This window comes from Arachis hypogaea, chromosome 6 (genome assembly GCF_003086295.3).
Source record: "Arachis hypogaea cultivar Tifrunner chromosome 6, arahy.Tifrunner.gnm2.J5K5, whole genome shotgun sequence".
In the NCBI taxonomy this organism is placed as follows: domain Eukaryota; kingdom Viridiplantae; phylum Streptophyta; class Magnoliopsida; order Fabales; family Fabaceae; genus Arachis; species Arachis hypogaea.
Genome location: NC_092041.1, coordinates 14214877 through 14279339, shown reverse-complemented (window position 1 = coordinate 14279339; position 64463 = coordinate 14214877). Strand labels below are relative to the sequence as shown.

The 64463-nt window shown below is 37.8% G+C and overlaps 4 protein-coding genes across 4 annotated transcripts; 2 read left to right on the top strand and 2 right to left on the bottom strand.

Moving 5' to 3' along the window:
* The first annotated feature begins 18919 nt into the window (after positions 1-18919).
* Positions 18920-24683, top strand: LOC112696182 (CSC1-like protein At4g02900). The gene is made up of 12 exons (XM_025748805.3): positions 18920-19298; positions 19744-20105; positions 20480-20635; positions 20749-20884; positions 21167-21268; positions 21395-21514; positions 21698-21778; positions 22209-22549; positions 22878-23123; positions 23241-23565; positions 23733-23966; positions 24134-24683. Exons 2-12 carry the CDS (start codon positions 19792-19794, stop codon positions 24341-24343), a joined length of 2265 nt encoding a protein of 754 aa, XP_025604590.1. The 5' UTR covers positions 18920-19298; positions 19744-19791; the 3' UTR covers positions 24344-24683.
* An 843-nt stretch (positions 24684-25526) lies between these two features.
* On the top strand, positions 25527-28693 carry LOC112696181 (isoamylase 2, chloroplastic). The gene is made up of 2 exons (XM_025748804.3): positions 25527-25680; positions 25787-28693. The coding sequence occupies exon 2, from the start codon at positions 25804-25806 to the stop codon at positions 28423-28425; it is 2622 nt and encodes an 873-aa protein (XP_025604589.1). The 5' UTR covers positions 25527-25680; positions 25787-25803; the 3' UTR covers positions 28426-28693.
* Positions 28694-29540: 847 nt separating this feature from the next.
* LOC112696180 (mediator of RNA polymerase II transcription subunit 33A) lies at positions 29541-39847 on the bottom strand. Its single transcript, XM_025748802.3, has 12 exons — positions 39348-39847; positions 38591-38701; positions 37987-38334; positions 37560-37873; positions 37054-37145; positions 36392-36749; positions 34553-34763; positions 33107-33221; positions 32818-32967; positions 31958-32624; positions 31467-31673; positions 29541-30916 (listed from the first exon to the last, which is right to left on the bottom strand). The coding sequence occupies exons 1-12, from the start codon at positions 39797-39799 to the stop codon at positions 29781-29783; spliced, it is 4161 nt and encodes a 1386-aa protein (XP_025604587.1). The 5' UTR covers positions 39800-39847; the 3' UTR covers positions 29541-29780.
* A 9256-nt stretch (positions 39848-49103) lies between these two features.
* LOC112696179 (sm-like protein LSM2) lies at positions 49104-51981 on the bottom strand. The gene is made up of 3 exons (XM_025748801.3): positions 51867-51981; positions 51561-51719; positions 49104-49313 (listed from the first exon to the last, which is right to left on the bottom strand). Exons 1-3 carry the CDS (start codon positions 51867-51869, stop codon positions 49194-49196), a joined length of 282 nt encoding a protein of 93 aa, XP_025604586.1. The 5' UTR covers positions 51870-51981; the 3' UTR covers positions 49104-49193.
* Between the last annotated feature and the right edge of the window lie 12482 nt (positions 51982-64463).

Genomic DNA, 64463 nt, shown 5'->3' with positions numbered 1-64463 from the left:
AAATTTTAGAACAAGAATTTTAATTTTACATTGGATGAGAGACTAAATTAAATTAAAATCAATTAATATAAAACATTATCATGATTGAGATGGTTCTTTAAGATATAGGTAGATTTGGAAGAATAACATAACAAAACGACCAAAAAATAAAAGGAAGAAGAGACGAAAATAAGATAGAAAAGCAATAAAGATGACGATGATGATGACGACGAAGGTGGATGGTAGATTTGGAGATAGAAGGAGGTCATATTATTGAGATAATAGTATGTCCAAGATCTAATATATTATGATTGACTCTCGGATAAGTGGAAAATGGTTGGGAATAAGCAATATGACTATAATTCAATCAATCATGAGTAAAATAATTTGTTATTGTTATTATATTAAAATATTAATATAATAAGGTCCTGGATTAAATTTAGAGATTTATTATTGTGATAGTAATCATAACATTGAGAGATAAATTTTTTATAATTTAATATAAATTTTGTTTGAAACAACAAGAGCTCAACACAAACGTGGAGCGTTTGAGACATAAAACAAACAATAAAATAACACCTATGATAACCACCTAAAATTTTCAACGAATACGTATCCACATGTCATCTCCGACATTGTCATCAATAACAAAAGGGATCATCGCACATACACTCCTTGTAATTAATCATAGTCGTGTTAATAATGTCTCCATCACATTTTCCTGTATTTTGAAACAATCTCCTATTTCTTTCCAACCAGACATTTCAAATAACCGCAAAGAAACTTATGAACCACTTTTTGCTTTCCTCCTTCTTAGTTGTGACACATGTCCTGATTTGAAAGTGTTCCTTTAAAGTACCGAGAACGGACCATTTTTTGCCAAATTCAGATAACCAAGCGCACCACACCTGCCATGTAAGTTCACAACCAAGAAACAAGTGGTAGACATATTCAACATTCTTATTACATAAAACACACACATTATCACCCTGATTAACAATTCCAACTCGATACAGCCTTTCCTTTGTATTCATTCTGCCTATCAAAGCAAACCAAGTAAATAGCTCAACACTTGGAGGGACTAAACCTTTTCAGATAGTCTTAGTGAAGCTATAACTTGTTACGTCCTCCGGAAGCGTCTCTGCCTGTAGTACCTGCACAAAAGAGTTAGTAGAAAACACACCTTGCTTGTCAAACTTTCAGACAACTCTATCCTCTCTGTCAGAAGCTAGTTTAACTAGCCTCAAGGTTTCGTGTAATTGATTCACAAGTTACAACTCCCATTGGAATAGCTCACGCCTCCATTGGAAGTTCCAAATCTACTCTAACCCATCCTAAAATTCACAAACCCCTATGACAATGCCTTTTTGGGTTGAAACCGAGAACAACCTTGGAAACCTATCCTTCACAAAACCTCATCTTAACCAGACATCTTCTCAAATGTGAGTTTTCCTGCCATCACTAATCTCCATTGACAAGTCAGTTATCAGCTTGTTTCTTATAGGTTGCTCACTTATCTGTAACTGATAAATATGTTTCCATGGCCCCTTCTAGTGGGTATATCCTGAATGGATAAAAGCTTGTTAGAGGAGAGATTATTACAGGAGTATACCACTTTTTTCCACAATAAAAACTCCTCTTTAGAGAACCTCCACCACCACCTAAATAACAGAGCTGTATTGCGGAGCATCACATCACTGACTCCTAACCCGCCTAACCTTTTTGGAGCTTGGACCACTTTCCATCTAACCAAAGCCATGTCATTCCTCCCATCCTTCTTACCCCACAAGTATCTTCTCTATAATGAAATAAGTTTCTCCGCAACAGCTTTTGACATCTTATATAACCTTAAATAATATACCGGCAAACTATTTAAAACTGCTTTGATAAGTATTAACTTTCCCACTTTATTAAGAACCTTAGATTTTCCTAAGATGAACTTCTCATCCACTTTGTCTATTATTGGCTTATAAGTCTTGACCAACCTCGGATTTGCACCTAGAGAAATTTTCAGGTATTCAACCGGAAGAGCAGCTTCCTTAGCTTGCCCCCCAACAGACTACACATGCTCTGAACCCACTGTTGATCATAATTAATTAGTATCAAACTCGATTTTTTTTCAAAATTGATGCTTAACTCCGACATCAATTCGAAGCATCGTAAAAGTCTTTTGGTCATAGGATCATTAGAAGGGACATTAATAATCCGAAAAGATCAATATATATATATATATATATATATATATATATATATATGTAGTGCATATAGAGATATGACCATTGAATTGACTCACTTTGAAAATTCCTAATAGTTATAATTACCACATATTCGTTAATAGGATATTCTCAAAATGAACATAGTAATAGAGTTTCTTTGACCTACGACTATCATAGTAATTAACAATATATTTATTATACTTTGATTCCGGACACCTAATACCCTAGGGTGCTAGTTGAATGGATATTGGATATGATTTAAATACTTGTAGAATTAATAATTAGTCAATAGAAATCCGTCAACTCTCGGTAAAGAGTTTGAACTCTATGATTATAATGACTGAGATGAATAAAACCTTGGCCAAGGAAATTGAATGAATGAAGAAATGAGTTTTTTAAGTCATTCACAGTTCATTATTGCTGCGTTTGGTTAGTGTCATTTAGATACAAAGACATAAACACAAATACACAAGTACACATAGACACAAATATACACAAATTTTATTATTGTATTTGGTGATAATACACAAGACACAATATCTAATTCAAATGTTTATTTTACCCTAAATATAACCATCACTGCCATTATCATTATCATTTGTTTCGAACACCAATGCTAATTTTTCAAATTCAATCCAAATCAATATCATGAAAAAACTTAATTATTAGTTTAACAATTCAAATTAAAAATTGAAATAGAATGAAGAATTTCAATAATTATATTTTAAAAATTAAAAACTGATCTACAATTAAAATATAAAAAAAAATAAAAGTGAGAGGGATGTGATGAGATTTGAGAAAAGTGATAGAAGCAAAAAAGAAGGTGATGACAAACTGCAGATCTAGCCAAAAAAAAAAAAAGAAAACAAAGGAGCTGAAATAGATCTGAAAAATGGTGGTGGTGAAGCAATGAGACCCATGGCGACGCAACGAAACCCGTGGCAACGACGATCTGCAGTGGCGAGAATAGGGTGACATGGTGACATCCATGACTACCAAAGAAGAGACACGAAGATAAGAGAAGTTTTACAGTCAGATATGAAAGAGAAGTTTTGCTAGTCATATTCAAGAAAAAAGAAGAAGTTTTGTGGCTAGATTTGAGGGTCAAGGGAAGAAAGAAACAGAAGAAGAAAGTAGCTGCAGTAGAGGAAGAAGAAAAAATGGTTACAGTGGAAGATGAAAGTGCGTGAAGGAGAAGAGAAGGAGGCTGAGATAGTGTAGAAGAAGAAGAGACTAAAAAGGTTAAATAAATGAGGATAAAATTAGAATTTTAAAAAAATATTAAGGATAAATTTGTCCAAAATTAAATTTTAAATTGTGTCTCACTATGTCTCATCATTTCACGTATTTTGTGTATCTCAGTGTGTAACCGTGTCTTTCTATTTTTATGTCTTACAAAATAAACATTGAACGTGTGTAACCGTGTCTATGTCTTTGATAGACATGGACACTAACCAAACGGGTCCTATAATAATGGTAACAAGTTAGAGTTTGACAATTAAACCATACTCTAAGAATTAATCAAGAGTTGGAAAGATGGAAGGAATTATATTTTGTTCTTCTGAGATTCTTAGTAAAACAATATTATTTCATACTATTGGTTCGTTAAGGAGTGTTGTTAGATGCCAACCTTGATTAGTAAATTTAGTATGACTAATTTATTACCCGCTTAGTATTGAATCAATGGAGTCACACATTAACGAGTGTTATAATCTTTGCTGTAGAATCATTTAATTATTATTTTGATTTGATCAAATAAATAATTATATTAATTTAAATAGAATGTTATTATATTCTTTGCTAGCACAAAAAATATAATAATAATAATAGTACGATAATTGAGAATATTAAATAAGATTTTAGAATAATTAGTTATTCTATTTCTAAATTTGAATTCTAAGTTTGGATGAGATCCTAACTGATTCTGTTTTAAATTATTATGATATGATTCATAAATTTAAAAAATTCAAGTTTAAAATAATAAGATATAATTTACATTTGAATTGAGATTCAAATTTAAAACCAGTAACAAATCTCATACTATATATATGTATGCCAAGAGTATAGGAATAATACAAATAACACATTAAGTGTTTTATTCCTTTACCTCTACACACATAAACGTATGTAAACCTAATTCTTAGAGAAGAATTTTATAGTATGCAAAGAGTTGCAAGAGGTTTCTCAATTTAAATCAGATGTCCATTGATCAAGGAGTTGACAGCAAATGATGGTTTCGATATGGATATGCATAGCGCCTTCGTACCATCGAAGGAGAAAATAAAGTTTTTACTAAAGCATCCAAAGGTTTTAGATTTGATTTATATATTATTTATTCGAAAAAATTTAAGCACAAAATAGATTTTTAGGATTATTTTTTTTTTCTTCCGCTACGTGTTATGAACATATAGTAATCCTACATTCAAAATAAAACAAAAAAATAAGAGGTGAAAATGTCCAAAATATATGTGTGTCTATTATAGAAAATTTGTGTCTTACTTTTTTTTAGGGATATCTCCAGCTTAGTAGGATTAAAGATTAATCCGCCGTGGTACAAAGCTCCATTTAAGGGTTTTATTGTTGACTAATGGGTTGTTGCATGCTAGAAGTGGCATCCGAACCCCCAATGCTTGCATAAGTAAGTGTTGAAGTTTGAATCCTGCCTTGTGTCTCACTATTTCAAAAAAAAATTCCACTAAGTAGACAATGGGAATGTGAAAAATGTGAACATCGGATTATACTCTCAAGTCTAATAATTATGAAAAAACATCCCAACCTAATTTCACTTTTATCTTTCACCTTTTTCATTATCTATTTTTACCTACACCAAACCCTAAACCCTATTTTCACCATAGCCTCCTCTGAAACGCTGTCAACAGTCGCCGGTCAAGAAGCTGCGGTGCTCCACCGTCGCCACCTCGCTTAGAGAGATGATGTTCAAGCGCTACTCTATGCTGCACTGTTGCCTCTCCTTCACGACGCACCGTCGCATATCCATCTCCCACGAAACTCGCGAAGTGTCGTCGCTACCTCCGCCCCTGCTCCCCACAGCGGTATCGTGCCTCTGTTCCCAACAGCTATGCGTTCTCGACGAATAAGAAGGCCGCCTATCGCCCCACTGCGCCGCGCACAGCCACACCGCCTTACTGCTCCCCTGCGACGCACATTCTTGCCGAGGAAGAAGGCCACCCGTCGTACAGTCACACTACGACGACTCGTCTCTATTTCGTCGTCGTCTTCGTTCACCCAAATGGTATGACCCAAATAAATTTTCACATATTAGTGATAAGAACTATCTGTATACATAGTAAAATGAATATCTTGCGGAGTATGTGCATGCAGAATTAAGCAAATCAAGTAAAATATCAATGATATATCAAAATAAACATCAATTTTAAAATGAAAAGAACCATCCGCATACATAGTAAAATGAACATCCTACTTAATAAGAAACAAGTAACGAGACCGTAGCTGCAGAGCACCGGGATCGCAATACAGCAGCGGCGACAATGGCATAGGATCGCAAAAGACTAATTGCGGTAAAAATAAAAAAATCAAATTCAAAATTATGATTAAATCTAATTAATTTAAAATTTGATTTTAAAAATTAAAATTAATTTTTTTAACCTATTATTTACGTTGTTAAAAAAATTTATTTTTCTATATTTTCTTTTTAAAAAATATAAAATATATATTTATTGTGTATAACCATGTCTTTAAAATTTATGTTTCAATAACCAAACATAAACATGTATAATTATGTCTATGTATTTAAAGAACATACCTATTAACTAAATACAACTTTAAAAATGACACCAAAAGGGAAGGGAAAAAACACCATAAAGATATGGCAGCAAACTGAAAACATTTAGGTAAAAATCAGAATCACAGCATTCCTCATAGCTGAAACGTTCTTCCACGAGCTTAAAATCAAATTTAGAGTAACTAATACCTCCATAGGTTTTTAAAGCACTAGAGGTGATCCTATTACTAACTATATATCAATCTATAACATTGTCTAAATCCCTATCTATTACTTGAAACTACAATTATTAATTAGCCGTAGTTTAAGAATAGTTTATACATACATGAATATAGCCATCGATCTATTGAATTAAATGTGACAAGTCATACCCAATATTCTTTAATTTATGCTTTATTTTCCACACTTCTATGTTTTTCTTATCTTTTTTACTCTTTTGGCTTTGATATCTTTTAAGTGAAAAACTTTTTAAAATAGTAAAAAAATATTATTTTATATTATTTAAATTAAATGTATTAACGGTATAAAAAATGTGTAAGACCATCTAATTAAATTCATACGTTTAAATACATTTTTAAATAGTGAATTTAAAAATTAATTATTTTTATTGATTTGATAATACACAATTGATTATATAAACATATTTTAAATAAATAATATATTTTATATTCTTATATAAATTTAATTTTAATATACAGTTAGTAAAATAATTTTATAGAAACTTCAAATGACATAATAATATTATATCAATAAAAATAAATTATTTTTTTATATTAATTATATAAATAATTAAAAAATTAATATAATTAAATGATTATATAAAAAATTTCATATAATTAATACATCATAAGTAAACTCTTATTTACTGTTTAGTAGATAATTGATTGTTTTGATTATATATACTGTTCACTAAATACGATGTAAGATAGTCCAGAAGAAGACTTCCAACATGAGCTGTTAGGAATTTTAAAGCCGCTATGTTGGTGAACTCATTTACCACAGTCCATGGTGCGTAATGATTATTTTCTGGAGAAATAAATAGACAAAATTAAACAAATTAAGTAATTCTGAGAGAGATTAATAAAGAGATAAAGGTGGATTCAATGAGTTTGAGAAAGGTGTAATGTGTGCAGGTGATTGTAAAGATGATGATGGATAGGATATGGTAGAATTTTATCTAACTCTAACTCTATTCGTGAATTAAAATTTTTATATAAACTTAATTTTATCCTACTCTATTACGGCTAGTCAATCTTGTCGGCGGATAAAAAAAATACAATATTATTATATAATTTAATAATAATTTAAAATGAAATTTATTTTATATAAAAAATATATTAAATAATCAATTAATATTTTTTTAATGACTAAGAATCTTTTGTATTTAATGAAAAATTCTTGTTTAATATTCATTTGAAACATATATATATACATACCCTGGCCCAATGACAAAGGCCCAGGTCCAAATAAAAGGCCTAGTCCGAAGGATTAAGCCTAGCTAAGTACCGACCTTCACATAAGAAGTCGGTATCGACCACGACTTATTCTAAAGAAGTCGGACATGAGATTAGCTGGCGGATGAACACTCATTCAAATGAGTAACCGCCTCTAAAATCTCTCTAACCACTTCATAAAGCCATATCTTAACCTCCCCAAGATAATGGGACGGTTAACACCCTAAAGATACGGCACTACTCCAACGGTGGTTATTGGCTCACCACTATAAATACACTGACATCCCTCAGGTATCTCTAAGCCCAATACTCTCTAGACCTGCTAACACCCTTGCTGACTTAGGCATCGGAGTGTCTTTGCAGGTACCACCCCCCCATTCACCCACGTATACAAGTCGGAAGGAGGCTCCAGCGTGTAAACCAACTCGGAGTTCACCTTCCGCGGACGATTGGGCCAACCTACACCATCTATTCTATTAATCTCCGGTTACCCACCGTAACATTGGCGCTGTTGCCGGGGACCCGAGAGATCATCCATCGATGGCGGACAGATCCCACGAAGAAGGCCATGTGGAGACAGATTCTGAGCAAGAGAATCTGGACACAGGCAATAACGATGCGGACCTCGCCCTCCACCAAGAAATTGACAATCAGCATAGAGAAGGCACCTCCGGAGTAAAAAACTCGAAGGTAAATTCCTCAGAAGGGCGCGAATCAGAAAAAGGAGGACCACCCCATGTAACTGAACTCATGGGGTTAGTCCACAGCCGCCTGGAACAGTTAGAACAAGAGCGGGAGCTGCAAAAGGAAACCGAAAAGTACCTAAAAGAGGAGATGGAACGGCGAAAAGAGTTAGAAAGAAAACTCTTAAAGCTAGAATCCTCCCTCAAAAATCGCAACTCCCGCGACGAACAGGAAGAGCCACCATTAGGGGGGGAGGACCCCTTTAGCGAGGACATAATGAGGGCTAAAGTTCCAAGGAACTTCAAAAGCCCTGATATGGACCTCTACGATGGAACTACGGATCCAAAGCATCATCTGAGCAATTTCAAAAGTCGGATGTACCTAGCTGATGCTTCCGACGCGACGCGATGCAAGGCCTTCCCGACCACTTTATCGAAAGCAGCGATGAAGTGGTTCGATAGCCTCCCCCCGAGGTCGGTTACTAGCTTTGAAGACCTCTCAAGGAAGTTTTTGATGAGGTTCTCAATCCAGAAAGACAAGGTGAAACATGCACCGAGCCTCCTGGGAATAAAACAGGAGGTCGGAGAATCTTTACGAACCTATATGGAAAGATTCAACAAAGCATGTTTGGAGATTCAAGACCTGCCCACAGAGGCAGTCATAATGGGACTAGTCAATGGACTTAGAGAAGGACCCTTCTCGCAATCCATATCTAAAAGACATCCCGTTTCTTTAAGTGATGTACAGGAACGAGCTGAAAAGTACATCAATATGGAGGAAAATGCCAAATTAAGAGCCTGAGTTGGCGACCTGGACCCCCTCCCTCAACTAAAGAGAGGGAAAGGGAAGCCAAGAAAAAGGAAGAATTCGGTCTCGAAAGGCTAAGGAAATATCACTCTTATACTCCCCTAAAAGTTTCTATAGTGGATGTATACAGAGAGATTTGCAACACTGAATGACTGCCACCCCCTAGACCCATTAAAAATAAAAAAAGGGGGGAGCCGCAGCGATTACTGCGAGTACCATAAAATATATAGTCACTCCACAAACGACTGCTACGACCTCAAGAATGTGATAGAAAAGCTGGCTAGAGAAGGTCGGCTTGACAGATATCTCATAGAAAGGTCGGACAGTCATGGAAAGAGAAAGCGAGATGATATGGATAGAAGAGACCCACTACCGCAGACTCCAGAGAGGCATATCCATATGATCTCAGGAGGATTTGCGGGAGGGGGGCTTACTAAATCCTCTCGCAAAAGACATCTCAAAAGAGTCTACCAAGTCGGGGAAGAGTCACCCGACCTTCCTACTATTTCGTTCACAAAAGAAGATGGGCAAGGAATAATCCCTGGACATGACAATCCAGTGGTAATAACTATGATCCTAGCCAATGCCCATCTCCACAGAACCCTAGTAGACCAAGGAAGCTCGGCGGACATCCTTTTCAAACCCGCTTTCGACAAGCTAGGGTTAGACGAGAAAGAGTTAAGAGCCTATCCCGACACCCTATACGGATTAGGGAACACGCCAATAAAACCACTAGGATTTTTGCCCCTTCACACCACTTTTGGAAAAGGGGAAAAATCAAAGACTCTGAGTATAGACTTCATAGTCATTGATGAGGGGTCAGCTTATAATGCCTTAATCGGCAGAACTACCCTTAATCGGCTCGAAGCAGTGGTATCCACTCCCCACCTCTGCATGAAATTCCCGACCTCAGCGGGAATAGCAACGGTAAGGGGAGATCAAAAATTGGCGAGAAAATGTTACAACGAAAGCCTAAATCTGAGAGGAAGAGGCAGAGAAGTTCACACAATAGAGCTTGGTGGCGCAAGGGCCAGAGAAGAGCTGCGACCACAACCGGGAGGAAAAACCGAGGAGATACAGGTCGGTAAAGAGGAAGGGAAAAACACTTACATAGGAGCCAACCTAGGGGAAACTCTAAAACAAGGGCTGGCCGAACTCCTAAGAGATAATTCCGATCTCTTCGCCTGGAAGGCCTCTGACATGCCTGGGATTGACCCCGAGCTCATGTCCCACAAACTCTCGGTTTATCCAGGGTCCCGACCTGTACAACAAAGAAGACGCAAGCTCGGCACAGAACGAGCCCTAATAGTAGAAGAGCAAGTACAGGCACTCCTGGAAGCCGGCTTTATTAGAGAGGTCAAGTACCCAACATGGCTAGCCAATGTAGTGCTAGTCAAAAAACAGAATGGTAAATGGAGAATGTGTGTCGACTATACCGACCTAAACAAGGCATGTCCCAAGGATCCTTATCCCCTACCGAGTATTGATACCCTAGTGGACTCCAGCTCGGGGTACCAATACTTGTCATTCATGGACGCCTACTCGGGATATAATCAAATCCCGATGTATGAGCCCGACCAGGAGAAAACATCATTCATCACACCCAGAGCCAACTATTGCTACGTGGTCATGCCATTCGGATTGAAGAATGCAGGAGCCACATATCAAAGGTTGATGAATAAAGTGTTTTCCCCTCACTTGGGAAGCCTAATGGAAGTATACGTCGACGACATGCTAGTGAAAACCAAGAATGAAGTCGACCTCTTATCCGACCTCTCATAAGTCTTTGACACCATAAGGCTGCATGGGATGAGACTAAATCCCGCAAAATGCGCCTTCGCGGTGGAGGTAGGAAAATTTCTAGGATTTATGCTAACACAAAGAGGGATTGAGGCCAATCCTGATAAATGTAGAGCCATCCTAGAAATGAAAAGTCCGACTTGTTTGAGAGAAGTCCAGCAGCTCAATGGCCGACTTGCAGCCCTCTCCAGATTTTTGGCAGGATCGGCACTAAAATCCCTTCCACTATTTTCCTTATTAAAAAAGGGATGCCAATTCGAATGGACTCCGGAATGCGAGGAGGCGTTCCAAGAGTTCAAAAGGTTTTTAAGCCAACCTCCTATCCTAACCCGACCAGTACCAGGGAAAGACCTCGTTCTGTACTTATCCGTAGCAAACAGGGCCGTCTCGTCAGCCCTGATAAAAGAAGACGAGGTCGGACAACACCCAGTCTACTTCATCAGTAAGGTCCTACAAGGCCCTGAACTAAGGTACCACAAACTAGAAAAGTTTGCCTACTCCTTGGTAATAGCCTCGCGAAGGCTACGACCTTACTTTCAAGCTCACACAATAAGAGTCCGTACAAACCAACCCATGAAGCAAATCCTCCAAAAGACGGATGTTGCAGGGAGAATGGTTCAATGGGCAATAGAGCTCTCCGAGTTCGATTTGAGATACGAAACTCGGACAGTAATTAAAGCCCAGTGCCTCGCCGACTTCGTGGCAGAATACGCAGGGGATCAAGAGGAAAAGCCGACTACATGGGAACTCTATGTAGACGGATCCTCCAACAAAACAGGGAGCGGCGCAGGCATAATATTAGTAGATGAAAGAGGAACCCAAATAGAGGTTTCCTTAAAATTTGAATTTCCGGCTTCAAACAATCAGGCAGAATATGAAGCCTTGATAGCCGGACTAAAATTGGCAGAAGAAGTCGGTGCTACAAAGGTGATGATATACAGCGACTCACAGGTGGTGACCTCCCAAATAAGCGGAGAATATCAGGCAAAGGACCCTAATATGAAGAGGTACTTGGAAAAAACTTTGGAGCACCTTGGGCGCTTTGCAGAAACCGAGGTCAAACATATAACTCGGGATCTAAATAGCAGAGCGGATGCCCTATCCAAGTTAGCAAGTACCAAACCAGGAGGGAACAACAAAAGCCTGATTCAAGAAACCCTCCAAGAGCCCTCGATAGCAAAAACAGAAGATAAGCAAGAGGTACTCGAGGTAGTCGGTTTAAACCTCGGATGGATGAACCCCTTACTCGAATATATAAAATTCGACATCCTCCCCAAAGAGGAGAAAGAAGCTAAAAAGATCCGAAGGGAAGCACAACACTACACCTTGGTAAGAAATATCCTCTACAGAAGGGGGATATCAACACCATTGTTAAAGTGTGTACCGACCTCGAGAACCGCCGAGGTATTAGAGGAAGTACATAGTGGGATCTGCGGAAACCATCTCGGAGCAAGGTCACTCGCCAGGAAAGTAATTCGAGCAGGGTTCTATTGGCCGACCTTGCAGAAAGATGCCACAGAATTTGTGAAAAAATGTCAACCGTGTCAGATGCATGCAAATTTCCACGTGGCTCCACCAAAAGAGCTCATTAGTATCACTTCTCCATGGCCTTTTGCAAAATGGGGAATGGATTTGTTAGGTCCTTTTCCCCAAGCGCCAGGACAAGTCAAATACCTGATCGTAGGAATAGATTACTTCACAAAGTGGATAGAAGCAGAACCATTAGCTACCATCACCGCTCAAAGAAGTCGCCGGTTCCTCTACAAAAATATCATCACAAGATATGGGATACCTTATTCCATTACTACAGACAACGGAATCCAATTCACCGACGCCACTTTCAGAAGCTTAGTAGCCAGTATGAAAATTAAACATCAGTTCACCTCGGTGGAGCACCCACAAGCCAATGGGCAAGCCGAGGCAGCCAACAAAGTCATACTGGCAGGGCTAAAGAGGAGATTGCAAGAAGCAAAAGGAGCTTGGGCTGAAGAGCTTCCTCAAGTGCTATGGGCCTACAGGACAACCCCCCAATCCGCCACGGGAGAAACACCTTTCCGACTAGTGTATGGCGTAGAAGCCATGATACCCATAGAAATCAATGAGCAAAGCCCAAGGGTAACTCTCCACGACGAGGTCGGAAACATACGGGGGCACAAAGAGGAACTCGACTTGCTCCCCGAAGTCCGAGAGGATGCCCAGATAAGAGAAGCGGTATTAAAACAAAGGATGACTACAAGGTACAACAAAAAAGTCATTCGAAGAACATTTGCCCCGGATGACTTGGTCTTAATCAGAAACGACATTGGAGTCAACAAATCAAGAGAAGGAAAGCTCGCCGCAAACTGGAAGGGACCATACAAAATCAATGAAGTTTTAGGAAAAGGTTATTATAAAGTAACCGACCTGAACGGCACTGAGTTACCAAGATCGTGGCATGCTTGTAATATGAAAAGGTACTACAGTGAAAGCGAACTCTACTCCCTGATGTACTCTTTTTCCAACTTCATGATTTTTTCCCAAAAGGGTTTTTTCTGGAGAAGGGTTTTTAACGAGGCATCATAGTAGAGGCTAAGGGAAAATAGGCTATTAAAACCCTCAGTAGCAAGAAGGTACCTCCTCAATTAATAAAGATCTTTTCATCTACAATATCTCTTATAAAGTCCTTTTTTATTTTTCTAAGTCTTTCTACGAAACGCGCCGACTTAAGCTCGACAAAACGTGAAAATCCCATGAACTGACCTAGATGGTCATCAGGATAAAACGACGAGGTACAAGTCGGCGTAAAGAGGTTATATAAGCTGATCGTAGACAAACTCGGAAACAACCCGACTCATAAGTCGGGACGAAACTCCGAGTAGGAAAGCTCGAAAACACTTCGACTCGAAAGTCGGAATGACGAACCGAGCAAGAGGAAAACGCATCGCAAAAATAACCTAAAGTCGTAAAAACCCAATAAAACATGGTTGGGCGTAAGGAATAACAAAAAGAGATTGAAGAACCTAGGAAAAAGTTTAAAGGCTGCCGAAAAGTCCTTAAACAAAAAGGTTCGGAAAAACAGACGAACCAATAGGAAAGGTTCTCAGAAAAGATCAAGAGGATTTTGAAAAATCAAAATTAGAAAAGCATACACACATAAGGTAACTTAAACCCTTATCCAAAAAAGGGTATTTATTTTGTTAATTTAAAAACCCTTATTCAAAAAGGGCATTTGCTGAAATATTTTGTTTGCGGCCTTAAAAGACCAAAATCGTTCAAACCTCACCAAACAACATATAAAGAGTTTAAAAAAGGGGGACTCACAGGCCGAGCCCCCATATAGCCATAAAAAATTATTTTTGCAGAAGAGTAGATGGGTCACCACTACCAGAGTCAGGAGGAGCGCCACCAGGACCGGGGAGAGAGGCATCCACAGGAGAGGAAGAGGAAGTCGGAGGAATAACGGAAGAACTCAGAGCATCCGCAGAACGAGGAGGGGACTCAATGATCCTCTGCCCCCGAGTCTTCAATTCTGACTCGGAAACAACCACGGGGACAGGAGGATCCACGATGGCGCCATCAATTACCACCTTATCAGGATGTAAAGGAGAAAGATCAAAGTCGGGAGCGATAACTCTGACTTGCTCCAGGAAAATCCTCCAAGACTCCTCGGCACCGTCAGCGATAGAGTCCTCCAAATTGGCGTACGCATTCCGAGAATTCAGCAAATCCTTCTTCACAGACACAAGATCTTGAAACAAACTCTGATAACTCTCCTGTGCTGTCTTCCTCAAACTTGCCTCCATATTGCATTGAGCTCGCAGCTTGCTCTCCTTCTCCCGAAGGCTATCTCTCTCCGCCCTCAGTTTAGCTACCTCCTCCTTCAACTCCCTCTCATGATCCTGGTAAGCAAGAAGCCTCCACTCCAACTCCTCAACCTTCGAGGTTACCCCCAAAGAGCTGAGGGGAGTCTTCTCAAAGATATCCAAAAGCTTGCCACAAACACCCGCCGCCCGAAAACTCTCCTCAGCCAGAATGGTGAGGTGGTTTCGAACAGAAACATCATCCATGCTTATATGAGGATAGATGTTCTTTCGGATGAATGCAAGAGCATCCGCCTTAACCCCACCATCAAAAGAAGAGCCAGACTCTAAAGTCTTACGCTTCTTCTTCTCTGGCTCAGGAAGAAGTCGGGCAGAAGAAAGTGGTCGGGTCAAGCTGGAAGAAGAAATCACAATGGGCTGAGAGGGAGTCCCCACGTTCTGAGGAGGAGGAGGAGGAGAGACGATTGCCCTGGCACCACCGGCCCTGGCTCGAGACTTTGCCTTAGCCTCCTGAACTCTCTGGTAAGATTCCTGAGCATTCTTCCTGGCCATATCTGCAAAAGAAATAATTAGCGAAATTTACAAGTCGGCAAACCTCAAGTCGACAAAAACAAGTCGGAAATAGGAAATGCATTTACTACCTAGTTGCGACCGAACAAAGGTCGGCGTCCCCTGGAGGAATTTCCTAGTGTCCAAGTATGGGGCCCTCCCCCACGCTTCTCGGAAAAACCCCACAATGGCCGCCTCCACCTCGTCCAGGTCATCTAGACCATACTTTTCACAAGGGGAGGCCTCCAACCAATAAAGGGGAAAACGAGGGGAAGAATGCTCATCCAGGAAAAAGGGGTGGTGACCCTCTACAGCTTGTACTTTGAAAAAATAATTTTTGAAGTCATGGAAGGATTCGTCAAAAAGGGTGAAAATCCTCCAACCTTGTATGGCTCGGAAGGATACCCATTGCTGTTTGTTGTTTAACCCACTAAAGGGCTTAGTCATATGAAAAAGAAAAAAGAAAATCCTCAAAGAGGTCGGAAAGTCCAAAGCGTGACTAACAAACTGATAAATCTTCAGAAAACCCCAAGAATTGGGGTGAAGTTGAGTAGGGGCAACTCGACAGTGGTGCAAAACAGATATTTCAAAATCCGAAAAAGGAAGAAAAACACCCAAACGGGTGATCATACATTCATACATAAAGAAAAAATGAGGGGCCGCCTCATTGGCCCTCCCAAAACAAACCCGGTCTTCCGGACCTGGGGTTATCAACTCATATTTTGGCTCGTCCTCCTCCGAAGTACAAAGCCTATGGTGAGTACGAAGATGAGTAATAAACTCAGCGTCGACCAAGGGTTCCTCCCTAAGGACCGTGACATCAACCCACTGAGAAAGAACATCTACAGAAGCCATTTTCTTTTATGAAAGGTGACAGAAACCTACAAAAAGAAAAAAGAAAAGAAAAATAAAAAAACACGGTCCCTAAAGAGGGGGGATACGAAGCCAAAATCTACAGACCAACCTATCTACCCACAAAACAAAAGCATGCAAACACAAGGCATGATGTAAAAGAAGCAAAGCTAACCTTTATCCGAAAAGTGAAGGTTGGAAGAAGCAGAAGTCTCTAAGCGCAAGAATGCAGCACGAACAAGGAAAGAAGAAGTTTGAAAGATTGCGGAAACGGAAAAATGAAAGAGAGGGAAAGTATTTATAAACACGCTAAGGGGCATAATGGTAAAAGCGGAGCAGTCATTAATGAGAGTGCACCGTTACCAAAGCCATCAATCCCTAAGCACATCCCTAACGGACACGACGCTTGAATAGACGTAACTGTCAGAAACAAAAGGTCGCGAAAATCACGTCGGTTTAAAAACCCGTGTTTCCTCCAAGAAAGTCGGCTACGAACCCGAGTTAAATACTTGAACCCAAGCCCTAAAGAGATCTTGGGCTCAAGTAGGGGCACTGTTCATACCCTGGCCCAATGACAAAGGCCCAGGTCCAAATAAAAGGCCTAGTCCGAAGGATTAAGCCTAGCTAAGTACCGACCTTCACATAAGAAGTCGGTATCGACCACGACTTACTCTAAAGAAGTCGGACATGAGATTAGCTGGCGGATGAACACTCATTCAAATGAGTAACCGCCCCTAAAATCTCTCTAACCGCTTCATAAAGCCATATCTTAACCTCCCCAAGATAATGGGACGGTTAACACCCTAAAGATACAGCACTACTCCAACGGTGGTTATTGGCTCACCACTATAAATACACTGACATCCCTCAGGTATCTCTAAGCCCAATACTCTCTAGACCTGCTAACACCCTTGCTGACTTAGGCATCGGAGTGTCTTTGCAGGTACCACCCCCCATTCACCCACGTATACAAGTCGGAAGGAGGCTCCAGCGTGTAAACCAACTCGGAGTTCACCCTCCGCGGACGATTGGGCCAACCTACGCCATCTATTCTATTAATCTCCGGTTACCCACCGTAACAATATATATATATATATATATATATATATATATATATATATATATATATATATATATATATATATAGTGTAGATTAATCGAATAACGTCAACTTACACTCTACCCGATTTACATGAAATTCACCCGCATCCTATCCTACCCACTATAAATTCGGTGGACAACTCTATTTTAACCGGGTTGGATACTCACAGCTATAGTGCATATTAACACCTCTAAATAGTAGCATGGACCTTATGAAGCTAGTGATATATATGGGTGCTTATTTTAAAGGCATGGGTGTGAGTTCATACAAGTGCTGCTAAAGGATTTTATACTACTCAAGGAGGATACATTGGGTGTTGGAACATTTAAAATATACGAGAGAGCTATTTAGATAAAGATGTCAAAAATGTTTTCTTATAAAGATTTTTTTAATAATTAAAATTTAACACATATAATCAATTAAATCGTGTTATTTTTGTCAAAATTAGGTTAGACAAATTGATTTGACCGAAAAATGATGAATCAAATCTTGAATTGGTCTAAATTAATATTATTTTTATAAAAAATTACTACAATATCCTATTATAAAAAATGACTAAAATACTTCTATTATATATATTAATTTTGAGAATTCTAAATTTTAGTCCTTTATTTTTCTATCGTAGGTTAAGAATTTAGAATTTTTAAAATCAATATATAATAATAATAATAATAATAATAATAATAATAATAATAATAATAATAATAATAATAATAATAATAATAATAATAATAATAATAATAATAATAATAATAATATTTTAATTATTTTCTATAATAAGGGTATTGTAGTAATTTTTTATAAAAATAAATAATATTAATTTAGACCAGTTCAATATTTGATTCACCATTTTTTCGGTTAAATCAATTTGTCTAGCCTAATTTTGACAAAAATGATATGATTTAATCGATTATATATGTTAAATTTTAATTTATGAAAAATATTTAAAAAAAGACGTTTTATGCGTCTTTATTTGAGTGGTTCCCAAGGCATGGTTAGGAATGTATTTTGTAATGTCAATATTTTGTTGTTTCTTGTATGTTTGTAAAGTTTGAAGTGAGTTGAACAAAATCAAGCTCAAGTTCAGTTTATTAATAATTCAGTTTATTTTTTAAACTCAAATTTTGGCTCACCGAAAGTTTACGAATTGGTTCAAATAATAGAAACATATTTTATACTTTTATATCAATAAATTATAATTTATAACTTATATATTTTAAAAAATATTTAAAAAGATCAATATTATATATTGTCTATCTATTAATAAATTATAAATTTTTTATTTATGTCCTATATCAAAATTATATATAAAAAATAAATATAAAATTTTAAATAATTAAGATCATTAATATATATATATATAATTATATATTACTATTTTATATGTATATATATAAATTAAAAATATAGATTAAATATATATACAATCGAGCCAACTCACAAGTTAATGAGCTGAGTTTATCTAAATTCAAACTCGACTCATTTAATTTATGAACTCAGTTCTAGGTTTAAACTGGGCTCACCATCTCATGAGTTTAGTTTATCGAGCTATTAATAAGTCGAATTTGAGTGAGTTTATGAGCTAACTTGACTCACTTTTAACCCTATATTTAAGTTTGAAATATTTAAAACATATGCAGGTGCTACATTACATTTTATACCCTCTTTTTTGGGTCGAATTGTAACAAACAATCTGAAAAAAATAACTAAACTCTTATTATATACTATTTGTGACTAAATAAATATAAATAGATAAAAATGCAAAATGCTTATGAGAAGAGTGAATGGCGGGCAAAAGGGACAATTCACACTCCGAACCTTTTGGCGCGAACTGCATCGCTCATTCATTCCCTCGCTCTGCACCTTAATTCTATTCCCAATCCATTCTCTCAAACAACGCAAAATTAGTTACCGTTCCATTCGGAACAATTCCTTTCTCCTCTTACTCCTTTCTTCGCATTTTCTTTCTCTTTCTCTATTTGGACCCCAACGACTAAGAAAATCTATCTTCCGTGTTCTTCTACCTATTACGAATTTCAACTAACAAAGAAAAAAAAAAAAGATTCTATGTACATTTTGATTAATTACTACCAGCTGCGATCAATCAATATTCATGTTACTGCTGTGGTTTCCTTGACCTAACGGAAGCTGCCGCATTCGCTTTCAGGTTATTGATTATGTTTTTTTATGTTTAATTCTCACGGCGTTTCTAGGGAACCAAACATGATGGTGGTTACGTACTTGGAATTCATAGGCGGGTGCAGATTTCTACTCTGAATTTGTATTCTAAAAGTACGTGGACGTATTTATATTGCAAGTTAGATGTTTGTTCCTAGTTTTAGAAATGCTTATGGTCATAAGAAAATAGTCAATAGATTTTCAATTTTTTTTCTTAATTTGTTCTTTTGGCTCATCAATGAACTGTTGGATGCTTGAGTACATAAAATGCTTATGATCATTGCTGCCATTATTTTTGAGCTTTGACTTTTGAAATTGGAAATAAGCTGTTGTATGAATAAAAATGTATGTATTTTGTATCAGTTTTAATTTCTTATTTGGATCATTGAGTTTGGGAACTAGATATGGAAGATAACGATGCATGTTTAATTCAATTATTCAATGTGTATAATGTTAGAAACTTAGAATGTAGCTGAAAATTAGTATGGTATGCTAGTTAGAAAATTTTTGGGTGGGAGCCAGTTTCACTTGTAAAACAATATCATGAATCTGGATGCAGATAACGAGCTTGAAAGGAGAGGGAAAAAAATAGAAGAGAAAGAAGAAAATGGCGACTCTAGGGGATATTTGTGTTTCCGCGGCCGTCAATCTCTTGTCTGCAATTGCATTCTTGCTGGCTTTTGCAATATTACGACTTCAACCCATTAACGATAGGGTCTATTTCCCAAAATGGTATCTCAAGGGAATAAGAGGAAGCCCAACAAGTTCCAGAACAGCAGTTGGAAAATTTGTTAACCTGGACTACAGTTCCTATCTTAGGTTCCTGAATTGGATGCCTGCAGCATTGCATATGCCAGAGCCAGAACTTATAGATCATGCAGGGCTTGACTCAGCAGTGTATATTCGGATTTATCTGCTTGGGTGAGTTGTTGCGAATAAGGGCCGTGTTTGGAGACGGTCTCAGGATAGAAATATAATAACAAAACTGAGATAATAGACACAACCTCATATTTGAGTGGATGAAAAATACAAGAAAAATCTGTCTTAGGACAAAAGTATTTTACTTGTCTCCTTATCCAAACAAATTTGTATTTTTCAATGTCTCTATATATTTATGCTCTTAGACAGTATTCAAATGCAACATTTTTATTTTTATTTTTTTGCAATTAGGCTCTGCTGAGACATTTAAAAGACAAAGGAATTTGGTCTTCTATTTTCTATTTTGAATCTTTATTTTTTGTTTCCCCCTTTTAATGCCTGATTCTTTTTTCTCTGTTGGGAATACTGAGATACAGGTTGAAAATATTTGCCCCAGTTGCCGTACTTGCTTTTGGTGCTTTGGTTCCCGTTAACTGGACTGGGAGAAGATTGAATGCATCAAAATCCAAGGAGTTGACATTTAGCAATATTGACAAGCTTTCGATATCAAATGTTCCAGATGGATCAAAGAGGTGAGGAGATCCTTTTAACACTGTTTTCTTGGCTCCAACTCTGTCTCTTGTTATACAACATAGGATGGATCTTAACACTATATGCTAAGAAGTTTAGTGTCATCTCCTTGCAGGTTTTGGGTTCATATTGGTATGTCATATCTCTTCTCTTTTTGGACATGCTTTACTCTTTATAGAGAATACAAGATTATAGCAGCAATGAGATTGCGATTTTTGGCATCTGAACGTCGTCGTCCAGACCAATTTACTGTAAGTTGGTCTCATTTTCAGTGTAGTACATTTTCTTGTTATAAGTAGCTTGCTGAGATGCACATATGTACATATATATGTACATGTGCCTATTATACTCAAATGAAGGGTATGTGGTAGTAACATAAGTCTTTCTATTTTCATGTTCTCCACAATTTTACTGTGATGCAGTGCAAGTCATTCAGCTTTTGCTTGTTATCAGTACTGTAACATTTACAGCTTGCTTAGGAAATTATCCTTATTCAGATGTTCAATGTTAATAACAGCTCTGATAATTTATAGGTCCTAGTGAGGAACGTTCCACCAGATCCTGATGAATCTGTTAGTGAGCACATTGAGCATTTTTTTTGTGTCAATCATCCTGATCACTATCTGATGCATCAGGTAATATTGTTTATAGACAATCTTAATTATATAACTGACAATAATAATATTTATAAGAATTGGTCTGGTAATCTTGTAATTTTCTTTGATGCAACAAAACATTAATTTATTCTTAATGATTGATAGGTGGTATATAATGCAAACAAGCTTGCTGCAATAGTTGCAAAGAAAAGGGCAATGATAAACTGGCACATTTACTACGAAAACAAATATGAAAGGAATCCTTCGCAAAGGCCAGTTACTCGGGTAACTTTCTCTTCATGATTTACTGTCAATTAGTTGTTATTGTGGCTTTCTTTTTAGTTAACAATTTGAATTGATGGGATCCTCTTTTGTCTTTTTGTTTTTTCATGAGAACTAAAAATAAGGTGATGTCAACTGACAATATTTTTTTCCCCTGTTCCTCAATTTGATTTCTTATCTATATAGACAGGTATGCTCGGTATCTTCGGGAAAAAAGTGGATGCTATTAATCATTATACTTCGCTAATTGATAACTTGAGCAAACAAGTACGTACTGATTAAAAAGTGCAATGCTTTAGTCAACTTTCACCTTCCATATACTTCCTTTGAAGTTGTCAAGTTATGGTAATTATTTGTCATTGTTATTTCAATAGAAATAGCGGGTTATGATCCTAAGAGTTCTTAGAGGAAGTTCAAGTTATGGGTCTTTCACCTCATTTCCTACCCTTGTTCTGTATTCTAATTGTGCTTGGAAAGTTATAAAACTGGTTTAAGGTTAAACCAATTTCTGAACTTTCAAGTGTTTCTGAACATGCATTAATAAATTGTTACTCTTATATAGTTGTCATTGGTACAAATGTTTAATATCAAAATATTCATCTTGCACCAAATTCAGTTTGCTCTTTGTTTGTGTGTCTCCTCTCCTCTTACGGTATTTTCATATGGTGATCAATATGATTGTATTCATTTCATGCAGGAAGAGGAAGAAAGACAGAAAGTTAGAAATGATCCCGATGCTATTGTTCCTGCAGCATTCGTTTCATTCAAAACCCGATGGGGAGCAGCTGTATGTGCTCAAACTCAGCAAACTAGTAATCCTACTATTTGGCTCACAGAATGGGCTCCTGAGCCTCGAGATGTCTATTGGGATAATCTAGCCATTCCATATTTGGATCTCAATCTTCGAAAATTGCTCATGACTGTTGCTATGTTTTTCTTAACTTTCTTCTTTATGATACCAATAGCATTGGTCCAATCTCTAGCCAACATTGAGTCCATCAAGCATGTCTTTCCTTTCTTGGCGTCGTTAGTTGAGAAGTAAGTTCAATCTACACTAGTGATATACAATTTTCTTAAATCTGAAGTGCTAATAAGTTAACATTTTCGCTTGATTCACCAACGCTTAGTATCTTTTTGTGTTGTTCTGTAAAGGGAATAATTCTTCTCATGTGAAAAATCACATAAACTAGTCATTTGCATACTCTTAACATTAACTAAAATATCGAGATCCACACTATTTCTTATCTTCATGTTTCATACTCAATAATACAATTTCACAAATAACTACGTCATGCACAATTTCCGCATAAAAGGAGTCCATTTTGTTGCTAGAGTAATGGCTTTGGTTTCTTCTCATACCCTGCAGGCCATCTGTAAAGAATTTTATTCAAGGATTTCTGCCAGGGCTAACATTAAAGATATTTCTTATTTTCCTCCCTAAAATTCTCATGACAATGTCCAAAATAGAAGGTTTTACATCGCTTTCAGGCTTAGACCGGAGGTCAGCATCCAAATATTACTTATTTATTCTTGTCAATGTGTTCCTTGGAAGCGTTGTAACAGGAACCGCATTTCAGCAACTTGAACAACTTATTGATCAGCCCTCTACAGAGTAGGCCCCGAGCTTAATTAGGTTTCATAATTATATAGCTTTTACTTGGTTGCTGAACATTGTTGCAACTGAGAACTCTCATGAACATGATACTTAATAAATCTTTATCATGTGTAGGTTCACCAAAACTGTTGGCAGTACAATCCCTATGAAAGCAACATTTTTCATCACATATGTAATGATTGATGGATGGGCTGGAATTGCTGCAGAGGTCCTCAGATTAACTCCGTTAATTATGTTCCACCTGAAAAACACATTCCTGGTGAAGACAGAGCTGGACAGACAAGCTGCTATGGACCCTGGTTGCTTGGATTTTTCCATATCTGAACCTCGAATACAGTTATATTTCATGCTAGGACACGTCTATGCCCCAGTTACGCCTTTACTTCTCCCCTTCATTGTAGTATTCTTCGCCTTTTCCTACTTGGTCTTTCGGCATCAAGTAAGTTTTCAATACAATTTGTTGCAATGTTTTGTTTTATATTCAATAATGGTGTCAAGATAGAAATACTGACAAAAGTTTCATTACACATGTAAGAATAAATGTTATTTAGTTTTTGCTGTTCTTAACTGACGATTTTCTTTTTCTCTTTCTTTTGCTGTCACAAGATTATCAATGTGTATAACCAGCATTACGAGAGTGGAGCAACATTTTGGCCAGATGTCCACCGTCGAGTTCTTACCGGATTGATTATATCCCAAATTCTATTGATGGGGTTGCTCAGTACCAGAGGCACTAACAAGATCACGCTAGTTCTTATTGGACAACCCATCTTGACATTCTGGTTCTACAGATATTGCAAAGGCCGCTTTGAATCAGCATTCATAAAGTTCCCACTAGAGGTCAGTTAACCATTTAGATAATTTCTTACACACCATTCAATAGTCCGGATAAAATCGTTTTGGAAAAAAATCCTTTAAAGGGAATTGGAAAGTAAGAAAAAAACCTCTAAAGTGAAGAGAACCGTAAAGTAATAAAATAAGGAGTTAATAATCAATATTGATGACAGGAAGCTATGGTGAAGGATACGCTTGAACGGGCTGTTGAGCCAACCTTGAACCTGAGAATATATCTTCAAGATGCTTATGTACACCCAGTTTTTAAGAGAAGTGAGTTGGAAAAACCAATGGCCGTTGATGATGAAGAAGAGAATCCTCTCATTCAAACAACTAGAGCGTCTCGTCTGAGTAGCATGCCAGAATCTGATAATGAAGCATAGTAACTGATAGTTGTTGATGTACAGTTAACATTAGATTGAATTTTTTCTTTTTTGGAAATAGAATCAACCAATTTTTGTGTGGAAATTACAAGATTGCAACAAGCGACATGTCCCAAACAGATTCCTGGCTCAGGTGACACTGTTGGTCTCAACTGGGTTGGAAGATGCTCTTTGTTGTACCATTTTTTTAAACCTTTGTTCTTTAACAATTTCTTTGTAGGTATATATCATATCTTGTAATTATTGTAGATAATTTTGTGTTCAATAGACCAATACTAAAAGACATAACCCATTTGATAAAAAAAAAAGGGCAAGCAAATCAACAAGAGGTCAGAAACAACACTCCCAAGATGAAGTTAAAGTTTTTTTTCTTTTAAACAATGAAATAAAGTTTTTATAGAGATTGTGTAAAATATCATACTATCATCTAGAGGTGGGTATACTGTCCAGCTCTATCCGTTAACTCGGACCACAACAGACTAAATATTAACGGATCGAGTCGGGCTAGTTTGCAACATATAGGAGTTGCTTTGAGAAATGTTCGTGTTTACATCGCGTTGGTCCGCGATTTCATGGGCCAACTCAAACTGCAAAATTTTTTGTCTTTTTTTTTTTTTTGCATTGCTATTATCAAATTCATGAGTTATGATTAAAAATTAGTAAAAGAATGAGTCATAGATGAAGGCACAAATCTTATACAGTAGTAAATTGATATTTATGTCAATTTCATGACAAATTAAAAAAAATAAATAGTAAATATTAAGTGAAAAAAAAAGTTTTAAATGAATTGTTAGTTTTTAGCTTATATAAATACATTTTTATTAACATTATACTTAAAGCGAGTTTAAGTGGTACGGATTGCCGATTAAACAAGTTGATCTACGGATCATAGCCACCTCTACTACCATCTAATTATTTGCTTGTATATGCTAACTTTTTATATAGTAACCAAAAAAGAAAAAACAGAAAATTTTGTCTGTCTAACAAATTTAACCTCTCACCGAAGACTGTGATCTACTACTATTGATTGCACCTACCAAACCACTTTAGCTCTTCTGACAAGATTGTCTCAATCAATAAAATTATTCTCCACCGTTAGTTTTCGACAAAATTCCTGTACATTTATTTAAGAAAAAAAGCTTTATAAAAATAAAATAAAATAAAAAAATCCTGATCCGATTGTAGCCAAAGGCGACGGTAATGAGCGCGGCAGAGTGGAGAAGAGAATGAAAAAGCATTGTGTTAACAAAACCACACACATACCATCCCTTTCTCATCTTCTCCGTTATTTATTCTTTGCTCTCTCTTCAATCATTTCAATCATTATCTCATAAAATGTAAGTTTCAATCTCTTACTCAATCAATATAGATAGTTATTTTATTCGCTCGCTCACTCACTCACTCACTCACTCTACACTGTTAACTGCAACTGCAAACACATAGCACCAGGAACTGCTTCTATGGCGAATCTGGTGCATTCATTCACACTGATTCCTTGCAACCCATATAAATACCGAACCAAAGTTTCATTCTTTCACAAATCCTTTAACCAGACAAAGGACCAATTCGTTATTCGAGGGTTGCAAAGCCCCATTCAACCTTTTTCACATAATTTCACCTCAAAATTGGGTGCCACGTCAAGGTTATCCGTTGAGCATAAACTGAATGCCGTAGCTTCCGAATCTGAGGATCTGAAGAGGGCGTTGAGCTATTTGTTCAGGACAGAGATTGGTGGCGGTTTGGTTAGAGTTTATGTCACAAAGAGTAATAACGACCTTAGGTATTCTGTTTTGATTGAGGTTTCTTCGTTGGATTTAAGGGTTAGTGGCCAAGGTGAAAAGAGGCTTGTGTTGTGTTGGGGTGTGTATAGAGACGATTCGTCGTGTTTTGTGGAGTTGGATTCGAAGAATTCGGGTGGGGATGCTGGGGCGGGGATGAATCTAAGCCAGTTTAAGCAGAATTCTGCTGAGAAGTTTGTGGTTGAGTTGGATTTTGATGCTAAGCAAGTTCCATTGTACTTGTCATTTTATTTTAAGTCTCTGTTAGGTGATGATGAGACGAGTGGAGTGGAGATCAGAAGCCATAGGAGAACAAATTTTTGTGTTCCTGTCGGTTCTCTTCCGGGATACCCAGCTCCTCTAGGTCTGTCTTTTAGTCCTGATGGTTCTATGAACCTTGCCCTTTTCTCAAGGCATGCAGAGGGTGTTGTTTTGTGTTTGTATGATGACACTGGTGTGGAGAAACCTGCCTTGGAGCTTGATCTGGATCCTTATGTCAATCGATCAGGTGATGTTTGGCATGTCGCATTTGAGAGTGCCTGGACTTTTGTGAGCTATGGTTATCGCTGCAGGGGGGATCTTGTGGGGAGAGACAAGGATGATGATGATGCCATGCGTGTTCTTTTGGACCCTTATGCTAAGATCATTGGGAATTTTTTTCCTGATGGTCATGGATTAGTGAGGAATCTTGGACGGTTGGGGAAGGAGCCTGCTTTTGACTGGGGTGATGATTACCGTCCGAATTTGTCCATGGAAAAGCTAGTGGTCTATAGGTTGAATGTCAAGTGCTTTACGCAGCACGTGTCCAGTCAACTTCCTAGTAATTTAGCCGGGACCTTTTCTGGTTTGGCTAACAAGGTGAAGTATCTCAAAGATCTGGGTGTGAATGCCATTTTGCTGGAGCCAGTTCTCACATTTGATGAGAATAAAGGACCATATTTTCCTTGTCACTTTTTCTCTTTAATGCACATATATGGGCCATCTGGTGGTCCTGTGTCCACTATCAATTCTATGAAGGAGATGGTTAAAACTATGCATGCCAATGGTATAGAAGTTCTTATGGAAGTTGTGTTTGCCCATACTGCTGAGGCTGGTGCTCTGCAAGGAATCGATGACTTATCGTACTATTTTCTAAATGGATTTGATGATCCGGATACACAGGGTGCTTTGAAATGTAACTATCCTGTAGTGCAAAGTTTGATTCTGGATAGCCTTCGTCATTGGGTGACTGAGTTTCACATTGATGGCTTCTCTTTCATAAATGCTTCTAATCTGTTGAGGGGTTCTCATGGAGAATACTTGTCTCGACCTCCATTGGTTGAAGCAATCGCTTTTGATCCAGTACTCTGGAAGACTAAAATCATTGCAGATACCTGGGATCCCCATGGTATGGTAGCAAAGGGAACCCACTTTCCTCATTGGATGAGATGGGCTGAAATAAATACAAAATTTTGTCATGATGTGAGAAACTTTTTGAGGGGTAAAAGTCGTATCAGTGACCTCGCAACAAGACTTTGTGGGAGTGGAGACATGTTTTCTGATGGACGAGGCCCGGCATTTGCTTTCAATTACGTTGCCAGGAATTTCGGACTTTCTCTTTTGGACTTGGTCAGCTTTAGTAGTGGTGAACTAGGTGCAGAGTTGAGTTGGAATTGTGGAGAAGAAGGACCTACTAACAACTACGTTGTGCTTGAAAGACGACTCAAACAAATCCGTAATTTCCTCTTCATCTTGTTTGTGTCCTTAGGAGTACCTGTTCTGAACATGGGAGATGAGTGTGGTCAGTCTTTTGATGGTTCTCCTGCATACAGTGACTTTAAACCTTTCAATTGGAGTGCCTTGCAAACAGGTTTTAGCAAACAAACAACACAATTTGTTTCCTTTTTAAGTTCACTGAGAAAGAGGCGGAGTGATCTTCTTCAAAGTAGCAGCTTTTTAAAGGAAGAAAACATAGAATGGTACGGAAGCAACCAGGATCCACCACAATGGGAAGACCCAACCTGCAAGTTCCTTGCCATGCTCTTGAAGGCAGAAAAAACAGAGCTCCCAGAAAACCCTTTACCTACTGACATATCAGGGGACTTATTTCTTGCTTTCAATGCAGCTGATAATTCAGAAACCTTAGTTCTGCCCGTGCCCCCGGAAGGGATGTCGTGGTACCGTTTAGTCGATACGTCTCTTCCGTTTCCTGGTTTTTTCTTAACCAATGGTGAACTTGTCCCTGAGCAGACAGCAGGATTGTTTACTTACCTAATGAGGTCTCACAGCTGCACTTTATTTGAGACAAGCAATAAGAGAAGCTAAAGTGCACTCATCAGCCCAATACCTCCCTTAATCCTTTCCATTATATATTACATGAAAAATGGGGTTTCAATTATAGATTTATAGAATAATGATTTGAGATATATATGTTATGATGTTTGGTGAGGAATATGTAATAGGATATGCTTGCTGGAAACCCGTGTAAAATAGTGAATGTTTTCAGAAAATTGTTTCCCGAAAACTATAATTATGTTATGGTGGTGGTGGTATTGTTTTCAAATGTGTAAAATATGAAGAATTTACCAAATTACATTTTGTGAGGTATCTCTTCATTGAGTGACAACAATATGTAGATAATTTAGGACCATGTTAAGAGATATACTGTGTATCATTGATGGCCAAGCACGAGAAAATTTTATAAATTGGTGACTTGAATCACACTTTCATTCAAGTTCAAAAGAAAAAAAAGAAAAAAAATTTCACTCTTCCATTCTCATTCAAATTTCGTTGCAAATGGCCGCTGAATTTGTTTGTCTACCTGAATGCAAACATTCGACGTGATTATGATAGAGTCTCTTTTGAATGTAATTTCGTTCACTGATGAAATTTCATCGAGTTAAATTTTTGACCGAGATAAAGAATATTGTATTGATGAATAACAGAGTACCCGGATCAAGAAGATAGAAAAACATGGGGTACAACCATATAAGTTTCTAATAGCAGCAGATGACTGAAAAATTAGTTTAACCGTCGTATAAAATTTATGGCCCAAGTCAAGAACAAAAACGCTATGCATCTTAGAGTAGAAAAATTACAATATTCGAAGGAATATCAAGAATAACACCATCAAATCTGATAATGTGAATTCTGAAATACCATTTTGCATGCAAACAGGTTGGGGCTTCATCTAACATTCTACAACATATGAGACATGATATGAATATGATTTTATTTTAGCAAAACCCAATTTTATTTGAATTTTTATTTTGATTTATTACTTTTTTTAAAAAATTTAGTCTTTCTTATGTTGATTATTTTTTAAAAAGTACTTTTTCCATTATATAATTATGAAGCTATTTGGTTACAATTTCTTTAAAAAATACGATATTTTTATTAAAAAATGCAAAAATGTTCCTTTTATTTTAAACAAGCATATATATATTTCAAATAACAATTTTAAAAATTTAAAAATAGTACTTTTTATATTTTCTATTCGAGAGGATCTAATGATCTACCCACCTGGTTCATCTTTTTTACTTAATACCTACAAGAAGACAAGTCTCAAATTCTACTGACTAAAAGCATGCAAGGACAGTAACCTAAGTAACACTAACATCCAAATTTGTTAACAAATCAATGAATATCTATGCCACAGTACAACACAGCTCTGAAGAGATTTAAAATCTATGTTGAAATGCAACAATCATTTCAGCTGCTGCACCCATGGCGCCAATCCCTCCTTTCTCCAAAAGCCTAAGAGCCAACTCATGCTCATTCATCTGTATTAATCCCTTGCTTAGTCTCTTCAATATATCGACATTGATTTCGCTGACCCACAATGGAGTGCAACTCACAATCAGGCTCAGAAATCCTGACACATAGGCTCGCCAAGTAGCATCCTGACAACGCAGTGGTATATTCTTCTGAAGGACACTTGCAATGAATTCAAAATGCAGCCCCATAACCTTTCCTCTTTGTCTTGATAGAAGTGAGTGGTCAATACCCCAGGCAAATGCCCCACTGAGCATGACAAAAAGTGCTAATGCATAACCTCTAAGCATAGCAACCAAGGCACTGGATTCTTCACCATCCAGCTCCAACATACTAGAAGAAAAGAACCATTTAGGAATAGTCTCTTTTATGAAATATTGAACCAACTTTATTCCACCCGATATCCAAACCAATGAAGCTGCCAGTAGAGCAGCATGCTTGACCCGTGCCTTGGATCTAGCAAGAGAAACCTGTCCATATGTCGTTCCATACTTGATTTTCTTCTGCTTCTTACCATCCCCCTTGAGTAACTGATTACTTACTATATCTCTCACTGTTTGCATTAGAATAGAGACAATTTCTTCAGACAAGTACCTGGTATCTCCAATATACTGGTACACTTTCAAGCAAATAGTTCCTGGAGCAATCGGAGAGACCCCGTCAGATGTTTTGGAATTGACACCAACGCCATAACCATGACCAAGGAGAGCACCAACACCACCATTATTATGTAAACAGGCAGAGCCAAGCCCAAGTGTGGATTTGAAGCAACTTCTTAGTAGTTGAACTACAGCATCCTTGTTGCAGTGGAAGACTGTTCTGGAAGCAGAGAGCACAAGGTAATCACTCCAACGCTTCACTTTCTGGACCCACAAAGAAGCTACAATGGGCATGCACGGCCAGGGGCAACTAGAAGCAAGAGCAATCATAACTGGGCCAATCAGGCTAAGGAACCGCCCAGTGTCTTTGTCAAGTTTATATGTTAATGTGAGGCTTACAAAAGCTGCCAAAGGCAAAGGCAATGTAGCTTGAAAGTCCCCATCTGCTTGCAAGGAATCCAAAATAAACAACATAATGACTAAATGAAACTTTGATCTCCACATTTAATAAGATTAAGAAACAAACAAGTCCACCACAAAAATAAATACTGGGATGACAAAAACATATATGGTTCACACTGCTACCTCTTTTGTATGTTCATAATAGCTGCTTGATTTAAGTCATTCACGAATAATGTCAAAGACAAACTCTTCTAAAGGCTACTGTCTACTGATTTTTATAACAACAGTGTCAATTACAAACTCTCCTACAAATAACTTAAGCTGTTAAGGTTATAAATGGGTTTTGGACTCATGAAAGAAACTTTGGACTTCAAGTATATAGGTGTATGAGTATTACAAAGGAATTTAATCCATTAAATTTTAACTCTTAGTTTTACCCCATACTAATCTTAACTAATAATGACTAATGTTAAGGCCAACCCTATCGTATCCTAAAATATCAACATTGTATGTAAAGAAAGTGTCAAGGATAATGTCAAAAATAAAAATTTTGCTGTGGGCGTGAATTGAGTAAACAATAAGATGAATTACCTACAGCAAGGCTTGGAACATCAACACCTGTGGTGGCTAAAATTTTCTTTATCTGCTGCTCAACAAGGGATAAATTTGCAGCAGGGCTAGGCCAATCAGTTCCATTCATAAAACCTGGCTTCCATATTCCGCGTCTAACTTCAGCTGATAAATAGCTTGCAATTGTAACCAAAGATGCTGGCAGAAAATCAGCCAGATCTTTGAGGCCTGGGATAAGAAGCACATTGAAATAAATTACACAGTAAACAACATAAGAAGAAAATTCTAATACTCAGGATTACCAATGCAGCATTAAGTTCAAAACACAGGAATTCATTATCAAGATATAAGCAATTGAAAAATTATTCTAGGGCACCTTTTAGATGCAGCATGTACTGGTTCCTCAAGCAGCATGAGGTGTTCTAGGAACAACTTTTGACTATTTGAATTCTACTCAGTATTTACCTAATAAATGTTAAAGCTTACTAAGGTATATAAAACACTAGGCAAACCTGTAGCTAGTTGACGTGTAGAAAGTCTTCCATGAGCACAAGCCGTCAAAGCAGCATCCAGCACAAACGGAATGGCCTCAAGTATATCCCACGCAGGTACCTTTAGTTTCATGATAGCTTCATTCAGTGCAGACCCAGGTGAACCGCTGCTTCCTGAATTGCTACATGCCAAAGGTTCATCACAACTATTTATCTTCCTAAATAACGTGCATAGTAGAACATCAACAATCTGATGCACAGGCCCTCCAGGGACAAGACCAGACGGGATTGAAACAATGCATTCCTGATGTTGCTGATACCAGAAGTTGAATTTTGGAAAGGAATCCAAAAATACTGGTTCAGTAGGAAAGGTTATATATTTTGAAAATCTTTTGCGCGTTATTTGATCCTTTGCTGATCTTCCAAAAGATGCCAATAGAAAGTTTCGAACCAATAAAAGGGAATCAGGACAAAATAGTGACCCAAGTGGTGGAGTAGCAGAATCCCTCCGCACATGTTCAATAGATGGAACATCAAACCGCCAGAACCTCAGCAAAAGAGTGAATGCATTTGAGAACACCTCATGAAAAGAGAGTTCTTCTCCAGTTGAAAGAGTTTGTGAGACATCGGGAACACATGATCCAAAAACCTCACATATTCGCATTAACCCTGCTGCAAGTAATGGAACCTGAGTAAATAGAAATATCAGCAAGCATCAGCAAGCACAGTATATGTCAGCATCTGCTTGTATATATAACTGATTTGATGATTGAAACTTCTCAGATAGGAAAACCAAATGCCATATATATACTTATACTATAAAAAAGAGTAGTTATAATTACATGTCTAAGCCAGAATACAATTGTTAGAAATTAGCATACCAAACCATGAAGAGAGAAAATATGAACACAATCTAGTGATGAAATTCCAATAAGAAGAACATTGAGAAATTGAGCTTGGCTGATCAAATGGCTTTCAGTTGGAGGAACCAGAGGTGAGAGCAAACTTGTCATAAAAAGAATGGTGTGCTCCTGCAATAAAGATAATCATAGTAAAAAACTAAAATAAAAAGAAGGATCAACAGACACAACAAACTAAACAACTAGGAAAGAGAAAACTACTAATTTCTATGGTAGAATCAAAGAACTAACTGGAATAATTTAGCTCTACCTGTACATTCCATCCTCGTACTAAAGATGCCCCACAGAGGATAGTGGCAGCAGATATCTTCTCTTCGTCTGAACCATTGGTTGCAATTTCATATATTTTCTCAATCTCTGCTAAGCTTCCATCAAATCCATGAGCTTAAAAATTCAGTTGTGTTACCTCTGGTAAATTTACAAAAGAAGCATCTAATATTCTTGGCTTAAAAAAAGATAGGTGTGTTTGTAGTATTGATACTAGGCAACACAATTGTTACTCCTTAGAGAGAGAGAGATTCATTAAAATAATAGATATTTCCATTGATGTAAATCACAAACAACCAATTTTCAATGCTTTCTATGCCCTGTTTAAAATATATAAACCATTCTAGATAATTTCTTGTGTCAGTAGTCAATACATGCTATTTCTAAGTTCTTTTCTAGAAGTATCAGCTGAGAATGAGATTTTATGAAAATTTTAATTCTATCTAAAATTCTGAATACTACTCTTGTTTGAATTTTGTATTTATCTAAAAAATTGAAGTCTAGGTAAACACGAAAGGCACATCTGTCGGACAGGACAAGTGTTGTCCAATATGCAAACACAACAAATCAACAAAGTATCCATATCCGTAATGATCGTTCCATATTACTAGAATACATTCTTCTCCCCATATTAGTTGTATACCATGTGTGAAAAAAAGTGCAATGCAATGTGGTTCTGGCTCACACAAGATGTTCCAAAAACTCATCACAGTAAAGAGGGGTGGGGATATTTTGTCTGGACAATATCCAGAGATAAAAAGGGACGGTGGACAAGGAATTAAAAATGTTCGGAGCTCAGACAAAAATAAATAATGAAATGCAAAAGGGGTAGCTTCAGAGAAGATATTCTTTCAAGAAAACAACATTTAATTTTGCAATAACAACCTTTTAGAAAATCCTTGCATATTAGGATTATAAGAAAGTCAGTCAGTTCTTGCATCCTAACCCATTAAAGTGCATTAGAGAATAAAGTTACAAATAGAAATGCTGAAACTATCATAATACTAAACTACTAAAGTGTGAACAAGGTCTAGGTCAGTAGCATGAATGGAAGAAAACAAGGAAAAAGAAAGATACTATGAAATGCATAAAGGAGTATCCAAAAGTTTCTGACAAACAATTTAAGGTGGGACAGACAACTTGGATCAGGAAGTGCAGTCAGATATTAGACCACAAAAAAAAAAAAATTGAATGGCAAGAAAATTAAAGGCACTAAGTAACCATTAGTTTACTACAATGATACACCACTGCTGCTTTGTCATGGTGGAAAGAGGAAAGAGAGAGGAAGGGGGGGGGGGGGGAGACTATCTGAACAAGAACAATAATCTAAACTTTTAACAATATTCTCCTAAATATTTCCCTTGTAACAGAACTTTTAAGATGGGAGCAGGGGCACAAAACCCAGGAATGATATGATTCACTAGCATACCTGGAAGCTGGAGTTACAACTAGTACATCAACCAATTCAGGAGTTAGCTGTGATCCCTTCATTAATGAAGACCACCCAGCCACCTGGCTAGACGTGCTACAAGGAATTTGATTGCTGCATGCATTGACATAGCCAGGCCAAGAATAAGCTGATGTATCAAGTAGGTTTCTTGCAATGCAAGCCTCAACGATTAGATGCCATAAGTTGCCAGCTGTGAGGAAACATAAAATAAAATAAAATAAATTTATGAAATCATGTCGCTACAGAGAGAGAGAGAGAGAGAGAGAGAGAGAGAGAGAGAGAGAGAGAGAGAGAGAGAGAGAGAGAGAGAGAGAGAGAGAGAGAGATTTGGAAATATGCATACATTGACTTTGAATGGAAGGTGATACGGAGGGGGAAATCCTAAAAATAAGATCGCATCCTTAGCTCTTGATAGATCCCATCTTTTAGAGAAGCTAAATAAATTGAGAGGAAAAAAGAGGGGGGGGGGGGGGGGAGAAGAGCGGGATCATTTTGTAGAGAACCTAATGTTTGAATCGTTGATTTAAAAAAAATGAGTGGGATAGGCTCTACATAAGGATTAAAAATAGTAGATTTGTCTAGTTCGCATGGAAAGCAGGTGGAGAGGAAGAAAGAGAAGACTAAAAGAGGCAGAGCTCTGAGGATTTTGTGACGATGGCTGACTGAAAGGAGGGAGGGGATGATGACAAGGGAATAGTCCAGAATAGGCATCGGATTAGCATAAGTTATGACATAGAAAGAAGAGAGAGGCGAAGGAAAAGAGGATAAAGTGGTTGTGTGTCATGCAACTTGGACTAGGCCGCCACAAAGGGAGCCAGCATTGATTTAAAACTACAATGATAGATAGCCATTCTGAGCTAGATACTCAAGGCCCTTGTGCTTTCTTTAGAGTGTTTACCTCAAATTTGCAGTCAAATGACCTAAATTTGAGTTTATGGGTGTCGATTGAACTAAGAAAAGGAAAACAAAAACAATAAAAAACTTTAACGCACATACTAATCACCAGTCAAGTTACTTGTGAAATTGTTATTCATACGGTGATATGATGGGTGTGAGAGCGAGGTTCAAGAAGCGAGATGATGCAAAGGAGGGAAGGCTACTAATTAATTAATGGAACAGTTAAATAAAGTATCATCTCAGAACTTTTAAGGGGCTTAAGCTTGTAGAATAAGATCTGCGGCGTTCATGTCAGTGCTTTCTCTCCATGGTTCTATTCTAGTGATGTGTACGAGAACATGGGTCTATGGAATATGCCATTGCCTCTTAATGGAATAACCAAATTCACCAAACCAATCTGATTGAAGTCATCATGAGAAGAAGTTGGTCTTTCTTCGCTAACACTATGGTAGAGTTATTGCTATGCAAAAGCAAATTTAGGTGGAGTAATGATTGTTTGATTTATGAAATGATGGATATTGTGATCTAAATGGTTGCTGTAATCAGCTGTAGCCAAAACTGGATTTTAGCTATAGAGTTATGGATACCATGTTAATATTCTGTGAGTTGTAAGAAAGTGCAGAAAACTAGAAAAAAATGAGAGGGAATATAAGCACCATGTTTGGTAGAAATCCAATAATAATCATTAGAGAATAACTATGATAAAATTATATACAAGAATTTCTATTAATAACTCTTAGTTATAATTTAATAGAGATCAATATGGACCCTCTCATATTTTTCTTTCCCTTCTTTTCCATATATTCTTTGAACTATTTTATCGAGTCCTGTCTCGTAGCTTAATGCTAGGTGGCTGTGATGAAGTTTCCAATAAAAAAGAAAGGTATAAGTTTTGTAACCAACATAGAGAGGAATACTTACAGCATTTTGTCGGTAAGTCATTCACGCTTATACTCTCCAAGACCTCACTGCCAACGGAGTTTCCAGCTAAGAACATAATAGCCTTGGCAGCAGCTTTATTGGCTTCCGAAAGAAAAGATTGAGGTGGAGTCAGTAAGAACTCATAATCACCCAATAGCTGTAAGCTGGCAATCAATTCTCCACGACACTTCCCCAAAGTTGGTTTATCTTTTCTTTGATTGGCAGGGCTACATTCAGCTTCCTCAATCAAACTTTCCTCTTCGTCAATAATATGAGCGACCACAAGGGTTATAATGCTCAATAACATACACATGCAAGTATGAAGGCGAGGTACAGGACCTTCAGTTGAATCCCTCTCCTAAAATAACAGGTGAAAAATATAAGTAGCATTATTTGAAAAGGGTGTAGATTCCAAATGCAAAAACTTTCCAGAGCCATTTTTTTCCTTTGTAAATAAATAACACTTGATCAATTAAATGTAGAACTGCAGCTGCCAACACATCCAAAGCAAATGTAAATGACATGCCAGCATAAGCTTCCCTTATAATAAAAAAGATGATTATATCACCAGCTCATACACATGAATAAATTCATGAAGCCATTTCACAATAAAAAAAAATAATCAGTTTCCCATCACTTCTGTTGTATTAACCCATACATACCCTTTGAACCAACCGCAATGCTGCAATCCATAAACCTAAAAATGCACTGTGCCAAGTACTTCCATTTACAGCATGTAAAACCTTCACCAAACCTGCAATAAAAACTTAAAATAAATTTCCAGTAAAAAAAAGGCTTGAAGTAAATAAAACTGCCAAGTACTTCCATTCAAAATAAGTGTTCAGTATTAAATATTATATAACAATGAGATTGAGCATTTGTATGGGGGTTCAAACCCTTGACCGCCAAATAATTGAGAGGTTTTCTTTTCATGTTAAAGTGGGCAAGCAAAAAATGGTCAATTTGTGCTACAAATTGTGTTATGCGAGGTTTTGAAATAAAGCTTTGGGCTAGCGTGAGATTATTTAGAGGTTGATTGATACTATTTGTACATTTTAATATTGGTGCTTTTGTTGATATTCAAATGTAGGCAACTAACAGAATCATGGCTTTACATGTATCGATTTGAGTTGTTTCACCACTATGATAAAAATAATACGGATCATACCAGTAACAATTTTAATAGCACTAAGTGCTGAGACATTAGCTCCACCCAAAGCATCTTCAAGGATAAGATCAATAGGAAGCCATTGCAAAGAACAACTATCACCAAAAGATTGACCAGCAAAACAGATCTGAGAGCCAGCAACCATGAACACATTAGCCTTAGATGTTGTTTTGCTTTGATGAGATATGCCTTTATAGATATTTTCCATTAAAAGCAAAAGGGCCTCCGGAGTAATATGTTTTGAGCTCCTCAAAACTGAAGAGTTTGATACAAGCAGATGCATTTGGCGAATGAAAAATCCCCAATGAGATGGCCTACAAAATATAATTTTTCTTCAGTCAGCGAGCGTTCCAGCACTTAATTGAGATTCACCCAATGGGCATTGTTCACCTCATAAATGCAAAGTACACCATAATTAAGTTCTTACATGTTTTGATGAACTAAGGAAAGGATCCTTGAAGTAATTTTGTTTTGCAAAAATTCTGCAACGATCTCAATAGCCATTGCTGTATTTTCTCTCTGCAATTCCCCCCTTTGCTCAGTTTTTTTTCCAGCGAAGCAATCAGGACTTCCAATATTCATATCATCTGACCTCCTTAGCCATCTAGGATTATCCTCCGATGCATGATCCAGTAATCCTTCATCATCTAGTAATGCTTCAAGTAACTGCCAAACAATTGAGAAGACAAACTCAACTAGAACAACTCCAGGCTCACAATCCTTTCGGTTATATACTTGGGAGAGAAGAAGAACTTCATCAATTGATGTCATAATCCTGCACAATCACTATGAAACATTACTATTAGCATTCAATGCAATAATATCATCCAAGAAAATATTATCCCTATTCATGGGGTAGAAGGTTTGAAGGCACACTATGTTAAAGAAACATTAAAACCCACATAACCCGGCTTCTAAAAGCAAGGCGTAGAAGCAAGGCCTTGTGGGCCCTAATGTTCAACTTTTAACATATTATAAAAGACAACCCAACAACATAATTCACAGAAAACTCCTTTGGAATTGAACCTCACTTTTCATAGTTTGGGGAATTGATATGAGAGGCGAGCATAAAAGCATTTCGCTTTAGGAGTTCCATATAAAGTCTGTAAGCTACTGGATGGAGTTGCCTGCTTGGAACAACCCTGCAGTCATGGGAAAAAGAAGTTGTAATTTAACAAGGAAGAAAAATAAGAAACTCCGAGAGATAACATGATGTTAGGCAAAGCTTTCCCTTAAAGATGCAGATATAATACAGAAGACAGCTGATTAGCTATCTATGTCACTGAAAAGCTACTTCAATCGCCAGCAAGGTCATAACTCCAAAAGGACACAAAAATACATACATGAGAAAGTTCAGGAGACCACCCCCAGACCCCCCAAACCTTCTACTGCCTCAAATGGTTTCTTTCTATTCAATAATTATGAAGTGCAACCAATTTGATTCCAATCAACTTTTTCGTGCGAAGCAGAGCAACATACAAACTTGCATTCACGAAATACAGTTACACAGATACATACACATATAAATATCCAATCATACGCGCTGCTGATATACTAAGCATTTCATAAAGTATACACATTACAGTAACAAATACCGATAATAATAATAATAATAATAATGATAATAGACAATAAACGATATGGCAAAAAAAAAAAAAAAAACCCAATTAGAAATGCACACATATAAAAACCATAATGTCCAAGACTACAAGAAGAAAATGATTTCTTACCAAAAAAAAAAAAGAAGAAAGAAGAAGAATCGCAGTAAAAGGAGGAATGAGGAGTTACGTGGCGGAGAGAAGAGCGAGGAGGAGCAAGGGAGGGACGATGTTGAGAGAGATGGCTCTTTCTAGAAACTTCCACGCGGTGGGGCAGTGATTCTTCCAGAAGAAATGAGACACGAGGTGGTGGGCGAGCTCCACGGAAGGAAGGATCACGGTGGAGGATCGGAGCATGGCGGCGAGCTCCGAGGCCCACAGGTTAGGGTCGGAGTTCCGTTGCTGAGCCAGCTCAGTGTGCCGAAGCACCGCGTCCCAGAGGCTCGGTTGATCAGTAGCGCTGGTTTGCGCGGGAACCGCCATACGAGAAAAATGAAAAGAGACCACGAGAAATTGAAATACAGAGAGAAGAGAAGAGAAGAAGAAGAAAACAAAATAAAATGCGGAACGCGCAATGGAGAGAGAGCGAGTGAGATTGTGAGAAGAGCGTTTAGTTTGAGTGTGTGTGTTTTTGTTGTGCATGGGAACGAGAATGAATTATGTTAGGGTCGGTTGCGTGACAGATTTCTCTTCTTCAAACCTTTCCCTCTTTTATTCAGCCAAATGGCTTTCTTCCTGCATTTAATTATGAACGACTATACCTGGACGTCAAAATTATTCTTTAATTCATTCACCAATATAAAATTTATATTAAAAATAAATTAAATCATATATATATAAATATATTAATAATTAATTTTAATATATAAATAATATTTTTAAATTACATTTAGAACAGTTTTTTAAAAAGTACTGAAAATCAACAAAAGACATTTAAATTCTTAAAATTAAGAAAATTCAAAATTTATTTTAAAAAATATATAAATTTAAATTTAATAAAAACATTTTAAATAGATTGTATATTAGACTTGTTAAGCAATTTATTATAATATTATTTGAAATTCACTGTTATAATGTTCATTTTTTAACACTGTTCTAAAACTATTTGATTCATTAATGTACTATTTAGAATTTAAGATGACTATTTACAAAATTATGTAAAGATAATAAATAAAAATTATTCAATGACTTATATGCCATATTTCTTTCAGTTTTTAAAACATGCCTATTTATAATATTTAACTAACATTTCTTCTATTATGTTTTTAAGGAGATTTCTAAATCATTTATAAAATATTGTGTGTTTATTAGTACTCTATGGATGGTTATAATTAATTCTATGGGAGAATAATCAATTTATATAACTTTTTTTCTCTCTCCAAGTTTACCCGGAAAAAGTTCTTAATATGTGTGTTATTGTTTGGTTTTAAAGAAATAAAAGAATATATCTTTAGGGGCTGCTACACATACAAGTAAAAAGGTCGTACAAATTTTACAAGTTATCAGCCCAAACTTCATTAACACGCGCATTAACTCATTTTGAATGGAGCGTAACTATACGCGCCCCACTCAAACGGTTCCTCTTCGTCTTCTTCTTCTTCTTCTTCTCTTCTTCTTCCTCTTCCTCTTCCTCTTCCTCTTCCTCTTCGTTTTTTTTCGATTTTCATGGTTTCTGAAATTCTTCTTCTTCTTCTTGCTGCACGTTCTTCTTCCTCTTACTCTTCTTCTTCTCATTTTCTTTCGTTTCTGCACGTTCTTCTTCCTCGTTTTCCTCTTCTTCTTCATTTATGTCTTTTCTCTCTGTTTTCTCTTTTTTTTTCGATTTTTCATGGTAAAATCGTTTTTGAAGAAGAAGAAGCAGCAAAAGATGAGGAGGAGAAAGAGAAAGAATTCTAAATTATGCATAAGATGTACTTCAACGAATTTTGGGTGTATTTTTTTAAATCCTTTGGGTGTATTTTCTGTAACCCTTTGGGTGTATTCCTATAATTGTTTGGGTGAATTCTTGTAACCGTTTGGGTGTAATTCTTTGGGTGCATTTCTGTAATCATTTGGGTATATTTGAGTGATATCTGACTGATATCTATAAGTGTATCTGACTCATATCTATGGGTGTATCTTACTGATATCTATGGGTGTATTTTTCATTTCAGAAAAAATGACAAGCATTACAGAAATACACCCAAACGATTACATAAAATACACCCAAGAGATTACAGACGATTACATAAAATACACCCAAGATATTACAGAAATACACCCAAACGGTTACAGGAATTCACCCAAACGATTATAGAAATACACACAAAAGATTACAGAAAATACACCCAAAGGATTTAAGAAATACACCCAAAATCATGCATAATTCAGAACTCTTTCTCTTTCTCCTCCTCATCTTCTGCTACTTCTTCTTCTTCAAAAACGATTTCAGAGCTTGATGTCAAAAAACAATAGAAATCGAGAATAACGAAAAAAGAAAACAGAGAGAAAACACGTAAATGAAGAAGGAGAAAGAGAAGGCAAGAAACAAAAGAAAAGAAGAAGAAGAAGAGGAAGAGGAAGAAGAACGTGCAGCAAGAAGAAGAAGAAGGTGCAATGAAAACGTGCCGTAACAGTACGTGGAGGAACTAACGTCAACGACGAAGAACAAACCAGTGAAAAAGGAGGAGAAAAGAACGATCGAAAAAGAAGGAGAAGAAGAAGGGATGTAGCGCGTGTAAGGAACGTAGCACTTGCAGCGAATTTTGGGGATTAAAGTTTAATTGGCTTATAATACTTACAAGCCCTAATCGCTTGTACGCAGAGTTTTCCCCATAACTTTAATACAATGACAAGTTTTATATAGTCATTTAATTAAATTTATAGGCTTAAATAATTTTTGAAGTACTAAATTAAAAAATTAATTATTTTTATAGTTAATGTGACAATACACAATTAATCGTGTGTGAAACTTTTTTTCCACCAAAGATCTATAAAATTCAATAAAAGATGTTTTTATAGCTTACGAAAATTCATTATTTCTGCACGTGTTAATTTATTTGTCGAATATAGAAAATAGAATGTAATTGAGTAAGAATAACAGGTTTTTCTTCAGAAAATAATTTTTCTCTGATGGATATATTCTAGAGATTAGAGGCTAATCTTGTTTAATCATACGACACGTAAAGTAATAAATCTTCCATTTTCTGCTATGTGCTATCTCATACGATATTTGTCTCTCGTTCTGACATAACGTTAATGCAATTATGACAGTGAATTCATATATGGTTATCACTTAGGTCCAACTTTTAAGTTCTTTTAAGTAGATGATTTATAAAACAACGTAACATTTGACGAGTTTGCAAAGTCATAGACTTGGGCACAAATATTTCTTCGGAATAATTGACCATTTGTACCCATGATAGTTCAGAACGCTGACAAATGTATCCATCTTAGAAGGAAACTAACTTTGTAACCATGAGAGATGGGCTCCGTGTGACAAAAATAGCCTGGCTTGGGTTGGCACCTGCTTCGGGTTTGTATAGTCCTACATGGCAATCCGAACCTCGCAAAGCCCAATCCACGTGGAATTTAACATTAAACAATTTAACTTTGAAGAGAAATTCGCGGGACGTTGACTATGCCCTAGCAGAGAACGTCGTTCTGTTTCCTAGCCGGAGAAGACGCCGGGAACACTCCGAAACCATCACCCTGAAGCAACGGCTTTCAACGTTGTAATTCGCAAGTTGGGAAAGGCATTTGGAGCAGTACAGAGCCATCAAAAGGAGAATGTGGTAGAGGAACTTGCAAGGAATAGGCAGCGGAGCTCGAACCCTGGGATTTCGTCGCCGACGGTGTAGAGGTCACCCCCTTTGCTCGGCAGAGAGCAGAGGTATGTCATTGCCAGTGTTAATTTATTTTAAATATCACTGAGACTAGTTGGACAGATTACATTACCATATGAAATCGTGGGTGAGAGTTGGTAAATTAGTTGATTAATTGATTTAGGGTTTGTGTTAGGTGCTGAAGTAGTTGATTTATGGTTTGTGTTATGGTTAGTAAAATCCACTGTTATCTTAGAATGTGTTGCTTTATTTCAGTTTCAGGAATGGCCACCATCCATATAACACTATGTATTAATCATAGAGGAAGGTTTGAGAGAGGGCCGTGTGGGAAGCTTACTTATGTTGGTGGTGAAGTCACGGAGATAGAGAGGGTTAATGTTGATACGTTGAATGGTTTTTTCGTATCTGATTTGGTGAAGGATATAGGATATACATCTGTTTCTAAATTGTTCTGGCTGGAACCTGGGAAAGGGCTTGATGATGGGTTGAGGGAGATCAAGGTTGACATGGACATAGTTAGGATGTATGAGGCAGCTGTGAAGAACAGTAACAGAGTTAATGTTTATACAGAGCATCCGGTGGATGAGCCCGTGTTAGTAGAGGAGAACAACATGACTCCATCAAAGAGGAGGGTAAAGAGGTGTGCTAAAAGGGTTCCAACTCCGAAAAAGAGTCCCAAAAGAAGGTTGATAGTAGTGGAAGATGAGGATGATGCTGATATTGTAAGTAATCTGCAAGTTGGAATGGATGACCGAAAAAGGAGTGAGGCACAGAGCAGGGAAGGGGCCTATGAAGCACATACACAGGCTGGTTTGGATGCCCAAAAAGAGGACAATATCACTATGGAAGAGGAGACAGCAGACCCACAACAGGTTTCTCAGCCTCCCCCAACACCTGGCATACCAGATAAACCACCTTCAAGTCAGTCCCAACCTTCCCAGCCACCTATTGAACAAGATCAGCAACCAACACACCCTGCTTGTTCAGACTCAGTCCCTGCTTCTGAACCCAATGTCTCTGCACCTCTTGAACCAGAACAAATAACCCAATACACCCCTCATCCATATGGGAATCCACTCTCACAATCAACCCCTCAGACAGTCCCACCCTCTGACACCAATAGGACTCCTCATAATGATCAGAGCAATCCTTCAGAGGAGGTTCAGGGAAGGCCAAAGGTGAATAAAAGGAGATCAACTAGGAGGCCCCCCCCTACAGGCCAGTCTTTCATTCCAAACCCCGATCCAGACAAGCCTCCAACCTTCTACGTCCCCGTTGATGAGGATGATTTCTCTGATGAAAATCCTGGTCATCATTGCTATGAATCAGAGGAATTGCATAGCATAGCAAGTGACGACGATACCGAACAAACTCCAGTTTTTCCTCAGAGCAATCCTGATGCTCCAGTTAACCAGGTTCGGTTAGAGGTTGGGATGGAGTTTGAAACTCTAAGCCACTTCAGGAAGGCTGTCAGAAAGTTTAATATCAATATTGGAAGGAGCATATTCTTTGCTCGATGCGATTCTACAAGATCGAAGGCTATATGCTATGATGAGGAGTGTCCTTGGCAAATATACTGTGCCAAGAGAACATTTCCAGCAAGTTTTCAGGTAAAGACATTCGTAAATGAACATACATGTAGTAGGGACAATCGATGCAAGTCAGCAGATGGAAAGTGGGTCATAGATGAGTTGGAGGAGAGGATTCGAGTGCAGCCAAACCTGACAGTTAGAGAGGCTGACCAGTACTTCAGATCCGAGTATGATGTACTAATCAATGAAAGGAAAATTTATAGATCTATGAAGAAAGCAAAAGAGCGGATTGAAGGTTCTGAGATTGCACAATATGCACGACTTCGTGATTATGGTAACTAGATACTGAAGACTAATCCAGGGTCGACAGTAAGGATCCAAACGAATCCCATGCCTGATTCAAATCCAGTTTTTCTGAGGATCTATGTTTGCTTCGAAGCGTGCAAGAAGGGGTTTGTCGGAGGATGTCGACCTTTTATAGGTTTGGATGGGACCTTCATTAGAGGATACTATGGGGGGCAGCTGCTGACTGCAATAGGACAGGATGCAAATAATCATATCTATCCTATTGCCTACGCAGTTGTTGAATCTGAGAACAAAGAAAGTTGGAAGTGGTTTCTGGAGATACTCCAGGAGGATGTGGGAGATTTTCAAGCTAATGGGTTTAACTTCATGTCAGATATGCAAAAGGTACTTGTGCAAATTTACTTATAAGAATGTATGGCTGATTCAAGTGTTTAGTGACTTTGATGTTTTCTCTTAATGGTAAGCTATGGCTGATTATTTGTTTTACCTCTGGTTTAGGTATGTATTAGAAGTTATTTGTAATCTCATTGCTTACTCATTAGTAGCTTACTGATGCAAAAATTTAGCGGAATGAGACTAATATTGATGTGTTATTATTGGAATATGGTTTACTTTTACTTATGTATGGTTTGTACTGAGACTGTTTATGGGAATTTGGCATCTGGTTTAGGATGATAAAGAACTCTGTTTTGCTTTGAGAGTGATATTGAAATATGGTATATTGTGTACCTAAATGCTGAAATCTGTTTCTGGTTTGTTTGAAATCTGAGCACTGTTTACTTAAACGAATTACTGTAGGGACTAATCCCAGCCATACAAGAGATCTACCCAAATGCCAACCATAGATTCTGTGCAATGCATATATGGCAAAACTTTCGCAAGAAATGGAGTGACTTGCAGCTGAAAATGTGCATGTGGTCTTGTGCCAAGGCAACCACAACACAAGACTTCAATGCTGCCATGGAGAGACTGAAAAGCATCAATGTTGGAGCTTGGGAGTACCTGCACAAGATTAGTCCTAAACAATGGAGCAGAGCTCATTTCAGTGAATACCCTAAGTTGGACAACTACACCAACAACAACTGTGAGGTGTTTAATGCCAAGGTTAAGAAGATGAGGGGTAAGCCGATAATTACCATGTTGGAGGAAGTCAGGTGCTACGTAATGAGGATAATGGCTAGGAACAAAAAAGCTTTGGTTGGGTACAACGGGAGACTGGCACCAACCCAACAAAGCAGATTAGAGAGGGAAAAGCGAGAGAGCAACAAATGGATGCCTCTGCCTACTGGAGATGACGCAGGTAATGTGTATGAGGTGCATTGTTTGCCAACGAAGGTAAGTGTGGATCTTGGCAAAGGTACATGCAGCTGTCGACTATGGCAAATCACAGGTTTACCATGTAGACATGCATGTGCTGCACTGGCTTACCAGAACAGAAGGCCAGAAGAATATGCCCACAACTGGCTCACCATGGGTGCATACAACGCAGCCTATCAGATTACTATGCGTCCAGTTCCAAGCCAGGAGTACTGGGAGCACGATGTTGATACCCTCCCCATTCTGCCACCACGGTATAGAAAGCCAATTGGTCGACCTACACTCAAGAGAGACAAGAGAAATGATGGCCCTAAGGAGAAGAGTGACCCTCATAGAACAACTAGGAGGATTGGGACAATTATCTGCAAGTATTGCCTCCAGGTATGGTAGACCAATTAGAGTTGCCATTCTGCCCTGTTCAATAGTAAACGATAAATGTGATTACTATTTCAAATTATGACTAATACGTTTATCATTAGGCTGGTCACAATAAGAGAAGTTGTAAAAAGCGGAAGGAAGCTGCAGGTGTAGGGAGTTCTGCCCCACAAGCACCAGCGAATGATGAGGATGAGGATTTACTGGCTGAAATGTACTATGAGGAGACCTTGGAAGCTGCACAGGCTGAACAGGAGGCCACTGAAGAAGGAAACAAATCTGCAAGAACCAACCCTCAACAAGTAAGTGCATTGTTTTAATCATTTAACTAAGCTGCCATGCAAACCTTGTGTGATGATAACTGACTTGTTCAATTATTTGCAGCAGCCTCACCCAATGCCTCCCCCACCAACTGCACAGTCACAGCCACAGCCAACCAATGCAACAACCAGAAAACAGGTTAAAAGGAGAAGTGTTAAACGCCCGCCTCCGACCGGACAAAGACAGCAGCCAAGTACACCACCTGCCAACCAGCCAGCAACAACTCCCTCCACACACAACTCTCGAACTACACCACATCCACTACAAGGTGCTAGTGCAGGAACAAGCAGCCGGTTCATGCAGTTCATGCCCACACCTGGAGTTGTGCCTCCAACAGCTACAGGTCCAGGTACATCTGATAGAATGAGAGGTCAAGCTAGAGGCCAAGGCAGGATACGGGGATCAAGCGGAGGAAGAAATGGTTTATCAAGCGGGAGTAGCAACTCCACCCCAATATCATAGACTAATACTGCAAAATTTGGAATCTGGCTTTTTTGTTGTTTTTAGGTTACACTTATGAGATACATAACTCATGTGCTTTCTGATGCATATTGTTCCTATTGCTTAGTTCTGACTTAGTAAGGCTTTTTTTGAGGGTGTAAATTCAGTGACCACTACTTGGCTTTTTTGTCTAATATCAGAATGTTTTGAACCTCCAGCATCCATATATATATAACGAACAATTTACTTGTTAAGGCAGTTATATCCTAGCCATCTTTTGCCTCTTTCTGATATCACTATTGTTATTGTTATTGTTACAACATTTTCGTCATCCTATTTGTTCCTTACTCATATATTGAAAAGCAAAATTATCAGGTTGCTAATTTTCAGCTTACTGTTTGATCCTTAATGTTATCAGAATCAATTTAGATTGCATCAACAAGTTCAAACATTGTGTATCTACATCAATGTATCAGATGAACAGAAAACCAGTATAGATTAGGAACAATTCATATTATGCCAATATCATTCAAAAATTTTAACTATGACACAACAAAAACCTCTCTTTTTACAAGTCCTATGCTTTCATGACCAAATACAACTCACAAAACAGACAAAATGCTACCCCTACTGCAACAGTCATAATCATCACTCTAATTCCCCTAATTTCACCCCTAATTTCAGCCCTAAATTTGTCTATCTTCTTAGCCATAACTGAGGATGCTTGCAGATTTTCTCCCCCTGAATTCAGAGTCAATCCATCATCAGGTGTTGCATAACAATGCTCGAACTTCCTCTTGGCTAAACATCTTGCCACGCCCTCCCATCCTTGTTCGAGTTCATCCACCCAAACAAAGTATCTGCAATCTCTTGTCTAAGAGAAAAAAAAAAACCCCAAATTTGTCAACTAAAACTCACAAAATGTTGTCTAAACTCAACAACAACAGCAGCTGTCCCTTACCGCCCATAGAGGACATCTGATGAACCATCTGTTAGGGTTCGTAATCGTTCCAGACTCCATCAACACAACATCTCTCCCACAGAAACATTTGCCATCGAGCTTCTTCTCCTTCATCTTCTTCGAACTTGAAGAACTGCTGCGAGTTCCAAAACTTCCATCTGAGTTAAATCTGCGTGATGCCATCGCTGGGGTTCTGAGATCACTCTGGGTTATGGTTCGAATTGCAACAAATTTTTAGATTTGGGGTTATGGTTCAAGTTGGGGAAGAGAGCTTCCTAGGGTTTTTATTTCAACCATTGCCTACGTATACAACGTTCACCTCCACGTGGATTGGGCTTTGCGAGGTTCGGATTGCCATGTAGGACTATACAAACCCGAAGCAGGTGCCAACCCAAGCCAGGCTATTTTTGTCACACGGAGCCCATCTCTCATGGTTACAAAGTTAGTTTCCTTCTAAGATGGGTACATTTGTCAGCGTTCTGAACTATCATGGGTACAAATGGTCAATTATTCTATTTCTTCGAATCTAAGTTCAATACATTCCATTAAGAAAAAGGGTTGACAAAGCATAGTAAAATAATAATACAAAAATAATTATTTTGCAATTACATGGTGGTACTCACATAACATTTACATAAGATAACCCCTTAACAACCTGTCTGGTCAATTTTTATCTTAACAATCCTCACATAATTACAGGTAAGAACCAGTAACTATCACTGAAGTTCAGTCACCATCCATCATACTTTGAAACAAGGCAACAAGGGCAAGGAAAAGAGAAACTCAGTTATCACTTTGTCATAGTAAAAATTGGACAATGCTATCAAGAGAATAGAAGGATAAAGGAATGCAGTTAAAAAGCCTCAACATCTGTTAAGTGTTTCTTTCTTTATCCGAAACCAAAATATCCATGACATTTCAATCCAAACAGACTACAACAGAAAGATAAGAATAACCGGTTAACCACCCCGAGCTTCTCTCCTAGTGGCATCGTGCAATAGTTCAACGTCCACGCCTTCTGGAGGTAATTGCACGTATCTGACCACTGAACCTCTGATGAAGCAGTTCCTCACAGAAAGCTGAGATCAAAGAGTAACATACATTATATATAAACTCATCATATTCATAGTTATGTAATTGCTAGACTGGATGCATGAAAGCAAGGATGATTATAACATGAAGAATCAACACTGAAGCTAGTTACAGTATACATGCCAAATTGAGACAATAAAATATAACATAATTAACAAGAGAAGAACATAGCTTCAGATTGCAGAATGAAACACGTGATAATCAAAGAAACCTGTACGAACTCCACAGACTATATCCTACTACCAAGTTCCTTTATACACATTACACAAAGCCATGACCTATAATCCTTTCGCAAAGTAATTTTAAAGCGAGTATCTCTCACTCATATATTCTATTACAGAAGCGTGCTTTATTTATTTATCTTGTCTTCTCCCTCACCATCTAACCTCATAACAACACATCAACTCATTATTATATCCCTTCTCTCTCTCTTTTTTTTTTTTTCCATGGCATACATCAATAGCCAAAATTTCAGGCCATTCGAGTACAAAAATTGGGGGCAAAACCTTCAAATGCAAATTCATAAACTCCCAAATCTTTCCAAATTCCAATAGTCTACAAGACATTACCATTTCAATTATTAACATAACGGAAATAAGGAAGACAAGCATTGACAGCCTGCAAAATCCCCGAGTTCTCATTCCACCCTAGTACAACTCCTATAGGCCTAAGGCTAATAATAGGAGAACAAAAATGGAGTGGCTTAGAATGGGAAAGAGACTTTGATAAAATTGTATGTTCAGAAGTTTCTCTGGAAGTGAGTGAAATTGCCATCAAAGAAAACCGAGAACGCGAGACCACCCCTCAGCAATTCAAAACAATGAATTTTATGATTCCCACTGTGTATTCAAGCTTCTCTCCGTTCTCTTCTCCTATCAAACAATAAAGTGCCCTATAATCGTTAACTCCAATCCTCATCTTTCTTTTCTACTCCATTAATGACCATTGTCTTCCATCATCTGCAAACTCCCAAACATACTCTAAACATATAAACAAAATCAAAACATACTAACACACACTCATATGAAACACATTAAAAATGTAGAAGGGAATCGATGAAATAACAAACAACCCTGAAACTTGACGTGGCTCTCAAAATAATCAACAAAGCAGACCATATACAATCTCATATTAAAGTTCCAATTGGAACCCAATAGGGTGTCTCAATGCATGAGGCTACTACTAGGTGTAGTCTAAAAAGGGCAGATGGACACAGCCTTACCTCTTCAAACCTAAAGCTTGTTTCCAGATCTGAACCAATAACCTCTTATTACAAGACAACAACCTTATTGTGTGTCAACTGTCAAGGCTCACCCTCTATTAGAACTGAAGGGATCCTAAAATTCCACCCGATGTTCCCTTGAAAGAGTACACACAGTCCTACCAGAGCACGCAAAGGAACTATTTGCAGGATTTTAACCCATGACCTCTAACCCATAACTCATGCAGCAACAATTGTACTTTTGTACCGTGGCTAAACCTCAATAAAACAAATAGAAATTTCACACAAATATAAAGAACAGATAGAAGGAGTCGAACCATAATACTACAACATGAACAGTTTAAAGGAGAAACTTACATCCCTCCCTGTCTGAATCACATAAGAAAGAAAATTAAAGACCATGATCCTTATAATCATTAGTTTGTTAAGGTAAGTGTAAGGCTTAGCAGTTGAAGAAACATAATAACTTACTATGAGTTATGGTCACATTAAGTAAGCAACAATCCCACAAAAACAGTAAGTTACAATCAGTACAATACCATGAGTCCATGACCATAGTTCTACTTATTCTTCACTTCTATGATCTGTCTATTTAAATAAGAAAACCCCCTTCATACAGGGTTTTGTAATTCACTTTCACCTACAGCCAAATCCATATCTCAAAATTAACCAACCTCTGGCACACTAATACACATTCGATTGAAGAATAATCTTATTCACATACACAAGAAGCACCTAATTGCTTTGATACTTCATCAAGCAATGGTCAGCATCAAGCAATCCGGTTGGCAGAACATTAAAGTACACAAATTTGACAGAATACTCAATATGGTTTGCCATAAATCAAATAAATGTTAAAAAAATTCCAATCATTAACAGGAATTATCAACAATATCAGCGACTATAATACCGAGAAGTCCATTGATCATGAATTCAAAGTTTTTGCAATGCAAAACCCCATAAACCCTAAAACTGAGGACGGAAAAAGGATAAACCCTAGAAAGAAGCATACCATATGGGGGTACTTGTCTTGGTCAACGACGCGAGTGTTCTCGAGCTTGATGTTGAGGTACTGGTCAACGGAGTGAAGAGTGCCCCTTATGGCCAAATCGTTCTTGAGCTCCACCGTTACTTCTCTTCCCACCAAATCCTTGAAGTACGAGAAGAACAACTACACCCGCCCAAAAACCGGGGGAAAAAAGGAAAAAGGAACATACTTTAGGACCCGTCGTGACAAAAAAAAAACCACAGAGATGAGAAAATCGGAAGTAGAGAGAAGAAGAAGAAGAAGAAGAAGAAAGAACGAAAGGGACATTACCATTTTGAGAACAAAGGAAGAGAGTGCAGTAGAAAATGGGAACCAAGCACTCAAGTTGATGTAAACGTATACGCATATATGAAGATTTTCTGTTATTCCATAATTGCCCCCCCGAGGCCCCGCCCAAGCCCGAATGCATTTTTTTATTGAATAGAGCAAAATTAATTTATTACGAAAATAACTAAACATAATTTATTTAAGATAATAATTTTTAACTTATATGGTCACTTAATAAAAATTAAAGAAACGAAAAATATTTAGAATAATTTAATATATAAGCTTCATGAGACATACCATTTTTTAGACTATATCGAGTTAAACACCAAACTGGTCCTGAGATTCACAAAATGCACCGATTTAGTCCCTGACTTTCCAATTACACTAATTAAGTCCTCCAGATTGAAAAAATTGCATCAACGTGGTCTCCCTTATATTTTTCGGACAGATTCCTTGCCGGCGTGAGTGACGTGGCTAATGAGTGCCACGCTGGAGTGTGTAACGGTTGGTTGACGTGGCAAATGAAACTTTATACACCAATTTGGTCCCTAATCCTTTTTTAAACCCTAACTCAGAAGTAGCGCAGCACATGTTCTTCTTCTTCTTCTTCTTATTCTTCTTCTTCTTCTTCTTCTTCCCTACTCATTCTCGTACCCATTGCTTTGCTGGTTGGAAGATGGTTGGATGTGCAGATGAAGGAGAGGAAAGTTATATGCGATCAACCACAAGGAGGCCAAGTCAGAGTAGAGGCACGCGAGTACCAGATCGGTGTGGGTTTGGATAACGACCTGTGCTCCGATGGTCTGGAACGGAAACCCACCCAAATAAGCCCTTCTTTAAATGCCCAAATTACAACGTGAGTGTTTCCTGAAGATTTGTTGTTGACTATTTTGATAGTGACTGTTAAATTTCATGTTCACAGAGTAGTGAAAGAATATGGTGTGGGTTCTTTCGATGGGCAGACATTGTAGAAGATGATAAAGGATATTTGGAAGACACTGCTGCATATAAGAATGAAAAAGTGAGCGTCAGTCTTGCTTTGAGGATTGGCAATTTGGAGGCTGAGTTAAAGACCCAGAAATATTTGATACAAATGTTAGGATTGCTGTTTTTTTTTCTATGTTAGTTGTTGTTTTAGTTGTGATGGTAAAAATGTAAGAACTTGTTTTAGTCGTGATGGTAAAAATATAAGAACTGTGCTTGAAAGCATCTGTTAATAAATGTATGGGAACTGTTTAGCTTATTGGTGTGTTATTTGTAGATAGATATAAGAAAAATAGAATCCAAACTAAATGAACAGAAGAGGAAATTGATAATAGTAGTTGTAGATTATAAACAAGACAATAATCAATGTAACACAATTGCAGTTGATCACATAAGGATAAACATACTGAAACAGCTACCTTCGAGCATAAACTCCCTTAAACTATCTACTACCAGAAAACCAAAATAAACCATATAGTCTAGCCAAAATAACAAATCCCATGTATATTGTTAAATCCAAAATAACAAAAAATTCAAAATATCAATCAATGCCCAAATCCCATGTATATTGTTAAATCAGCTGTTAGAACATCCAAAATCAAAGGTTTTTCTTCCTTGGTGCCTTGAACTGTGGTGTTGGAACAAACTTCATGAACCTTGCCAACCTTAAAGATGTGGCTGCACTTGCTCCTTGCATGGGATCAACTGAAGTAGTTACTGGTTGTGATGAGTTCCTCCATTTGGTTGGCAATTTAGGTGGCCTTGTTGTTGGTGGTGGTGGTGCCTGCGTAAAGTGTAATAAGTTGTATGAGTTAGTGTGAAAAGGGAAGTTAAATCTAGGAAGTAAACAACAAATATTTTGGGATCTTTTATACCTCATCTTGTGTTCCACCATAGCTTGGTTGGGACAATTCAACCTCTTCAGCTTGCGGTGCAGACACTGGTGGTGGAATGTCAGTTGCTGGAGGTGCCGGATTGGTAGTGTTGCTTGCTTCAACTGCAGGTGTACTCCCAGTATGAGTAGCTTTGGCCTAGGCCACTTGTTAAGGTATGTCCATGCTTCCTCACTGACTCTTTTGATCTTGTCCATGTTGCCAATAAAATCTTGGAAAGTGGTTGACCTTGCAGCATCCCAAAGGAGTCTCCGCAGCTCAAGATCCTTCCAATGTTTGTTGAAGTTTCGCCACAGGTGCCATACACAGAAACGATGGTGGACCTGTGGCATGACCTCCTCCACAGCCGAAATCAATCCCTGCAATTGATGGAAAGATATAGCTGACACCAAAGAACCAAAATAACCAAACATCAATAACCAACCACCCTAAATAATCAATTACCAATCAGACTAAATCAGCAAACCACCTAAATAATCAAACTACTTAAGTAACCAAAGACCCTAAATATTCAGACAACCTAAATAACCAAACAACCTACATAATATACATAACAAGTGAAATCAGCAAGTTGCAATTGTCCATACCAAATAAAATATAGAACCAAATAGTTTAAACAATAAACAGACATACATTTTGCTTACAATATAAACTGTCTAACTTTCTGCATATCAGAAATGAAACACCACCCATTAGCCTTATGATCTCCTAAATCTTCATGGAGTAACTCCAAAAACCATTTCCAGTTCCTTATTTTCAATGTTGACTATAGCCCAAGCAACCACATAAATGTGGTGATTTGCATCTTGTGCGACAGCTGATAATATCTGTCCACCAATCTGCGTCTTTAGAAATGCTCCATCGAGGCCGATTAAAGGTCTACACCCAGCTTTAAACCCATTCTTGCAACCACCAGGCAGATGTACATTTTATCAAACATTACTTGTCCGTTAGGCAATGGAGTAACCCCAATCTTTACAGTGGATCCCGGATTGGTCTTTAGCAACGTTTCAGCATAATCCCTTAACAAGGCATACTGTGCCTTTTCATCCCCGTATACAACATTTCTTGCATCAGCCAAGGCTCGTGCTAATGAATTCCTATGCAAGATGAGATCACACTTTGACCTAAAGTATGTTGCAGCCTCACATTGCTTGAAGTTCGGATACTTTCTAACCTTTTTGACCAACTTACTTGCCAGCCAAGCTCTGTTTGCAGCCCTATTAGAATTCTCTCTCGGACATGTATGATCGTCATAAAAAATATTGATTTGCCAGCAAGAGTCCTCATGATCCCTTGAGGCGTAAACAACCCAGGAGCACTCTTCTACCTGACACACTGCCCTACACTTCACATTGTCATTCTTCACAAACTTAATCCTCCTACCCTCTTGAATGGTAAACTCTCGCACAGCATCCCTGAAGTCTTGCTTAGTATTAAACTTCATTCCCACTTGCATTTGCAACTCACCAAATCTCTGGCCCTCCTGGAAGATTGGAAATTCATCTAATTCTCCATCAGATTCCAATTCATCTTTAAAATTAGGAGGAGTCTTCATCTCCTCTGAGTGCCAAGAGTTGGCACCATCAGATTCTGCACCCGGGTCAAGAGCATCATACATCAATCCGTCTCCTGGACTTCCTAAAAAACCAAGGTCCACCTCTACATCAGATAAGTCTGCCACAATTGCATCATCATCTTGCATAATAGTGTCTTTATATAACTTTTCCTTTCCTTTGGCCATGGATGAGGCCTTCTGAACCTTCTTGACCTCTTTCTTAATTGGTTGTGTAACCAACTGATGAGCGGATATTTTATACGCTTTTTGGGAGTAATTTCAGGTAGATTTTAGTATGTTTTAATTAGTTTTTAATAAAATATTATTAGTTTTTAGGCAAAAATTATATTTCTGGACTTTACTATGAGTTTGTGTGTTTTTCTGTGATTTCAGGTATTTTCTGGTTGAAATTGAGGGAGTTGAGCAAAAATCTGAGTTGGGATGAAAAAGGACTGCTGATGCTGTTGGATCCTGACCTCCCTGCACTCGGAATGGATTTTTTTGAGCTACAGGAGTCCAATTGACGCGCTCTCAATGGCGTTGGAAAGTAGACATCCAGGGCTTTCCAAAAATATATAATAGTCTATACTTTGCGCGAAGATAGACGACGTAAACTAGCGTTCAACGCCAGTTTCATGCTGCTGTCTGGCGTCCAGCGCCAGAAACAGGTTACAAGTTGGAGTTCAGCGCCCAAAACACGTTACAACCTGGCGTTCAACTCCAGAAATATCCCAAGCACGTGAGAAGCTTTAGTCTCAGCCCCAGCACACACCAAGTGGGCCCCAGAGGTGGATTTCTGCACCAATTATCTTAAGTTACTCATTTTCTGTAAACCTAGGCTACTAGTTACTATTTAAACAACTTTTAGAGACTTATCTTGTACCTCATGACATTTTCAGATTTGAATTTTATACACTTTGACGGCATGAGTCTCTAAACTCCATTGTTTGGGGTGAGGAGCTCTGCAGCGTCTCGATGAATTAATGCAATTGTTTCTATTTCTCCATTCAAACGTGTGTGTTCCTATCTAAGATGTTCATTCGCACTTAATTATGAAGAAGGTGATGATCCGTGACACTCATCACCTTCCTCAATCCATGAACGTGTGCCTGACAACCACCTCCGTTCTACATCAGATTGAATGAGCTTCTCTTAGATTCTTTAATCAGAATCTTCGTGGTATAAGCTAGATTGATGGCGGCATTCATGAGAATCCGGAAAGTCTAAACCTTGTTCGTGGTATTCCGAGTAGGATTCCGGGATTGAATGACTGTGACGAGCTTCAAACTCCTGAAGGCTGGGCGTTAGTGACAGACGCAAAAGAATCATTGGATTCTATTCCAACCTGATTGAGGACCGACAGATGATTAGCCGTGCTGTGACAGAGCATTTGGACCATTTTCACTGAGAGGATGGGAAGTAGCCATTGACAACGGTGACACCCTACATACAGCTTGCCATGGAGGGAACTTTGCACTTTTCCATGGATGGAATATTACATTACAGGAATAAATCAGACAAAGCATCTCCAAAACTCCAACATATTCTCCATTACTGCATAACAAGTATTTATTTTATGCCCTTTTCCCTTTCTTCACTGAACTTGAAAAACACTGTTGTTGGCATTCTGACTAAGAATAATAAGATAAACATAACTTGCTTCAAACCAACAATCTCCGTGGGATTCGACCCTTACTCACGTAAGGTATTACTTGGACGACCCAGTGCACTTGCTGGTTAGTTGTACGGATTACAAATTCGTGCACCAAGTTTTTGGCGCCGTTGCCGGGGATTGTTCGAATTTGAACAACTAAAGGTTTATTTTATTTCTTAGATTAGGAATAATTTATTTTTATTGTTATAGAGTTATTAAATCCTGATAGGATAGTTTCTTTTCAAAAATTTCTTTTCAAAAATATTATTTTTCTTAATTAATTGTTAATTTTTCGTGAGTTTAGTGTCTTGTTCTAAGTTTGGTGTTAATTGCATATTTTATATTTTTCTTTAAATTTTCGAACTTGTGTTCTTTGTTCTTCATTGATCTTCAAGTTGTTCTTGTTTATTTTTCTTGTTTGATCTTGAGTTTTTCTTGTTTTGTGTCTTTTCTTGTTTTTCTTGTGCTTTTTCAAAACATTAACTTTCAAAAATTATACTTTTATCCACAAAAATAATACATCTTTAAAATACATTACATTTTTAGCTCAGTTGGTTATAGCGTTGGCTTATGTTCTTGGCAATTGGGCATCTTCTTTTTAAAATCTTTTTTCAAAAATATTTTTTCTTGATTTAATCTTGTGCCAAACTTTAAGTTTGGTGTTTTCTTGTTGATCTTTCTTTAATTTTCAAAAATTTATCTTGGTTTTCTAAAAATTTTAAGTTTGGTGTTCTTTCTTTTGTTCTTGGTGTTCTTGTGAATCTTCAAGGTGTTCTTGAGTCTTTCTTGTGTTTTGATCTTAAAATTTTTAAGTTTGGTGTTCCTTGGTATTTTCCCTCCAAAATTTTCGAAAATAAGGATCATTAGATCTAAAAATTTTAAGTCTTGTGTCTTTTGTGTGTTTTTCTCTTTCATCATAAAATTCAAAATTCAAAAAAATATATTTTCTAACTAATTTTAAACTATATTTTTGAATTTTTTTTATAAAAATTCAGATTTCAATTTCAAAATTTTTCAATTCTTATCCTTTTACGTTTAAAAAAAATTTATATATATATATATATATATTTATTTCGGTTTTTGTTTTATTTTATTATTTAAAAAATTATTTTTATAATAAAATAGACAATATCAACATCCATATCATCTCCCTTGCTCCATCATGGAACTAAGTGGAAATGAACAGTCCAGGAGGACTCTGGGGTCATATGCTAACCCCACTACAGCTTCATATAGGAGTAGTATCTGTATACCCTCCATTGGAGTTAGTAGCTTTGAGTTGAATCCTCAGCTCATTATCATGGTGCAGCAAAGCTGCCAGTATTCCGGTCTTCCACATGAAGAACCTACAGAGTTTCTGGCACAATTTTTGCAAATTGCTGACACAGTACATGATAAGGAAGTAGATCAGGATGTCTACAGATTATTACTGTTTCCATTTGCTGTAAAAGATCAAGCTAAGAGGTGGTTAAATAACCAACCTAAGAACAGCATAAAGACATGGAAACAGCTGTCAGAAAAATTCCTGAATCACTATTTTCCTCCAAAACGGATGACACAGCTAAGGCTAAGCATCCAAGGCTTCAAACAAGGAGATAATGAATCCCTTTATGATGCCTGGGAGAGATACAGAGAGATGCTAAGAAAATGCCCCTCTGAGATGTTTTCAGAGTGGGTGCAATTAGACATCTTCTACTATGGGCTTACAGAAAAAGCTCAGATTTCTCTAGATCACTCAGCCGGTGGATCTATACATATGAGAAAAATAATTGAAGAAGCTCAAGAGCTTATTGATACAGTTGCCAGAAATCAGCATATGTACCTAAGCAGTGAATCCTCTATGAAAGAAGAAGCTAAAACAGTAACTGCTAAACTCAGTCCTGTGGATCAGGCTAATGAATTCAATCAGCAATTAGACTTTCTAACTCAGCAGCTAGCCGAATTCAAGGAAATACTACAGGAAACAAGGATGCCTAATAGGAATATGGAAGTACAGTTAAAGCAAACAGAAAAGCAACTATCAAAACAAATAACAGAAGAATGCCAAGCAGTTCAATTAAGAAGTGGGAAAACATTAAATACCTCACTTCAAAGCAGCAGGAAGCCACGAAATGAACAAATGGCTACTCAAAATCCCTCTGAGGACAATCAGAGCCCAGGGAGGAATAATGCTGGCGCTGAACGCCCAGCCCATGCTCATTCCTGGCGTTCAACGCCAGAAATAAGCATGAATCCGGCGTTGAACGCCCAAAGGGAGCATAATTCTGGCGTTCAGACGCCAGTAACAAATAAGGAGTTGGCGTCTAACGCCACTCCAGCTTCCACCCCTGGCATTCAAACGCCAGTGGGGGATCAGTCACATACAAGTGCTGATAACAACCCTTCTAAAAAGGCTTCCCAACCCACTTTTGTAGGTAATAAACCTGCAGCAACTAAAGTTGAGGAATATAAAGCCAAAATGCCTTATCCTTAAAAACTTCGCCAAGCGGAACAGGATAAGCAATTTGCTCACTTTGCAGACTATCTCAGGACTCTTGAAATAAAGATTCCGTTTGCAGAAGCACTGGTGCACGAAATTGCAATCACACTTTTGCAATCCCGCACAACTAACCAGCAAGTGCACTGGGTCGTCCAAGTAATACCTTGCGTGAGCAAGGGTCGATCCCACGGAGATTGTCGGCTTGAAGCAAGCTATGGTTATCTTGTAAATCTTAGTCAGGATATCAGAAATTATCAGGATTGATTGTGAAAAGCAAAAGAACATGAAATGATTACTTGTTTTGCAGTAATGGAGAATAGGTTGAGGTTTGGAGATGCTCCATCTTCTGAATCTCTGCTTTCCTACTGTCTTCTTCTTCAAACACGCATGTCTCCTTCCATGGCAAGCTGTATGTAGGGTTTCACCGTTGTCAATGGCTACCTCCCATCCTCTCAGTGAAAGCGATTGCATATGCTCTGTCACAGCATAGCGGAATTCATCTGTCTGTTCTCAATCAGGCCGGAATAGAATCCAGTGATTCTTTTGCGTCTGTCACTAACGCCCTGCCTTCAGGAGTTTGAAGCATGTCACAGTCATTCAATCATTGAATCCTACTCAGAATACCACAGACAAGGTTTAGACCTTCCGGATCCTCTTGAATGCCGCCATCAATTCTAGCTTATACCACGAAGATTCCGGTTAAAGAATCCAAGAGATAACTACTTAATCTAAGGTAGAACGGAGGTGGTTGTCAGGCACACGTTCATAGTTGAGAATGATGATGATTGTCACGGATCATCACATTCATCCGGATTAAGAACAAGTATTATCTTAGAATGGAAGCAAGCATGATTGAATAAGAAACAGTAGTAATTGTATTAATCCATCAAGACACAGCAGAGCTCCTCACCCCCAACCATGGGGTTTAGAGACTCATGCCGTGGAAAGTACACAAAGAAAGGTGTAAAATGTCATGAGGTCATAAGGTACTGATACAATGTCAAAAGATCCTATTAATAGTAAACTAGTAACCTAGGTTGTACAGAAATGAGTAAATGACGTAAAAATCCACTTCTGGGTCCACTTGGTGTGTGCTTGGGCTGAGCAATGAAGCTTTTATGTGTAGAGACGTTTTCTGGAGTTAAACGCGAGTTCTCATGCCAGTTTGGGCGTTTAACTCCAAGTTTTATGCCAGTTCCGGCGTTTAACGCTGGAATTTCTGAGGGAGACTTTGAGCGCCGGTTTGGGCCATCAAATCTTGGGCAAAGTATGGACTATCATATATTTCTGGAAAGCCCAGGAAGTCTACTTTACAATGCCGTTGAGAGCGCGCCAATTGGGCTTCTGTAGCTCCAGAAAATCCGCTTCGAGTGCAGAGAGGTCAGAATCCAACAGCATCTGCAGTCCTTTTTGGTCTCCGAATCAGATTTTTGCTCAGGACCCTCAATTTCAGCCAGAAAATACCTGAAATCACAGAAAAACACACAAACTCATAGTAAAGTCCAGAAAAGTGAATTTTATCTAAAAACTAATAAAAATATACTAAAAACTAACTAGATTATACCAAAAACATACTAAAAACAATGCCAAAAAGCATACAAATTATCCGCTCATCACAACACTAAACTTAAATTGTTGCTTGTCCCCAAGCAACTGAAAATCAAAATAGGATAAAAAGAAGAGAATATACTATAGACTCCAAAATATCAAGGAAACATAGCTTCAATTAGATGAGCGGGACTAGTAGCTTTTTGCCTCCGAACAGTTTTGGCATCTCACTCTATCCCTTGAAGTTCAGAATGATTGGCATCTATAAGAACTCAGAACTCAGATAGTGTTATTGATTCTCTTAGTTGAGCATAATGATTCTTGAACATAGCTAGTGTATGAGTCTTGGCTGTGGCCCAAAGCACTCTGTCTTCCAGTATTACCACCGGATACATACATGCCACAGACACATAATTGGGTGAACCTTTTCAGATTGTGACTCAGCTTTGCTAAAGTCCCCAATTAGAGGTGTCCAGGGTTCTTAAGCACACTCTTTTTGCCTTGGATCACAACTTTATTTCTTTCTTTCTCTTTTTTTTTTCTTCTCTCTTTTTTTTTCGAAATTTTTTTTTGTATCCACTACTTTTTCTTGCTTCAAGAATCAGTCTAATGATTTTTAGATCCTCAATAACAGTTCTCCTTTTCCTCATTCTTTCAAGAGCCAACAATTTTTAACATTCTCAAAATAACAAATTCAAGAGACATATGCACTGTTCAAGCATTCATTCAGAAAACAAAAAGTATTGTCACCACATCAAACTAATTCAACTAGTTTCAATGATAAATTTTGAAATCCTGTACTTCTTGTTCTTTTGTGATTAAAGCATTTTTCATTTAAGAGAGGTGATGGATTCCTAGGACATTCATATCTTTAAGGCATAAAATTTCAATTTTATTAATTATGAATTAAAACAAGACTCAAAAATAGATATAAAATGAGACTAGAAAAACGAAAAATAAAAACAAACAAAGAAAAATAAAAAACGCAAACATAGGCTCCTAATGATAGAGGTTTTCACAGAGTTAGGACTCAACAACCTTGATTTTGAGAAGTGGATGCTCCCTCAGCTTGAGAGGAGAACTTTTGGCGTTTCAACTCTTGGATTTCACGCCCCTGCTTCTCTTGTTCCTTCAGCAATTTGCAGAGCATGCAGTTCTGATTCTGCTGTTCTTCCTTCAGTTGCTCCATAGTCTCTTGCAACTTGGAGATAGATGCTTCTAGGCTGGTCCAGTAGTCAATTCTTGGGAATTCAGGGAGGAATTCATGCGCCCTCCTTTTGATAGAGTTGTCTTGCACTTGTCCTTCCATTGACTTCTTGGTGATTGGGTGTTCAATGGGTATGAACTCATCTACTCCCATCTTCACCCCAGCCTCTTTACAGAGCAAGGAAATCAAGCTTGGGTAAGCCAGTTTGGCTTCAGTGGAATTCTTATTTGCAATTGTGTAGATCTCACAAGCAATCACATGATGGACCTCCACTTCTTTTCCAAGCATAATGCAATGAATCATCACTGCTCTCTTGATGGTGACCTCAGAACGGTTGCTAGTGGGCAATATGGAACGCCCAATAAAGTCTAGCCACCCTCTTGCAATTGGCTTGAGGTCTCCCCTCTTGAGTTGGTGTGGGACACCCTTTGAATTGGTTATCCACTTAGTCCCAGGGAGGCATATGTCCTCTAGAACTTGCTCCAACCCTTTATCTACTCTCACCATCCTCCTATTGAAGGAGTCAGGATCATCTTGCAGTTGAGGTAGTTTGAAGATTTCTCTTATTTTGTCCAGATGGAAGTACATAACTTTCCCTCTGACCATGGTTCTGTAGGTATGGTAAGCAGTTCCAGTCATTCTCTGCTTATCTGTTAGCCACAGATTAGAGTAGAATTCCTGAACCATGTTCCTTCCAACCTTTATTTCAGGATTGGTCAGAACTTCCCATCCTCTGTTTCGAATTTGCTCTTGGATCTCCGGATATTCATCTTCTTTCAGATCAAATTTAACTTCCGGGATCACTGACCTCAGACCCATTATTTTGTGATAATGGTCTTCATGTTCTTTGGTTAAGAACTTCTCTTGATTCCAAAGATTCTTTGGATTAGTCTCTTTCTTTCCTCTTGAGTTGATTTGTTTTCCCTTAGGAGCCATGATCTTGATGAATCTTGGCTTAGTGATCACGGAAAAGCACACCAAACTTAGAGGTTTTGCTTGTCCTCAAGCAAAAAGAGAAGAAAGAAGAGAAGAGAGAGAGAGAGGAAGAGGAAATTCGAATGGTGTGGTGGAAAGAGGAAGCCAAACACGAATTTATAAGGTGAGGGGGAGAGTTTTTTCGAAAAAAAAGAGAGATTTGAAAGGAGATTTGAGAAGATATGGAAAGAAATTGAGAAAAGGGTGAGTTTTTGAAGAAGATTTGGGATTAATTTGAAATAGATTTGAAGAATGGTTTTGATTTGTGAAGATTTGAAAGTGACTGATGAAAGGTTGAAGTGCATTTATGTAGAAGAGTATGGGTAAAAAGAGGAAAGTTTGAAAAAATTTGAGTTGAAAACAAAAATGTGGTCCCCCCACCTTTCTGGCGTTAAACGCCCAGAATGGCACTCATTCTGGCGTTTAACGCCCAATTGGCACCCCTTTTGGGCGTTTAACGCCCAGCCAGGTGCCCTGGCTGGCGTTAAACGCCAGAAAGCCTTTATCACTGGGCGTTTTTCAAAACGCCCAGGATGCTGCACACCTGGCGTTAAACGCCCAGAATGGTGCCCATTCTGGCGTTTAACGCCCAAAATGGCACCATTCCTGGCGTTAAACGCCCAGAATGGTACCCATTCTGGCGTTTAACGCCCAAAATGCCCCTTACTGGCATTTTTTCGCCAGTAAGCTCATTTTCTCTGCTTTTTGAGCTGAATCCTTCTGTAACTCTGTGAATTCCTTCATTTTTGATATTTGCCTCTGTAAGAACTAATCATATAACCTCCTAATGACTGGGTTGCCTCCCAGCAAGCGCTTCTTTACTGTCTTTAGCTGGACTTTTACTGAGAATCACTCAAGTCTCAGTCTTGAGCATTCCTGCTCAAAATTGCCTTCAAGATAATGTTTGATTCTCTGTCCATTAACAATGAACTTTTTATCAGAATCAATATCCTGAAGCTCAACATATCCATATGGTGACACTCCTGTAATCACATACGGACCCCTCCAGCGGGATTTGAGTTTTCCTGGAAACAGTCTGAGCCTAGAGTTGAAGAGCAGAACTTTTTGTCCTGGCTCAAAGACTCTGGTTGACAACTTCTTGTCATGCCATTTCTTTGCCTTTTCCTTATAGATTTTTGCATTTTCAAAGGCATTGAGTCTGAACTCCTCTAGCTCATTTAGCTGGAGCAATCTTTTTTCACCAGCTAACTGTGCATCCATGTTTAGGAATCTGGTTGCCCAGTAGGCTTTATGTTCCAGTTCCACAGGCAAATGACAGGCCTTCCCATATACCAGTTGGTA

What these genes read in the sequence shown, in the direction of transcription:
- LOC112696182 (XM_025748805.3), top strand. Translation starts at nt 19,792, where the DNA reads ATGGCGACTCTAGGGGATATTTGTGTTTCCGCGGCCGTCAATCTCTTG. An exon ending in GTCGTCCAGACCAATTTACT is followed by an intron (nt 20,885 to 21,166) that starts GTAAGTTGGTCT and finishes GATAATTTATAG; the next exon opens with GTCCTAGTGAGGAACGTTCC. An exon ending in TTGATAACTTGAGCAAACAA is followed by an intron (nt 21,779 to 22,208) that starts GTACGTACTGAT and finishes CATTTCATGCAG; the next exon opens with GAAGAGGAAGAAAGACAGAA.
- LOC112696181 (XM_025748804.3), top strand. Translation starts at nt 25,804, where the DNA reads ATGGCGAATCTGGTGCATTCATTCACACTGATTCCTTGCAACCCATAT.
- LOC112696180 (XM_025748802.3), bottom strand. Translation starts at nt 39,799, where the DNA reads ATGCACAACAAAAACACACACACTCAAACTAAACGCTCTTCTCACAAT. An exon ending in CTCGCTCTTCTCTCCGCCAC is followed by an intron (nt 38,702 to 39,347) that starts GTAACTCCTCAT and finishes CCATGACTGCAG; the next exon opens with GGTTGTTCCAAGCAGGCAAC. An exon ending in TACACGTCAACTAGCTACAG is followed by an intron (nt 31,674 to 31,957) that starts GTTTGCCTAGTG and finishes TTCTTATCCCAG; the next exon opens with GCCTCAAAGATCTGGCTGAT.
- LOC112696179 (XM_025748801.3), bottom strand. An exon ending in AAGACAAGTACCCCCATATG is followed by an intron (nt 49,314 to 51,560) that starts GTATGCTTCTTT and finishes CTTTGATCTCAG; the next exon opens with CTTTCTGTGAGGAACTGCTT.